Source organism: Salvia splendens, chromosome 14 (assembly GCF_004379255.2).
Source record: "Salvia splendens isolate huo1 chromosome 14, SspV2, whole genome shotgun sequence".
NCBI classification, from domain to species: domain Eukaryota; kingdom Viridiplantae; phylum Streptophyta; class Magnoliopsida; order Lamiales; family Lamiaceae; genus Salvia; species Salvia splendens.
In genome coordinates, this window is record NC_056045.1 from 19,301,681 (window position 1) to 19,373,769 (window position 72,089).

At 35.8% G+C, this 72,089-nt stretch overlaps 4 protein-coding genes and 1 non-coding gene across 6 annotated transcripts; 3 read left to right on the plus strand and 2 right to left on the minus strand.

Moving 5' to 3' along the window:
- Window positions 1–12,075: 12,075 nt before the first annotated feature.
- LOC121765554 (floral homeotic protein APETALA 2-like) lies at window positions 12,076–14,178 on the minus strand. Its single transcript, XM_042161753.1, has 8 exons — window positions 13,447–14,178; window positions 13,332–13,357; window positions 13,221–13,251; window positions 13,068–13,155; window positions 12,843–12,988; window positions 12,711–12,755; window positions 12,536–12,627; window positions 12,076–12,445 (listed from the first exon to the last, which is right to left on the minus strand). Exons 1-8 carry the CDS (start codon window positions 13,842–13,844, stop codon window positions 12,177–12,179), a joined length of 1,095 nt encoding a protein of 364 aa, XP_042017687.1. The 5' UTR covers window positions 13,845–14,178; the 3' UTR covers window positions 12,076–12,176.
- A 13,524-nt stretch (window positions 14,179–27,702) lies between these two features.
- On the plus strand, window positions 27,703–34,874 carry LOC121765935 (nicotinate phosphoribosyltransferase 2-like). Its single transcript, XM_042162232.1, has 15 exons — window positions 27,703–27,976; window positions 28,663–28,810; window positions 29,335–29,454; window positions 29,574–29,708; window positions 29,798–29,859; window positions 30,793–30,868; window positions 31,541–31,642; window positions 31,718–31,834; window positions 32,390–32,448; window positions 32,911–33,085; window positions 33,406–33,540; window positions 33,628–33,726; window positions 34,101–34,209; window positions 34,409–34,521; window positions 34,610–34,874. Exons 1-15 carry the CDS (start codon window positions 27,840–27,842, stop codon window positions 34,685–34,687), a joined length of 1,665 nt encoding a protein of 554 aa, XP_042018166.1. The 5' UTR covers window positions 27,703–27,839; the 3' UTR covers window positions 34,688–34,874.
- A 191-nt stretch (window positions 34,875–35,065) lies between these two features.
- On the minus strand, window positions 35,066–35,138 carry TRNAR-UCU. Its single transcript has one exon. It is a non-coding gene; the product is annotated as a tRNA-Arg (tRNA).
- Window positions 35,139–36,795: 1,657 nt separating this feature from the next.
- Window positions 36,796–40,167, plus strand: LOC121764651 (triacylglycerol lipase OBL1-like). 2 transcript variants are annotated; one of them, XM_042160673.1, is made up of 6 exons: window positions 36,796–37,128; window positions 37,295–37,488; window positions 37,941–37,974; window positions 38,053–38,355; window positions 38,635–38,930; window positions 39,000–40,167. In XM_042160673.1, the coding sequence occupies exons 1-4, from the start codon at window positions 36,816–36,818 to the stop codon at window positions 38,184–38,186; spliced, it is 675 nt and encodes a 224-aa protein (XP_042016607.1). In that variant the 5' UTR covers window positions 36,796–36,815; the 3' UTR covers window positions 38,187–38,355; window positions 38,635–38,930; window positions 39,000–40,167. The 2 variants fall into 2 exon arrangements, with proteins under 2 accessions (XP_042016607.1, XP_042016608.1); XM_042160674.1 differs by having other exon boundaries at window positions 38,720–38,930.
- LOC121764302 (triacylglycerol lipase OBL1-like) lies at window positions 38,205–48,866 on the plus strand. The gene is made up of 3 exons (XM_042160347.1): window positions 38,205–38,355; window positions 38,635–38,930; window positions 48,675–48,866. The coding sequence occupies exons 1-3, from the start codon at window positions 38,205–38,207 to the stop codon at window positions 48,864–48,866; spliced, it is 639 nt and encodes a 212-aa protein (XP_042016281.1).
- Window positions 48,867–72,089: the final 23,223 nt, after the last annotated feature.

A 72,089-nucleotide genomic window follows, 5' to 3' on the forward strand; every position in this document is an offset into this window, starting at 1 on the left:
ATTAGAAATACTGGAATAAAATTCATGAACCGTAGTAGGTAGTATTCTAACTATAGTACAAATTTACAATAAAAAAATGAACAACAATAAGTAGAATAGAAATTACAATGAAAATAATAAAACAAATCGAACTATAAGTTGAGTCGAGGAAAACCCTCTTTCCGGCCCGCAAGACAAATTACTTCCAGCTATTTGCTCTCGGATTGACATATTGTTCCCATAGATAAAAGAACTTCCTCCTAATATGTAGAAACACCTCAAACTGTTAGACACTGATGAACTTGATTAAGCTTCGGGAATCAAGCAATACAATGCTCCTAAAATGCACAATAAAATATAGAAAACTTTAGATAGGAGGAAGAATGCTATTGTTGATGTGTAATCCATCTACAAATCAATGTTTTTTATAGGTACAAAATAAGAATGCGAGAGGTTATGTAATTAAGTCGCCTTAAACCACAAGTCAAAGCAATGAAGGTTACAAGAAATGAAAAGCCAAATAAATGTCTCTCCATTATCATCCATTCATCCTCCACTACTCAAGCCATTATTCTCATAAGAGATCTCTCTTTTTATTTTATTTTTTCTTAATTTCTTTGCACAATTAGTTAGATGTAATTTAACGTACGGGACTTGATATGTGTGATTGAATTGAGACATAACATTAGTGATGGATCATAATATTAAATTATTTCAATCACACATTAAATCCAACAATATTTAAATTAAATTACTATTAAATTATTCAAAGCCATAGTTTCATAATAGTATTGCTAAATAGTAAATAGATTGTTTTTTTACCATGTATAATATATGTACGATATATGTTTTATGGGGTAGTAATATTTACTACAGTGAAAATGACTTGTTAAATAGATAAAATCTTTTCATTTCTATAATTATCACACAATAAATACAACCTTTTTATTTTTTAAATTTTATTAAAATTTTATAATGACATTCTTGTTATTTTCTCCAAAACTCAAGGAAGATGAAGGAAATTGTCTAATGGTTGTTGCATAGGAATAAATTCTCATCATGAAATCCCATCACCATATATAACTGTCCAATTATATATATGATCATGATTGTAATCAATTAACCAATTTAATAATTTTTGTTTATTGCATTTACATCCTTTTCATAAAATAGTTATACAAAAACTCTCAAAACTCCCTTTTTATATATGTATAGATTAGATGATCAAATTACTTAAATTAAATCAAAAGATTTAATTGCTTGTAATTAATTAATACTCCATCCGTCCGTGATTAAATGTCTTATATTTGACTAGCGCGGGTTTTAAGAAATTATTTGACTTTATGTAGTAAAGTGGGTAGAAAAGTTTGGAATGTGGGACCTACTTTTATATATTGGTTTTATAATAAAATGTGAGTGGAATGAGTTAGTGGAATGTAGGGTCCACTTACCAAATATAGTAAAAGTGAAATGAGACATTTATTGGCGGACAGACGGAAAAGGAAATATGGGACATTTAATAGCGCACGGAGGAGGAGGGAGTAAGAAAAATAGTTACATAATTAAATCCAATAATTTAATCATGTTGGATTATTTAAATAGAGAGATTTACATATTTTGAGATTAACTAAATCAAGAGATTTAATTATTCTAACATTTAACTAAATAGAGAGATTTAGTTACTTCACTGCATAAAAAGCTCAAAATAGTTAGTGACTTAAAAGTGTCACTAACTAGTTAGTGACATATTACTCTGTCACTAATGCAAGCAGTCACCTATAATTTCCATCATAGTAACTTTAGTAACGGAAAATCCATCACTAAAATTTGTTTACTGAAAAGTTTATTAATGACGGATCTGCCGAAACTTGATCTGTCACTAATCTGTTAAGTGAAGAAATTCTACTGATTAGTGACGGATAATTGACGAGTTTTTTTGTAGTGCTCGGAAATCTATTGATCATGAGATAAATTATTAAGTTAATTCAAATATTTAATCACGTAGTTGATGAGAAAATAGAGCCCAACAAACTTTCATACAGATTGCATCACTTAAAATAAGTCCGTCACTCTCATTCTCATTAAAGTCATATAATTAGAACTAGAGTTACCACCCGTGCATAGTGCTATGCACGGGACAAAAGATTTTCAAATAATGAAGATATCTTTACCGTTTAATAGATTAAAATAATGAATATAGAGAAAATAATATAAAACTATTCTTTTAAGAATATGTATTAATTAAAAATAGTATTAATAAGATATACAAATAAAGGAAAATGTATTCCTAAATACCAAAAAAATTATTTGAACGAATAAATTCACTTTCATCAAAATTAAATTCAATACATGATAATATTCATAAACATAATATTTTGAAAAGCATTAAAAAATATGTTAGTATGCCTTGAATCTGTATAGTTTGCCGCTAGCCGAATGGGGGTCTCGCTGTGATATGTTTATGTTTTAGACTTTAATTGTCTTATTGGGCCTAGCCCGTCGTCTATGTGCCTATTTATATAGAAGTAGGTCGCATAACTCTGTAATCTGAAAATAATCTGAATACAATCTGTTCTCCGTTTTCTACCGTGGACGTAGCCAACACAACGTTGGTGAACCACGTAAATTCTATGTCTCTTTATGTTTCTATTTGTCTCGATTACACAATTGCTCTATTCTGTCACAATAAAAGAAATATAACTCAAAGTCATAAAAAACATTATCCTATCCAGTAAAAATAAATCAAAATCAACTCAATTATAACGAATGAATGAAAATTGTAAACAATTTTAAAATATATGATTATATATACATTATGATAGTTGGCATGTTTCCCTCGGGAATGCATGAGTCATGTAAGCATTTTATAAAATGAATTTTGAATTATAAAGTAAAATTATAACGGTTATACTAATTAGTCCCTCCGTCCCTGAAAAGTACGGACTAAAAATAAAGAGTGCATATTCTTGTGGAATAGACTAAAAATGAAAGAGTGAATATTCTTATGGGATAGAGGAAATATAATCTTTTTAGTCCGCCACTGAAAAGTATGAACTTTCTAATTTTGGAAACCCCTTTCTCTCTAATAGCGGTACCCATTCTCCATTAACAATACTTTAAAAAGTTTTTCTTTCTATCTCTCTCTTACTTTTCCAGTTATGCATTAAAACAAGTGACAAACCAAATATTTATACTCTTTAGAGACGGAGGGAGTATTTAATACTACATCATGCATCGTTATGAATATTACAATAAAATAAAATAAAAACAACTTTATAATAATCGTATTAAAAAATACTAAATTCCAGTTACAACTTAATAATTAATTTCATACTACTTACTAACTATCCTATGTGCATGTAAAAATCTCAAAATGAAATTAACGTTATAATCTGAAATAAAAAGTTTTTTAGTGATACAAAGTGTTAATTAGCATTAATATTGGTGATAAATGTATTAATTTACAATGAGTAATGTTTTCATTTTCAAATGTATGATTATATTATCGCCTTTTTCCTTATTTAGTTTCCTACATCAGGTTCTAATATATATATCAAAATTTGAAAAGAAAAAATTTTGTGAAAAATAAATGGAAGTGGAAGGTTTCCAAGAAAAATTAACTGTTGGAACACAAAACTTTAAACATTAAAATTAATACTTGATTTTATTCAAATATTTCATAATTAATTAAAATCTAATGTTCTAGCACACATTAATGCCATTAATAATTTATACCTCTTTCAACTTCTTTTCCTTCTATAAAATAGTATTTATGAATTATACTATCTTAAATATTAAATATATATAAAAAAATTTATTTAAGAATAGAAATAATTTTAAATATTAAAATTAATGCTTGGTATATTTCATAATTAATTAAATTCTAAGCCCTATCTTCTAGCACAATTTTTTATGCCTCTTTTCAACTTCTTTCCCCTTTATAAATTTGTATTTATAAATTAAATCTATATGAAAATTTTAATTATGAATATAAATAATTTCAACATGAATATAAATAATTTCAACATATTTACTTAAATTATATACTTAAATAAAAAAAATTAGTTTAAAAAATGTATACAATTACATAGAACATATTAGAAGTCCTAATTAAGACATGATATAGGCTGATATATAAAACTCAACAAAATCTCTAACTAATTAAAAAATAATTCAATTATAAAATTTTGTATTCTTAAAACCCAAATTCTAAAATTCAATACGCTAAGCCCAAACAATGTTGCGTATACATACTATACAATGATCCAACTTTCTTCTACAGCTAATATCATAAACCTAAAGTAGCGCCTCTATATCTTTCTCACTCCCCTCGCCGCCGCCGCCTCGCCGCGAGCAACGCCAACGCCTTCCTCCATTCCCTCATTTCCTTCTCTCTACCGTCTAATATGTGGAACCCGCTGAACACCAGCTTCCCGCCGCCAACATGCACCTCTTCTTTTCCGCCGGCCCATGCCGGCGCCGCTAGGCTCACCGTCGTGCTGACTGCTGAACACCAGCTTCCGGCCACCTCACCCACAAGCTCCCTCATTTCCTGACTCTGGCGCATTCGGATCTTTGAATGAATCCGCCGCCGCCACCTTACTTCTCTCTCTTCTTCCTCTTCTTTTTCGTCTTCTCAACTTTCCTCCCATCCCTCTCGCTTCGGATCCCACGTTTTCTGTCGGCCAGCCGCAGCCTTGCTTCCACCGCCCCGTCTCCCTCAGCCTGCCGCCCTCTCGTCGGAGCTGTCGCTGGATTCCAAGCACTCTGCTATGCTGCAGTAAAAAAATCAAAAAATCAGTCCACAAAAATGGAGAATCAATCAATGGTGTGTCTATATAAATGTCTTAAACTTCGTGGAGAAGCCATTTTTTCCTGTATTTCATTGGACCAATTTTTATCCAATAATATTTGCCTTTTTGTTTACCCAATTGATAGTTTTCCGCCCAAAAGTGTGCCACGTGGCAACCCAAAAAACTCCCCATTTATATATTGATAGATATCATTCATTTAAAAAGGACTAGCCCAACCATAAGAATTAGTTCCGTTGAATAAAATAGGCACGGCCCAACACAAATAAAATATCTCGGACCACCTTGGCTAGGCCCATTTGACCTGGCCCGAAGGGGTTTATACCACCTCACTCTCACTCTCATTCTCATTAAAGTCATATAATTATCATATATTTACCTTTTTTTTATGATAACTCATTTTCTAATGGAAAAAATATTTGAGAAGCTATTATATCTTTTCCTATTTTAAATATGTATCTTATAACTATCACATTTACCTTTCTTTTATAAAAAATTATTCTTCAAAGAAAACAGTATTTGAGAATGTACTACACTTTATGTTTTAGAATGCATATTATATTATTGTTTTATTTTATAAAATAATTTACCTTTTTATATATTATCTTTTTTCAATGGAATGTATTATTTTTAAAAAGAATATATTTCACTTATTAGAAAGATAAATAGACTCTTTGAAGATGCTCTAACACACTCCCTCGCCCTTTGATCACCGGCGCCGCTATTTTCCACTCTATCATCTTCTCGTGTTTCAGTGCAGGTGAATTTTTAAACAATTTTTCCTTTTTTTTGAGATTTTAATAAAATAAAAATAATGACAGTAATTCTTTTTGTACTTTTTGGAAATTTTGAGTTTTATTTTTAATTCTGTTTTGGTAATCTTTTTTGTAATTTTCAAGCTCTTGTATAAAAAAACCCAACATCTTTTGACTCTTATTTGGCAATTTTTTTTGCATGTTAACATTATGTCTAAACAATTATATAGAAGATTTTTGAGAAAGAACATTTAGGAGTATGATAATCGGTTGAGAGAGAATGCATTGTCCACACGTTGTTATGTAATAGATAGAGTTTGTAGTGTGGACATCAATGGAGAAATTCTAGCCAATGTGATTAGTGATATTGTTGTAGAAAAGCTAGGACTACCTCCGAGATTGTTGGTAAAAAGGTGCTTGGTAGGTTCTTTTTCCTCTATTAAACAGAATTGGAATCACTAGCGGATCTAGATCGGAACAAAAGGGTACAACTGTATCTCTAAAAATTTGTAATAATACTATATAGGATTCGTCTAAATATAAGCGCAGCCGATGACCAGTGGTACAATTCCCAGGATATCTCTCCTGTAGTCCTGCTAGACCCAACAAGTTCGAGTCTCCTAAAGTACGTTTCATAATTTCATAATAATTTTATGTTATCCTCTCTCAATTATTCGTTTTTTTACCTTTTATTATTCCTAATGCATTAAACTATTTAATGCCATTAATTTTTTTTATGTAACATTTTTTTATTTTTCTTCTAATATATTTAATTTCCTTTATCTTTTCACTATTCTCAAGTTTATTTCCTTTTAACTTTTTGTATTTTTAACTTTTTTGTAGTGCATTTTGTTTTAATTAAATGTATATGTTGTCCTTTTTAATATATTTGGATTAGTTTAATCATTTTTCAAATATTTTGTAAAGTATTTTAATCATCTTGTAATAAATTTTGTATTTTTATCTTTGTACGTATTTCTAATGCATATCTTTTTCAATTTTTTAAAATTATTGAATTTTTTCTTAAATAAGCGAAAAGATGTTTTGTCATTAAAAATAACGCACTTTGCAAAAGGTTAAATAAGTTATCCCTAATTTATAAATATAAGAATTTTCATTTTTGACAGTGGAAGTTATCCAAATAAAAGATAATGAAGCTTTTTAAAAAAAAACGACGACATGTTAAAGAGAAGATAGGTAATCGATTCTGAAGCTCGAAGATGTAATTATTTATCGTACCCCAAATAAAAAAGTCTAGATTCGCCAATACTTGGAATTGACCATGAAGGAGATTTTAATAAATTGGTTGTTACCTTGTCTGCAGGCTGCTTTGTTTGTTTAAGAGAGGGTTTTGCCAAATGATAAACTCTTGATTCTAGTATATGCTCATCTCATGAACTTCGTTTAGCTGGCTTTTCATTTTAGTATACTCATTTTAGTAGTCTAAGTCACTTTTGAAAACTCGTTTTGTAAAAATGATAATATATAGCTAAAGTGGAGAAATGGTGAAGTAAGTTAGAGAATAATGTAGAGAAGAGTTTTATCTACATTATTCTCTAACTTACTTCACCATTTCTCCACTTTAACTACTACTTATTATCAATTTTACAAAATGAGTGCTCAAAAGTGACTGAGACTGCTAAAGCGGGACGTAGGAAGTATATGTTCATTTCCTTTGGGTACTTCAGTTCCAAAAATTTAGGAGGTTCATGGAAAGCCAATTGGAATGCTAAGACTAAATGGCTTGTTAAGTGATGCTCTTTCTTGAATAATGTATAATGTTGGGGTTTTGGTGGTCTCAAAATGACTTGAACCCGAGACCACAGAAGGGGAAGTCGCATTTTAAAGGGAGCGATTTATCTCCAACGGATATGTGGAGTCTGTTGAGCTAATTGATCTGATCCGACGGCTGACATTCGCGGAGAGATAAGGTTTAATCTGGACCGTGGATTGCTGGATCTTGTTTTCAGCTCAAAATCAGAAAGGGGGAGAGATGAGAGAGTTAGTTCACGAGAGAGAGATCAGCTGAGTCGATCCTTGAGAGATTCATGTCAGCTGCGAAGACTTAGTTCGAGATTGTTGAGTTCTTGTTCTGTATTTCTTCTAGTGTTCTTCCGATTCAAATTGTAACATATGTATTCACCAAACTCGAAATAAAGATTGTGTCTGCTCGTTCTTCCATGCATGTAGACCTTCGACGAACCACGTAAATCCTCGCTATTGTGTTCGTTTTATTCTTGATCGTCATCGCTTCTAAAATCAACATATAATTTCATTCGCTTGCCATAATTTTATTGATCTCTCTTAATTAAGGGCATGTGCAAGAATCAAGATTATGATCAACATTTCACTTGTTATTTTCCACTTATGCGTGTTTTTTATACTACTTCCGTCCCAATAAATATGAAACATTTGATTTTCGGCACGAGATTTGTTGTGACAGAATAGAGCAACTGTATAATCGAGACAAGAACAGAAACGTAAAGAGACACTTAATTTTACGTTGTTCGCCAATTGCTACATCCACGAGCAGGAACGGAGAACATATTTAACTCAGATTGTGGCTACAGATTTCAGCCTCATTTCAGATCAGCAGGATTATTATGTGCCTAATCCCATATAAATAGGCACACATGAGATTCTATCCTAATTTGGAAACATAATCCTATCCCAATTCGAAAACATAATCTATACAGATTCAAGGCATACTAACAAATCTCCACCTTGACTTAAATTCTCCCATGCAGATGCATCATTACAATGTCATTTAACTCAGATTGTGGCTACAGATTTCAGCCTCATTTCAGATCAGCAGGATTATTATGTGCCTAATCCCATATAAATAGGCACACATGAGATCCTATCCTAATTTGGAAACATAATCCTATCCCAATTCGAAAACATAATCTATACAGATTCAAGACATACTAACAAATCTCCACATTGACTTGAATTCTCCCATGCAGATGCATCATTACAATGTCAGATAAACAGACTTCTCACAAAACCCTAACAAATGCGGAATTCAAAACTCTGTTAGGAATTTAAAACCCTAGTCCGAAAACCAGGCTCTAATACCACTTGTCAGGATTGTCGACGTCGGCAACATTAGTTAATACCACTTGTCAGGATTGTCGACGTCGGCAACATTAGTTTGATATTGTCCGCTTTGGGTCTAGCCCGCACGGATTTATTTTTGGGTCACTCCCAAAAGGCCTCAAACTAATTGGGGTTGGACAGGAATTATATATACCTTCCAACTTCCCTCAGATTTCCGATGTGGGATAGGTTTGTACTCAACAAGATTTTATGCAGTGTTGTTTTGTGAGTTAATGAAGAGAGAGTAAAGTAAGAGAGAGGAAAAAATAAAGATAGTGTTGTTTCCATTTTAGAAAATGTTGCATTTATAATGGGACGATCAAAAAAAGAAAATGCTTCATTTTTAATGGGAGAGACAGAGTATTGTACTATCTTCTAATTTCAGAGTTGTTGATGTATCAACTCATGTTAACTTCATAACAATTGTGGAAGAGAATGATTCTTTAGTAGATATATGTGTGTAAGGGGAATAGAGAATATTGTAGATATAAATGAGTTTCTATTTTTAGTGTCATATTGTATAGGTGGGATAAATTAACTAAAAAGAAAAGTGAGCCAGTTTCGGTGGAAGAGAGGGAGAACTTGTTGTAATGTAGTTGTAGGAAGATGTTAAATCTTTGATTTATTTTATTTGTCACTTTGTTAAACGTCTATGTATCTTATATGATGGCAGTGATATTATTGCATTGGCAAAAAATATAGTCTAGGCACAAGCTTTGCCCACTTTATTTCACATAAGTTGAAGTCATGGTCATGTAGTTCTTGAGTGTATGCTTGCGTTAGGAATATGTTTGATACATTTACCTTGGTTCATTAAAACACTACTAAAAATTTGACCTGTTATTACATTAATTTTGTCACAATTAAAACTGTGAGCATAGATACTCAAACAATACACTGATTTTCATAACATTTATATCATACACTAACGTTACACTGGAGTTAGATGTCATTTGAACAATCATATATACTCACACTTCTGTTACGTATAAATTATGGAAATTCGTAGGTGAAAATTGTAAATTACATACAATCAGGGGGTAATGTAATTAGAACCATTCACATGTGGTATTTTTTTAAATTTTCATACGTACTAAGATGGTGTAATCTCAGATTATGTCTTATGACATTCTCGAATGACACTACAAGTGATTTTACATTACGTTTCCAAGTGAAATAGTAGACCCTCTATCCTTTCACTCAAACTATTATTACATCTTTCGTTATCACACTTGCACCCACTGTGATTATAGATGAAGTGTAATAAAATAATATATATGCTGATATTTTTAAGTGTGATGAAATGATGATTTTTTTGTAGTGAAAGTCTGATTTTTGTTGAATAGATCGTATATGAGTTTGAAATTTTTGATTATTTATAAATTTTAATGAGTTAACACTATCTAAATTTTGTAGGTTGATCCGTCCCATCGAAGATGTTCCATTTTTCATTTAGTTTGCCCCATTTAAAGATAGAAATTCTTTTATCTCGAATTTATTTTTCCTCTCTTACTTTATTCTCTCCATTAAACACCTAAAATAAAACTATATAAAATCTTGTGCCGTCTAAGGACGAGTCATCTTCTTTGGAAACAGAGGGATTATAATAAAAGAAAATACTCCGTATACAAATATAATATGAAAGCATTGGACCACCTGAGGTATCGTGTGGATCGAACAAAACCTTAAAACAAGCCATATCATATTATTGTAAACCTACCTAGTTTTCAACTTGCCTTCTCCTAGTACGTACAGTAAAAAAATAAAAAATGCGAAAGCACAAATTTAAATTGAATAAAATAAAATAAAGAGGGATGATTCTTGACCTTTTGCCATCTTAATTTTATAACCATATAATTAATCGAGGTTACTCTCGACTCTTCTACGCACGACGAGGTGCTGTTAGCAAATAATTGTGCGAATAAATTATTAGCAACATGACTAAATATTGAAGGTAATTGGTAGATAGTATAATCGATGATGACGTCACAGGTGACGAAATTTTCCCAATTATTTTAATGTTTTTTGTAACCAACCTACATATAAAATTTAGTGGGGATAAACAAGGTTGAATATCTGGATGCGATGTATATTATTTTAGTGATTAGTAGTAAAGCATCAAAGGTAAACCTCGTAGTGTAGAGAAATTTGTTTGTCGTGGATGTCTAGGATAAAGTAGGTCTCCTCCTTACCTTCGTACTAGGTGATCATTTTTTAAATAGTACTCCTACTAACATCTTTTAATCACTTATTACAGAGTACACATAATCTATAACTATATTTATGATATAGAAGAATATTATTTACAATGTTATTATTCCATCGGCCTCGACTTAAAGTGATGCATTTTACTTTGACGCAGGACTTAAGAAAATAACCTTTAAAGAATTAAATAGAGAAATCATAAAGTAGGAGAAAAAAGATAGGAGTGATAAAATTTAATAAAATAAAGTATGGCTGACAAAAGGATTTAATTTTTGCGAAAAAAATGTAGTATCACTTAGCTTGTGACGTTTTAGATAAAAATAAATAATAAATAAACATGGTTTACCTTGGAATGAAATTAATAATATATACAGTATATTGTACTATAACAGGATAAGATTTAAAACAATAAAATCTATTCTATACGGTGGTGTTCGGTTTCCTAGATAAAATAGTACTCCCTCCGTTCCATAGTAATAGAGTCATTTTGTCATTTTGGTACGTTCCATAGTAATCTAGGATTGAGTGTGAGATTATTTTACTTGGAGGGGGTTAGCTATGACTAATTATTCCATAATTATTCATCTAGGATTGAGTTATGAGATTAAATTACATGAATCAAACATACTAGATATTTAATCCGAGATAAGTACAATCTTGCAAACTGAACACCCGTACAAGTAGAAATACGACTGTAGTAACAGAGAGTAGTGGAATAATATTACAACAAGGCCAAATGAAGGTGTGTGAGTGTTGTGGGTGGGGGTGGTTGCAAGCTCGAGTAGAGTTAGGTTAAGTCCATCTCACCATTATAGCAATTGTCTGTATGAATTGCTTTTGCTCTTGAGAACTGATTCCAAGGACACCAACGATGTTGACAATTCAGCACTCATATTTCTCACCATTCCTCTCCCCACTTTTTTTTTCTTTCTAATTTCTCACATTCTTTTTATTTGCATCCCACAACATCATAGGATATTTTGTTTTAGGTAAGGAGTTACTATAAAGAAAAAGTAAAAGAGCCTTTCAATATCACCTTTTAATTTATGATAAAATGTCAAGTTGATGCCCAATTATAAAATACTATAGTCCAAGGACACTGATTGAAACGAAATCTTAATTACTAATTTCACAATTTCTATCATATTTTGAAAAGTCAAGACAACTACCTTTGCGCATCAAATATTTGATTCAAACATTTCGTTGTCACGTAATAATCAAGCCAATTGTCAAATCTAACTCTAGAAATTTTATTTAATTTGTTAAAATAAAGTTACCAGTGGGGAAATAGGGTACAAATGGTGATATTCTCTGAAATAGAAGAAAACTAAGATGGCCTGATGAGAGGGTGGATCCCATTTTTATGAATCCAATTTTGATGAGCTGATGGGAATCCTGATGATGCTGCGGCATTAGCAAACATTCGAGCTTCATTCATTTGCCATTGTTGTGCATTTCTCGATACACCAACCGCTCGTCCTCCTCCTTCGAGGTATCCATATGGCCTATTGAACATTTGGTATCGAGGGGCCTCGTTGCTGATCGCGTTGGCTTGTGGCGAAGCAGAATTCCCTAAGCTCAAGTCGAGATTGTGATCTGATGCATTATTGGAAGATTCTGAGTTGGTTGCAAGAAATTATTTGTCCAACGGTAATAGTTAGTGTATAGTAGTATTAGTATATATACCTGCTGATTTGAGTTCATCATCATAAATGGTGGGATCGAAATTGGTAACAGCTTCTTTGCCGTTGCATTTTATGGAGGCTTTATCATAAGCCCTAGTACAAGAAATAAAATAATTCATCTTTAAAACCGACATTAATTTTCGGACCACTATTTTAGAGGCCATGAACCTACGTACCTTGCAGCTTCGACTTCGGTATCGAAAAGACCCAAATAAACGTACCTGCATGACGTCACGGTAACAACAAACACGAATTTAAGAATATTTATTCAAAAATTGTTAAACGAAAAATTAAAGAATTGTTGTTACTTTTTGCCAAGAAATTGGCCCATCCTAGCTTCCCATCTACCACATTTGTGCAAAGTGACACCTCTATATTTTGAACTCCCTCTTGGGAAGCCAGTGCTTTGGCGGCGAAGTACGTGCACAAATTCCTCCTTTGTTAGATTGCTCATCTGTGAAATCACAATCTCACATTCATAATACTAAAATTAAAACAATTAGGTACTGATGTTAAAATTGATAAATTCCTACCTGTTTTAAGTCGGGTTCGTAGTCCTCTAAGGTGAAGTTGATGTCTGCTTCGACTCCTCGGAATTTAATGGCTGCTCTATCATATGCACTGCGATTTATACATTGATTTTTGTTTAGGCATTAATAAAACGTGCACAAAGCTAATTAGCTTACCGGGCCGCGGCATGGGCTGTGTCGAATCCACCTATGCATTGCAAGATTCAATTTTCACCCATCAAATTAATCACAAAATCAAGAATCAGTGTTTAAGAATGAAAAACAAACCTAAATAGACTTGCTTCCCGCAATCCCTGTAGAAAATTCAACTCAATTTATAGTACTATATATGTATGTATGTATGTGTGTGTACATGAAAAATGCCAATTTTAGTAATATGTACCATATGTGCGATTCCCAGCGGCCGGTTCTCCGGTAGAACGTGACGCCGCGGTATTGCGAGCTCCGCGACCTCGGCCCTCGCCGGCTCTTCTTCATTGGCTGCGCCGCCGATTTCCCCATCACCGCTCCGTTGCTTACTTGCGGCTCGGTCGACTGGCAAAATTTGACCCCGGCCCAGTGAGCCCGGGGGAAGCCGTGGGGCCCACCATCCCCCACCGGAAAGAACTGCCGCGTGACGAGGGGGGAGCACGGCCCCACGCCTTCCTCCTCCTCCTCCACCACCACCGCCGATGAGCTCGAATTCGAAGCCGATCCCACGCGCTTCCCCTTTTCCTCGGAGCAGCCTTCCGATTCTTCGCCGCCGCGCCTCTGATCCGGTGAATCGTTGAGATCCCACATTTCTGTTATTGATTTCGGCCACCGCAGAGGATCCAAACCCGAGGAATTCGCTAATTCTGATGACCACAGTCTAATCAAGAATCAAAAAGGCCTCTCTTTCTCTCTCTCTCTCTAAACTGTTGTAGAGTGAAGAAGTTCCAATGTGGAGACTATGTTGTCCCATGATACAACATAAAGAACCTAGGACCATAAACTTTAAAAAAAAAAGCGAAAAAAAGGGGAAAAGAGTTTGGTTGCAAAGAAATGTTGTTGCAATTCCGACTTCCAACCGTACAACTAGATCTCTCTCTTTCTCTCTCGTCTAGCTAGATGCCCAATACTGCAAGACGAGGCCAGTTTTTCAATGCTCTCTTTCTCTCTCTATACTCTATACCCAACAGGAGATGCCCACGGTTCGAAAACCGGCGGTTCCGGTTCGGAACCGCCGGTTCCGGTTTTGGCGGAAGCGGAACCGGAACCGGACCGTGAGGCTATTTCACGGTTCCGGTTCCGGTTCGAAAACCGGGCGGTTCCGGTTCCGGTTCGGAACCGCCGGTTTTCCGGCGGTTTTGGCGGTTCCGGTTTTTGAACCGGCGGTTTCGCCGGTTCAATTTTTTTTTTTTTTTTTTAAATTTGAAATTTGGCTTTATACAACAAATCGGAACAAGACAATGCATAATTCAAGCACAAATAAGACGAATAAGGAGAAAATGAAATAAATTTTATTGATTTTGAGTTGTAACGGACAACGATACATTACAATTTACAATACATAAGTATACAATACAACAACATACAACAATGTAATATAATTTACAAGTGTCGTCGGGCGTCGGCTCGTCGCCTCGTCGGACTCGGAAGGTAAATTTAAAAAAAAATGAAATGGGGGGGAAAAAGGAAAAATTGAAAAGGGCTTGAGATCAACTTAAACTTTCAAAGTTAAACTTTTCAAATTTAAGTTGAGTTGCCTACGTATCCACAATTTTATTGAGGAATCAAAGCCCACGTAGTTCTCTTACCTTGGGATCAACCCTTTTTTCTTGCAAAATGTTGCCCATTTTCTAAGCAAACACATATCAACACGCTATATACACATTGCTGCATTTCTAATAGGGACAATTTGATCTTCCAAAGCAATCAATGCATCTCGAACACACATAGTCAGAATATTATTCAAGCATCTAGCATGGAAAAAATTAGTACTAATAGATAGTTTGTTCTGATTTTTTCCATGCTAGATGCTTGAATAATGTTCTGACTATGTGTGTTCGAGATGCATTGATTGCTTTGGAAGATCAAATTGCCCCTATTAGAAATGCAGCAATGTGTATATAGCGTGCTGATATGTGTTTGCTTAGAAAATGGGCAACATTTTGCAAGAAAAAAAGGTTGATTCCAAGGTAAGATTTCATAGATCATTCAGGATGCGGCTAAGTTGTACTTGAAGATCATTAAAATATATTCCGCATTTGATATTTATCAAATGGGGAATATATTTTAATGATCTTCAAGTACAACATAGCCGCATCCTGAATGATCTATGAAATAGGGGGGAAAAAAAAATTGAAAATGGCTTGAGCTCAATATGAAGACATATTGGAATTGTATGTAGAAATGTAGAAATATGGAATAATATATATTTTTTTTGTTTTAGTAATTGAGAAAGAAAGACAACTTATAGAACTACGGGAACAAGTATAACTGTATAAGTGTATAACAATGCGTAATAAGAGTAGCAATTGCGTAATTAAATGGAAGCACAATAGCACAAATGAGAAATTGGAGACAAAGAGAGAGAATTGAGAGATTGAAGAGAGAAACTCTTATTAACACAAGAGTGGGGTGAATGTAAATGAGGATAGAGGGGGGTATTTATAGAAAAAAATGAGGGGGAAAATGGAAGAATTCGAATTTGAAATTTAAAAAAAAAAAAATTTGAATTTTCACAAAACCGGCGGTTTTGGCGGAAAACCGCCGGAACCGGCGGAACCGCCGGTTTCCGGGCCAAAACCGCCGGTTTCCGAAATAAAACCGCCGGTTCGGTCAACGAACCGTCTGCAAAAGCTGCTCCATTGTCGCCTCGTGCTCCGCGCCGCCTCGAAAGCCACTAAACCGGCGGTTAACCGCCGGTTTTTCCGGTTAACCGCCGGTTAACCGCCGAAAAACCGGCGGTTTCGACCGGTTTTGAAGATCACCACCGGCCCCCATCCCCCTGCCTCGATTTAAGCGCCGGAACCGGCGGTTCCACGGTTAACCGCCGGTTCCGAATCGTCCCGAACCGCCGGTTCGGTGACGGTTCCGGTTCGAAATATCTTGAACCTGAACCGGACCGCGAACCGAATTGCGCCGGTTCCGGTTCGGGAATATTGCGCCGGTTCCGGTTCCGGTTCCGGAACCGCCGGTTCCGGTTCGGCGGTTAACCGCCGGAACCGGAACCGGTGGGCATGTCTCCCAACTTGCCTTCTCTTTTCTAATTTTTTCTAATTTATTTTTGGTGGCTATGTAATTTAATCAAAGTCATAAATACTTGAGGGATGGTCTTCTAAAACTCTTTCTATTTATATATGTCTGCTGTGGGTGTTCCATTTAGCCTCTCTCTTTTCTCTAATCTCTATATTTGTGTATCTATAGATTTGTACGACTTTATTACTCCATTCGATTCCATAGTAATGGAGGCATTTTTTTTCGATACGGAGATAATGAAAAAGTAGAGAAATGGAGAGAGAGAAAAAAAAGAGACAGTAAAGTAGGTGTGGAAAAAATGTGTTGATTTTTACTAAAAAGGAAAATGACTCAATTACTATGGAACGTACCAAAATGACAAAAATTACTCTATTAATATAGAACGGAGGGAGGAGAGAGTACTCTTTAATTCTGACCCTCCAAATCTATCTCACTCCCTCTTTTTCTCTCTTTGTCTTTTGATTTCCTATTGGTCCTACTCCTCGTTAATATTGCAATATTAGATTTTTTTAATTCTACAAAAGAAAATTTTTTTTAAATAACCATCTCTTTCTTACGCCACTTTCCGACGTTAACCAAATCGAAAAGCAACATTTCCACTCTCTCTCTCTCTCTCACTATACATTGCCCTCTATAGGAAATAGACAGCACCAACATTAGATGGATGACTTATTACTCAATACCATTATTGGGCCACCCGCAACGCGTCACGCGAGTGGCCCGTAATCCGTCATGCCGGGACGAGATGGCAGCGTGCCGCGTTGCAGCGTCCCGTCTCATCCCCTCCCCGCCGAGCATTCCGTCCCGCCGAGATGGATGGCGAGACGTCTCGCCACGCGCCAGCGCGACGTGGCGCGCTCCGGTGCCATGCGTGACGCCCACTCGCCGGACTGCGAGTGGGTATTGTCACGCTTACGCAATAAATCATTTTTTATAAAATTTGAATTAAAAAAAAATTAAAAAAACAGAAACGGTAATATTACCGTTAATATTACCATTTATTATTTTTATTTTTGTACTCTATAAATACTCCTAATTCATATTCATTTCAAACATAAATACACATCTATTCTTCCCAAATCATCTCCATTTCCTCTCCAACTTTCATCTAACCTCTCATCACAAAATGTCAGGCGACGGAAACTCTAACGGTGGCGGCTCCGGCGGGTTCGACATCAACCCGTTCGGCGACTGGGGGGCATGTACAATGTCTTGGGTGGTGGTTCCGGTTCGTCGACGCCTGGCACCCAGGGTTTGTTGACGCCGAGGGGTACCAACCACCATATTTTGATGTGGATGCATACGCCTGTCCCTCCGCCCCTAGGTATTCGCAGGGATTATCCCAGATTCGGGAAGATTATTCCGTTGAACCCACTCCGGAAGGAGGCCCAGGCGGTGGAAGCTCCAGGGCGGAGGCAGAGGAGGAGGATCTAGGCCGGCATCCGTACAGCCCCAAAGAAACGCTGGCGGTGTACAACGCCTAGATCAGCGTCTCGTACGATCCCATCGTCGGGAATCAACAATCCCGGAAGTGCTTCTGGGAAAAGGTCACTGAGGCCTACCAAGAGATTAAGCCGAAGGGGTCCCGCCGCCGCACATATAAGATGCTCCGCGCTCACTTTGACCTAGTCGACAGAGAGGTCAAAAAATTTTGCGCCAACTACAAGAGTTGCGAATTGCCCGTAATCCGTCACGCCGGGACGAGACGGCGACGTGACGCGTTGCAGCGCCCCGTCTCGTCCCCAGCCCGCCAAGTGTTCCGTCCCACCGAGACGGATGGCGAGACGTCTCGCCACTCGCCAGCGCGATCCGGCGCCATGCGTGACGCCCACTCGCCCGCCCGCGAGTGGGCATCGTCACGCTGACGCAATAAATTATTTTTTTAATTCGAATTAAAAAAATTAAAAAAATGAAAAACGGTAATATTATCATTAATATTACAGTTTTTTATTATTTTCTTAATTTTTTTATATTTTTTTACTCTATAAATATTCCTTATTCATCCTTATTTCACACACAAATACACATCTATTCTTCCAAAATTATCTTCATTTCCTCTCCAATTTTCATCTAACCTCTCATCACAAAATGCCTGCAGACGGAAACTATGGCGGTGGTGGCTCCGGTGGGTTCGACATCAACGCGTTCGGCGACTGGGGGGCATGTACAATGTCCTGGGTGGTGGTTCCGGTTCGTCGACGCCGGGCACCCAGGGTTCGTCGACGCGGGGGGTACCAACCACCCTATTTTTGATGTGGATGTATACGCCCGTCCCTCCGCCCCGAGGTATTCACAGGGATTATCCAAGATTCGGGAGGATTATTCCGTTAAACCCACTCCGGAAGAAGGCCGAGGCGGTGGAAGCTGTAGGGCGGAGGCGTAGGAGGAGGATCTAGGCCGGCATCCGTACAACCCCAAAGAAACGCTGGCGGTGTACAACGCCTGGATCAGCGTCTCGTACTTACCCATCTACTCGTCTAGTGAGGGCGGTTCGAGCAGCGGTGCACATGAGTTTGCCTCACAGGAGGTTGAGGGCACGACAGACGATGCCGGGGGGTCCTCCCGTGGGCGCCGTCGGCCGCAAGGGAGAAATGCGGCGAAGAGATGGAGTAAAAAAGTACAGTGAGACCCATGAATAGTAATTTAAGGGACGGATAAGAGACAGCGTTGCAGATGGCCTTATTATCATTTCATTTTCATTTATTCAAATTCCACGTCACCCCATTTCTACCAAGTTAAATTACAACGAAACCACATAGTCAGATTCAAATCTAACCGGCTATAAGGGCATTAGCAATGGGGCGCCCTATAGGGCGCCCTATGCACCGCCACATCAACATTTTATCCTCCTACCCTTCCACCTGCAGTGGGGCGCCCTATAAGCCGCCCTTAATGCCGCCATATAGGTTTCACTATTGTTTTGTTAATTAATTTAAATGTTTTCAAATCTGTCAATGCAAAATAATTAAAAAAATACCACGATTAATTCAAAACGGCAAATCCTACATTGATTACAAAAAAGTTACGCGAGTTAGAAATGAAAAAAAAAGTTGACTACTCTAAAAAAGTCCCAACTTGCGGCGCAGCTCATCGATCATCCTCTGGAGGTATTCGGCTTTGGCCGGGTCCTGACACTGCATGAGGGCGTTGTGCGTGTCCAACAACGTCCACCGGTTGGCGGCCACTGCCAACTCCGCGTAGGCAAGTGACGTCGGGGTCAGGATCGGCGATGGGGGGGCGACCGCGGCTTGTGAGGAGGATGTCGCCTTCGCCTTCCCCTTGTTCTTCGCAGCCTTGACGCCAATGGGACACCGGGAGGACACCGGTGTGCCGGAACTCTCTTCCTCCTCATACATCGTTCGGTTGAGGTCCACCGGATATGCGCCGCTTTCGCTGCTCATGCAAGCACTGGCTTCGGTGGTCCTCGTACTCTTTGGCGCAGCCGATGGCAGAATCCCGCCTTGGAACTTCTGCTTGTCCTTCAAGAGCATCCAGATGTTGAAATGCTTGAAGTTGCCGTACAATGACTGGTATGACAAGAGCGCTCTATCGCGCACATCGCTCAAACTCTCGCCGCTTCCCTGCTCCCTCAAGCACTTCTCGTACTCCGCCAAGAACAGGTTGACTTGCTTCTTCACCTGATCCCAGTGCTTGCGGAGCTGCTCCCTATGGCGTTTGTACGCGCTCGGCTGCTTCGCCTCATTGTAGCGCTCGGCGATGCACTCCCAGTACGCAACCTGCTTTTGGTTGTTCGCAAATACCGGGTCCTCCGAAATATCCACCCAACACCTCGCCAAGACGAGGGTTTCATCCGGTTGTTAGTTCGTCCTCCCAGGGGCGTACTCTTCATTCGTTTCCGGAGGTGGCAACTTGTACGCCCGGTGCCGGTTCCGCTTCTTTCTGGCGGGGGCGGCGGCGGTGGGTTGGAGACGGCTCCATGTGGGACAGACCGTACGAATCCATACTGAATTCGGGATCGTACTGCGTGTTGGAGTCGAAGGGCCGATATTCGTCAGGGTTTGTACCCCGCCAACGTGCACCACCCCCAAACATCGGACTATTCGGACTTGGGTATTCACTGGAATCCATTTTATAGTGTAATTTGAGAGTGAAAATGTGAATGGTAATGTTAAAAATGTGGATGTGGGGTAGGGGGTATTTATATAAAAATATTTTTTGAATTAAAAAAATAAATAAATACGCGTTGCATCGTCCGCGTCGCCCACAGTGAGCGGACGATGCCCTATCGCCCGAGGACGATCTATAGGGCGCGGACGATGCATCAGGCATCGCCCGCACACCCACAGTGGCGGACGATGGCGCGCCCGAGGCATCGGGCGGCCTATCGTCTGCCCCATCGCGGATGCTCTGACCCTTTTAACCTTTCATATGAAAAGGAAGATTCACGAATTGGGCAAACATCACAATTATCAATTTCAACAAAAGGAAAAATAATTGATGTTTGTAGGGGTTATCAAACATCATACGCATGTCCACATTAGGTATTTCACGATGAATGATTACGAACCCAAACCACACCACACGAAAAACACAAAAATCGACTACTTCTTTTTCAGGGGTATTGTCGTTGTCGTTTTTATTGAAGATGAAAACCTATCACATACTATTATTATTGCGTTAACTACGATTAATTATTGAGGATAACACAAATAGAATATATTATAAGTCCGACAATATCTAAAAAGGAAAATAATGTAAATAGATAGAGGGATGAAGGGCAATTGCGGATTATTATGGGGTTTGGAATCAGAAAAGGAAAATGGTAGAATAGCAATAAATGGAAAAACTTTTGAGAAAAGTCCAATCCAAGAGTAGGGCCATTTCCCTCTTTTGTTCTTCCCAGCGACCAATGTCCGTACCTCGTATTTATTAATCCCCACACGCCTCCACCCCGCGCTTGCATGCCACGCTCCGTATTTTCATGTTAAATCATTGTTTTGCCCTTTCAAAGTTTCATTACTTAGAGCATCAGAGCATCTCCAGTGGGCGGACATCCCACTAGGACATCCCAAAAACACTTCCTGCCACGTCACTAGGACTTCCCATCCCACTGCCACGTCACTAGGACATCCCCTCCTATGTCCGCCCTTCCCACTAGGACATCCCGCAATAAAAAAAAATCATATATTCACAAATAAAACAATTTACATTTACGGAAATAAAATTTGACCGAGAATACGAACGGGAAAAATTAACAACTTCATCGGAAAAAACATACATGATTCGAAAAAAAAAATTACATACTAATAAAAAAAACTTCATACATTATCACGTCAACCCCTCCGAGTCCAAACCTCTTCGATGATATCCTGCTGAAGTCGAACATGGGCATCTGTTTGCCGCATGTCGGCAAATGCACGCAGACGCGCGACCTCTCCATGAGGTACCCCCATATTCACATTCGCGGTGGTCACGCCGTGACTTGGACCTGCACCCGTATCATCTTCATTGGTCCACTGAGTCAGTTCCGCAGCTTCATTTTCGACAATCATGTTGTGCATTATGATACATGCGTACATGATATCGCCGATGTTGGGAATATACCACTGCCGTGCAGGACCCTTCACAACCGCCCACCGACTCTGGAGCACACCAAATGCCCGCTCCACATCCTTGCGCGCTGCTTCCTGACGGCTCGCAAAGTAAGTCTTCTTTTGTCCGAGCGGATGCTTGATTGACTTCACAAAGACGGGCCAGTTTGGGTATATTCCATCCGCCAAATAGTACCCCATATTATGCTGGTTGCCGTTGGCGACGAAACTGATGGCGGGACCAACGCCATTGCACTGAGCGTTGAACAGGGCGACGACTGGAGAACGTTGATGTCGTTGTTGGACCCGGCGACTCCAAAATAAGCATGCCATATCCACAGCCGGTAGTCAGCTACAGCTTCAAGGATCATCGTGGGATGCTTGGCTTTGAAGCCGGTAGTGTACATCCCCTTCCAGGCGGCGGGGCAGTTCTTCCACTTCCAATGCATACAATCTATGCTGCCCAACATCCCAGGGAACCAGTGCACCGACCCATGCATATCTATCAGCATCTGGCAGTCTTCGGGGCTCGGACTCCGAAGATACCGCTCCCCGAATATCGCTCTCACGCCCGCGCAAAAATTCTACAGACACTCGACGGCTGTCGTCTCGCCAATGTGGAGGTACTCGTCGAACATGTCGGCCGCGCCTCCATACGCTAGTTGTCTGATTGCTACAGTGCACTTCTGCAAGGGCGTGAGTCCGGGTTTGCCAGCTGCATCCTCTCTGATCCTAAAATACAGGTATCTTCTCTCTAAAGCACCCACGATGTGCAGAAACAGCGGACGATGCATCCTAAAGCGTCGCCGGAATAAGGCTTCCCCAAAACGCGGTTGCGGAGCGAAGTAGTCCGCATACAACCGAATATGTGCAGCAATGTGGTCACGGGGTACTTGAGTTCGACGATGGATCGGCCGAGGTACCGCCGCCTGCTGCCGCCGCTGCAACCTCTGTTGTAGCAGCCTCTCTATCGCACCTTCAACAGCGACCTCCAACTCATTCTCGCTATCACTTTCACTAGACATTCTAGATATACTTGAAATTAGAGATGTAGAGAGAGAAACTTGTTAACACAAGTGGTGCGAATGAAATAAAATTCAACGAGCCGTATATATAGAGTTTTAAAAAAAAATTTAAAAAACGGGACGTCCGACCGGACGTCCGACTGGACGCCACAATGGCGGACGTCCGCCCGCCCGTCGCCGGGACGTCCGAGGACACCCGACGTCCTCACGGGACGTCCGTATCCGACCCTAAACGCCACAATGGCGGACGTCCCGGTCGCCCGTCGCGACGTCCGACCGGATGTCCGACCGGACGTCCGCCATTGGAGATGCTCTCACAACACAACATAGGCTTGGAAGGGGTGCCGCGCCGCACTGACCTTCGCGGGCGAGTGGCGTATTCCGTTGTCGGAGGTGGCGCTGAAGGTGCGGGGATGGGCACAACGAGGGTGAAGTCGCCTGTTGTGAGTTCCGCGATGTGACGGGGGACGGGGGTGGGGTGGTTTCAATTTTTTTTTATTAAAATAAAAAGCTATAAATAAATAATCCTTTCGTCTGTACATTTCTTTTGAACATGTGATTTAAGAAATTGATTTGTTAAATATTACTCCATCTGTTCCATAGTAGTGTAGTTATTTTAATATTTTGGTACGTTCCATAATAGTGAAGTCATTTCATTTTCTAATAAAATTCAACACATTTCTTCTCTCTTACTTTATTCTTTCTTACTTTATTATCTATGTCTCAATTAAGATGTTCGTCTTTCCTTTTTAGTTTTTCTCATCTAAGATTTCAACTTTCTATATTTGGAAATAAATCCCTCTCTCTTATCTCCACTCTCCTCATTATAATATTCAACTACATTTTTTTCTCTCTACTTTATGTATCTAACAACTAATTCTAAAATCTCATAACATCTTAAATGGGATGGAGGAAGTACCCTAAGGTAAAAAATAAAAAATAAAAAATAAAAAGTACTAGCATAAAATTTTTAAATATATTATTTACTCCATAAAATTAAAATTACAAATTTAGTTATCAAGTAATTTGTAGCTAAATTTAATTTTGAGTGATTTGATTATTTTTAATATTAAAAATTAATTTTTTAATAATCCCTAATTTTTAATTTGTAAATAATCCAAATCTATGGATTTTTTAATATTAAAAAATAACTGAATCATAATAAAATTAAATTTATAATTTTAATTTTTATAATTAATATATTTAAGAATTTTATATTATTTTTTATTTTATTTTTTTACTTTATAAAAGTTTTAGAGAAAGAGAGAGGAAGAGGATCTGGCATAGAGTGTTTGAAAAAGTGAAGTGAAAAATATCATTTGAGGTACTCAAATTATAAGAAAAATATCATGTCCAGTACCTAACTATGAAAGTCCAAAAATGCTCTCCATGCTTTAGGGGCATTTTTTTGTGCAAAATTGTGATGAATAATAGTTCAAAATTAAAGTACCATAAATGTGATTACACCTTAGTTCAGGGACTACCCATGATATTTTAAAGTTCATGGACCGTTTGCGTGCGAAACGCATAGTTTAGCGACCATTTGCGTAGATCACTCAAACAATATACGACTCAACTAAATTGAGACATAGGGAGTTCCATTCTTCCTTAATGAATTCATCTAATATTTTCAAGATGTGTCATGTGTCCAATAATGTTTGACTTCCAATTAATACAAAAGATAAAGTGGATTTACCACAACTAGATGCTAAAAATATACTCCATGGTGCAAGGATTAGAAGGTGAAAAAGTGTATAAGAGGGGAGATTATGCTTGGGATCTAAAGACCTCCTCCAAAAAAGATGAAGGCGGTTTTTGACAATTTTCACCAAGATAAAATTCTAATTGGCTCCACTTCTCTATGGATACACAAACCATAGGTGCGTACCTCTAATTGGTTCAATCTAAAGAGTCAAACAACTTATCAAATTAGGAATTGGATAAAAATCTCACTCAAAGAGATGCTATCAGATGAATCATTTACATTCAATAACATTCATCAACTAATGAAGAAGATAACTAGGGGATCCATTTATAATAGTCCCAAAATAAGGAACTAAAAATAACATAAAATGGATAACAAAGTGGAAATCTTGTCATTCTACCCGTCCGGCCGGCATCAGGTCAAGAGCCATTTGTCCGGCCTTCGGCGCTGAAACTCTGTAGCCTTCTCCATGTGGCCCGTCCAAGCGTGATTTGGACGAGACATGCATACCCGTGTTGATCTCCCTAGATACATGCAGCGTGTGATATTGACCAATCCGAGCAGACGGGCGTGCGTGTTTCCCGTCCAGCCAACTCCTCTATTTGGCTCAATAACAGATTCTTCGACCAGCTTGGGGCATCCTTGAGCCACAAGTCCTCAGCCCGGGCAACATCCTTCAACGAGTGCGAGACAAAGACCATGATATGTCTGGGAGATTGGCGTTTGATGCTTCACCCGACCGGATATGGATTCAATCAAATAGGGTATAAATGCTAGAGTGAACTACAAAAATAATCCCTGGACTATGGGTTTATCTCGCCCATAGTCCCTGGACTTTAAAAATATTGTCAGACATCCCTGGACTAAGGGTTTATCTCGAAATTGGTCCTTTTGCCGTTTTTTGATACGAAAACACCCTTTTAAGGGTTTGGGCAATTTGGTCTTTTTACACTTTTAATATTTTAAATCTGATATTATTTCAATGATTTACTAAATCTGATATTATTTCAAAATTATCATTCTTCTTCCCTTTTGTCATCCTTCACTTTGTATCTTTATTTCAATATTAGATTTCTTTTTATAAAATCAAATTTTAAATTTAGATTAAATATCAATAAATTTTTATTTATTATTAAAATTATAAAATAACAAAAATTAATAGTTTTAATCAATATTTAATAGTGTCTAATATTTAATCAATAAGGTATGCCGACGCCAACTTAGTTTTAATCAATGTTAAATAGTTTTAATCATAAATAGATCATATAACACGATTATTCTTAAATAAATATGCATCTAATGTAAGACTAATTTAATTTTCCTTTATTTATTTGAAAACAATCGAAATTAACTAGAAAATTTAAACAAAATACTCCTATATAAATTTTTAGTAGTATCAAATTTTTAGTCAACTTCATAATATATAATCACAAACAATTATAACAACCGAACTAAGGCTAAGTAGAATAGCTCTTATTTTTCCATCATGATTAATATTATTTTTCCGTACTTCTTCGATTCAACTAAATATTGTATTAAATAACAAAAATTAATAGTTTTAATCAATATTTATAGTGTCCATGAATTAATAATTTTAATTAATAAAAATTTATTGATATTTAAAAATCTAAATTTAAAATTTAATTTTATAAAATTAAATCTAATATTGAAATAAAGAAACAAAGAGAAGGATGACAAACGAGAAGAAGAATGATAATTTTGAAATAATATCAGATTTAATACATTACTGAAATAATATCAGATTTAAAATGTTAAAAGTGTAAAAAGACCAAATTGCCCAAACCCTCAAAATGATATTTTCGTATAAAAAAATGGCAAAAGGACCAATTTTGAGATAAACCCTTAGTCCAGGGATGTCTGGCGATATTTTTAAAGTCCAAGAACTATGAGCGAGATAAACTCATAGTCTAGAGACCATTTTATAGTTCACTCTAAACGTTATGATCCCAAGTCCAAATGGATTTTCATATAAATGAATTGCGACTTTCTGGAAATAAAATACTAATCACCCAATAAGTTGGTTGTCATACTCAAATCTTCCAAGAGCGGACCTAAGAACAAAGTGGACAGAACCACGAAGCCTATCTTGGAAATACAATCCGAGCAACTCATTGACACCGTCCAAGAGTCTCCGACCTTGAAAACTTATGTAGTAATAGCATATGAAGAAATTCGAGTAATATTGATTATTAGAAAACACACTAAAAATTTAAAGGATATAAAATTGTTGACACTCCAAAACAATAAAATGGATCAAAAGGTCATAGACGGAGAAAATACACTTTAATTATAATACATTTATGCTATTCATTACTTATTTTAATTTACTCATAAAAATTCAAAGTTTGAAATGTTTTTCTTTATTTTCAAACATAAAATAAAATAAGTATTACTCCATCTGTCCGCGAATATGAGTCTCATTTCTTTCCGGCACGGCTTTTAAGAAATGTTAAGAAAAGTGGGTGAGAGAAAGTTAGTGAAATATGAGTCTCACTTGTGTATATTAATTTTAAATGATATGTGAGTGAAATGAGTTAGTGGAATGTGAGGACCACTTTACCATTTATAGTAATTATGAATCGAGACTTCTATTCACGGACGAACTAATATAGAAAAACGAGACTCCTATTTGCAGACAGAGGGAGTACTTTCGTCTCAGAAGACTAACGTCGCACTTAATTTTGTCTTTGAAACATAATTTTTGTTTGTCAAAAAAACGAAATATGTGTCTTATCATTATCCACTTTGTAGAATAAGTAAACTATCATTAATATACCTATAGCTTTTTCACTGTCTTTATTAGTATTACTTTAATCACAATTCCCTTATCATTATTACAATAACTACTTTTACTCATTCTATTTTAACACATTAAATATTGTTTTCCAAAATTTCGTATTAACAGCTAGAAATCATTTTTTATCTCTAACTCAAACTACTCATGAACCGGGCTTGAGTATCAGAAAAAGCCCAACCGTATTTCGAAAGAATGGGCTTGGCCCAAATAGTAAACCATGACCGACACCTGTCCCTGACCTGTAGATTACATTTTTCCTCATAAATTATCCATCCTTATATATATATATATATATACCTTTTATAAATCTCCAATTCCACAAACGAAAAACATTCTTCTATTTCTCTGGACCGAAACAAATTGGCGCGGCGTTGTTTACGATCACACCAATTGTCTCCTTCTGTGCAGAGTGGATTGAAGTTTGGGGAGCTCGGTTTGGATTGGAAATCAAAAATGGCGGCCAACGGGCAGACCAAAGAAGGCATCGACGGCCCCACCAATCCAATGGTGACACCTCTCTTGACGGATCTCTATCAGTTCACCATGGCTTATGCTTACTGGAAGGCCGGCAAACACAACGACCGTGCCGTGTAATCTCTTCCTTTTCACTTTTTATTCAATTATTGTTTCCTCAATTTAGTTTTGTTTTTATATGTTAATTGCTGCATGTTTGGTTTTGGAAGTTTTCAGTTGAATTTATGCCCCAATTTAGTCTTCCAGATTTCGGAATTCGGCATGCATGATTGGTGTATTGAGTAGAGTAATCGAAATTTTGAATTTGATGTGGATGTGTTTGATTTGGAGACACAGAGGGGGCAAAGATGAGAACTTTTTTCTGTGATTACTTTCGATTGTTTGAGAATTAGTAATAACTAGCTAGCCACTGATCTCACTTGCTTTATTTTGTGCCTGTTTCACTGTGATAAATGTGAGTTGCCTTATTAACTGTTGATTAATGAAGTCTACTAAGTTCATTGTTGTCATATTTGAATCAAACTGTATAAAAAAACTTCTCTTTCCGTTTAGCTACTTAACTTTTGTCTGCTAAGGGGGCTGGGGGGTAGTCACATTCACATATGCTGTTTTATGGTTCTTTTTGGTCGCTTACTCCCTCAATCCACTACCAATAGTCTAAATTACCTTATATCTATCCATTCAAATTCTATAACGTAAGTTTTGGCCTATACAGAATTGGTTATAAGTATTGTTTATATTCAGTAGAAAATGTTGAAGATAAATGAAATGCTTTATCACTTACGAGATTATTTTCTTCCAGGTTTGATTTATATTTCCGTAGAAATCCTTTTGGTGGCGAATATACTGTATTTGCTGGTCTGGAAGAGTGCATAAAGTTAATTGCTAACTTTAGATTTTCAGAGGATGAAATTGCTTTTATAAAGGAAACCTTACCTACATCGTGTGAGGTATATTAGTTTCCTTGATATGTACTGAAAAGATCCGTGTAAAAATGTTATTCCAGTTTTAATGGTTCTTTCAAAGTAAATATTCAGACTGATATGATCTATCTTTGGACATGACTTGAGTATATACTTTTAATGTTTCCATATGAAATATTTATATTTAGTAGCTCAAAATGTTAACTTTTGTTTTCCTGATAGTTTCTGAAGCATGGATGCCTTGATAGTTCTTGTTATTGTAGAACTAAAATCCGTGGCATAATATTCGATGTACAACGAAGTCATATATAGCAATATTTTCAGGAGTTTGTAGATTTTGTATTCACCACATGGCCATATTTCATTTATTTTGCTTATGTTTCTTCCCATTAGCAATCTGCTTTCTTACATTCGAGCTTGAACAATATTGGCACTAAGGATTACATATGCCGGGCGTAATTTTACATGGAAAATAACCTATTAGTAACATTGTTCCGATAAAATACTTATCTGTACTTGAGAATACCTTCACTCATCAATATTGAATTTAGGATGGCTTCTATGATTATCTACGGGGCTTAGATTGTTCAGATGTGGAGATACATGCCATTTCTGAAGGATTTGTTGTATCTCCGAAGATACCATTGTTGAGGGTTGAAGGGCCGGTAGCTGTAAGTAACTCTTTGAGATACCTTTTTATGCAAGCATCATTTGTTGTAATACGGTTTAATCAGCTCATGATTTGTCTTTTTCTTTCTTCATACTCATTAATTAACTGCTGTTTTTTAAGGTGGCTCAACTGCTTGAAACCCCACTTGTTAATCTCATAAATTATGCTTCATTAGTTGCGACCAATGCTGCAAGGCATCGATTTGTTGCGGGAAAATCCAAGCTTCTTCTTGAGTTTGGACTGCGACGGGCACATGTAACATGAACTTCCCTTTCTTATTTCATTCTGATGTACTAATCTCTGTTGTGCTATATCGAGGTGATGTATGTCTTGTATTCTTTAAGGGTCCTGATGGAGGTATTGGGGCATCAAAATACTGTTATATGGGTGGATTTGATGCTACAAGGTAATTTGCAATAAATTATCAACCTTGTACTTTTTCAAATGGTTTTACTGTGGCACCACCATCGAGGTGAGTGATTGAATTCTACTTATGTACGGAAACAAATAGTCGGGCAGGATGGCCTCTGGTTAATGAAAACTTTTATGCCATGATGCTGCTAAAAAAAGCTGCATTTGATAATAATTGATTCGTGGGTAGCTAATTCTGGATGTGATTGCTTTGTTAACTAAACCAATTGATATGAATGTGTTGTTTATTTGTCTCATTGTCTGTGATGTTATATTTATTAGGCATAGCTGCTACGCTTAAGTTCCATATCTAGTTGCTAAAGACAACTTTTAAAACTATTTCATTTGCTTATAATTTTATTGCAGTTTGAGAATTAACAGATGCATGAATATAAAAATGGAAGTATAATTTTTATGTGTTTGAAGTAATGTTTATTTTATTTGTTCTTCGCAAAATTAAATTCAAAATATTAATAACATAGACGGTAGACCACAAGTCACTATGAAGATTGGTAAGAGTTAAAAAACCAGTACAATGCTACATAGTGAGTAATTATAAAGTATTCGTTGTATTACATCCGTATTTTGTTCACATCTTAAGTGACCTTCGTCTTAAAACAAAACCAATACCCAAGTCTATTTAGTTTGCATGATGAAATTGCTAGCTTTGGATGCAGTTCAGCAACGTTTTATTAAATTCTTGCAATACTGCTGTCAAAATTGTGCTTTCCATTTCTAACAAGTAATACACGTCCCAAGATTTTACCGTACATAATGGGTAAACAAGAGAAGACTTGAAGAAATAAAATCTAACTATTTCATCCCCTTAGATATGATGATCTCACACACGTCGCTTATGCTTTACATTATTTGAACTACCTTATAATGATTTTGTTGTAACTTTCATGTTTGATCTTGGTAATAACAGCAATGTTGCTGCTGGGAAATTGTTTGGAATACCACTTCGTGGGACACATTCTCATGCCTTTGTCAGTTCATTCATGGTAAGTGTAAAATGCAATATACATGAATTTGATTCATATTCCCTCTGAGATCACAGCTACTTTTCCCCTACATTTCCGTCAGTTATTATATGTAGACTGCTGTAAGAGATATGGTGATCCTTTAAATTGGTTCAGAGGATTGAGATTCCTTTATGATAATCTTTTTATGTAAATATGCCTTTGGATTATAGATTAGTTCATTCTCTTAGACAATACAAAAGAAACTATTTACTTATCTGAGAAGCTCTGCATTCAGAGTTACACATTTGGGTTCGTCCTTCTTCCCCCAACAACAAACAAAAAATGAAAAGGGAAAATGGAAAAACTGAATTGTAGAGAAACTGCAACAGCACGAGTCTTTTAACTGATCTATTTGTTCAAGAATTAGTTACGTTTCCAAGTTGAGCAAATGCATCTTGCTTTATTTAGTGTTGCTCTTACAAGAGTCTACTTCTGCTATAAAGTATAAACTGAATATTGGATACATGCAACACAAGTTTGTTTGATGTATCAAAACATTTCTGGCCAGGTAAAATGGTTCTAAAGTTGGTATTTAAATTGTATCATAAAGGTTGTCCTAGTCACTTCTGTGTGAATAACAGCTTCTAGCTATTTGATGCTGCATTTCTCCGTTACTTCATGAATATCTTACCCAGTCAAGTTATTGTGCAGAGCCCTGATGAGATTACAGAGAAATCACTTCACAGTTCTGATGGCTCCCATGTTTGTGAGGATTTTGTTGGTTCGGCACAGGCTTGGTTAAACAAACTAAAGGTGTGTTGAATATTGATGTCATTGAGATTTACTGTTAGTGTTACTAGTGGCTGATCATAAGATACACCTATTCAGCGGTCGAATCTATTAGGTGGAATTTTTGGTGAAACAAACCAAAGTGAGTTAGCTGCTTTTGCCTCGTATGCTCTGGCCTTCCCAAACAACTTTTTGGCCCTTGTTGACACATATGATGTAAGTGACATTAAATTTATTCATTTACATTTGTAATTGTATAATTTATCATAGCTATGGAGGGAGTCCATCTTCGTGGAACCACACAAATGGTGCTCCGTGATTTATTTTGTTTGGTAAAAAGGCCATTATATTTGTTTAACCTGATAATCCATAAATAAATTAGCTTCAAGATTGTTCTTTGTAATTACTACATGGGCTATGACAGTGAACATGATCCATAGAGGAATAAAGAAAGATCTCATAAACACTCTCAGCATCTTAAAGTAATCTGATCTCAATTTTTTGGGTGCATCTTGGTTATCTTGTTGTTTAGCTCCTGCACATAATGAGTAGTAGAACAGAATGTAAACAAATCTTGATTATGGTTGACTTGGTATATTCTCATTGTTTCCATATTTCCATACTTCTGAATACTTGTATCAGGACATGTAGCTTACACCCAGAGTTTCGTTTCATGTCAATTTCACTAATTTTACTGTAACAATGCAATTTCATCTCTTGACATCTTCTGCCTTTTGATGTTGATTATCATCATAAAATCAATTTGAACAGGTGATGCGAAGCGGTATTCCTAATTTTTGTGCAATTGCTCTAGCTCTGCATGATTTAGGGTGAGTTGAAATGCTTATTCCTTTAGTTGATATTATTCTCAATCATATGGATTCCAGTAAATGGGTGTAATAATGCTCACGTTACTTATAGAGAAACTATTTCTGCATTTAATAGTTCGTATATATCTACTTTTGGTAAATTAGATCATCCTATGGCTATTAGCAAGTGTCATATGAGCAACTGATCCATGCAGCAATCCATGTGTGTTCAATTGAGTAAATAAGATCTTATGTTTTGAACCTAAAGACTTAATTCTTTTGTTTCATTTATTTAAGTTCAGTTTATTGTCAATAAATACATCCACCAAACATCTAGGCTCAAACAAGTTTTACAACCAAGGCTGAGAATTTTGATTCACCTCTAGGCTCAAACCAAGTTTTACATCTAGGCTCAAACCAAGTTTTACAGCTTGAAGTTTTTATTCTTCTTCTTTCATTACCTATTTTCTGAATGTTTTGCAGGTACAAGGCAGTAGGTATCAGGCTGGACTCTGGTGATCTTGCCTACTTGTCATGTGAGGCTCGAAATTTTTTTAAAACCATTGAGAAGGAGTTTGGAGTGCCAGATTTTGGAAAGACGAACATTACGGCCAGTAATGACCTCAATGAAGAAACTTTGGATGCTCTGAACAAACAGGTATAGCTATAATGCATTCGTAGGTATGCACATCCACCTTAAAAATCTTGAATATCAGCATAGCACTAAGCATAGTGTATTAAGGCTTGTTCTTGACTTACTCATTCAATGCTTTTATTTTCTGGAAACTAAATAATATTGCCTGATTCTTATTAAAGAACTGAACTGTAGAATGAGAATGAATGATGCAAAGATGGATGGAAATTAGGCGTTGTTCTGGGAACTATTATTTGCTATTGGTTGTAGGACATATAATGCTATGCAGGTTACTAAATGCCTAGTATAGAATCTTTATTGTTTAACCATCTTTCTTTGTCCAGGGTCATGAAGTTGATGCATTTGGTATTGGAACTCATTTGGTAACGTGCTATGCTCAACCAGCCCTTGGTGTTGTGTTCAAATTGGTTGAAATAAATAACCAGCCTCGCATTAAACTTTCTGAAGATGTTTCAAAGGTTTGTAATCACTTTACATGTTTGTTATAGTCTTCATGATATCACTTTACATGTTTGGTATGGAAATTCATTAATCTCTGGTTTCAGGTCTCAATTCCGTGCAAAAAAAGAAGTTACAGACTATACGGGAAGGAAGGCTACCCTCTTGTTGACCTTATGACAGGGGAAAATGAAACACCCCCCAAGGTAAAGTTATTATGAGTTTATACAGCTCTTCTGAACTTTTAGTCTAACTCAACTAAGATATGATGAGGGTACCTTTTTAGTGCTGTTTGAATATATAATTTGCACATCTTGAATTTTGGAACGTGTACATGTTATAGAAGCATGGTTAATATAAATCTGAGAATTGTTTACAGTGATTTATCATTTTGTTTTATTGGTCGAATTTATGCACATATGTTAAACTGTGTTTCATATGAGAGTAACATGGAATCTAGAAGTTTCCTTTATCTTTTCATCTTATTCAACTTATGCTCCATAAAGTAGATGTTTATGGCTCATTGTACTGCCTAAATGGTTGTAAACTCCCAGACCTTGCTGCCTATTTTGGTTTGCAGGCAGGCGAACGCATTTTGTGTCGCCACCCATTCAATGAATCCAAGAGGGCATACGTGATACCACAGCAAGTGGAGGAGCTTATGAAGTGTTATTGGCCTGGTAGATCAGGTATGAACTGGCTTTTTCAGTGCCTTCGTAATGACTAAAACCTGTGTACAAGTTGATTCTAAAGAGGAACTATTAACATGTTCTCGGTTTTGTATAGAATCTTCATTGTTTAGTCCATGATAGGACACCGACAGCATCACATCACGAGGTTTAGAAATAACTCTTCGTATTGACATTCTTATGGAATTGGTTTTTTAAGGAAAAGTGAGAGAAGAGCTACCGCCCCTTAAGGTGATCAGAGAACGGTGCATTAAACATTTGGAGCAGATGCGGCCCGACCACATGAGAAGGTTAAACCCAACACCTTACAAGGTAGGTACAGTGAGTAGAATCAGTCTAGTTAGGGGAGTTGCATATATCTTTGGTGATGTTGATTGTGTGACATATATCTTCGTGGCAGGTCAGCGTAAGTGCGAAATTATACGACTTCATTCATTTCTTGTGGCTCAATGAAGCACCTGTGGGAGAGTTGCAGTGAGGTTCATATACAAACAAGGTTGGGAAATGATGGCAACTACAATTTGTTAGCAGCAGCAGCATCGATTCATGTAAATCGGTCATATTATCATACTTACATTGTTTTATACAGAACAGAACAGAGCATAGCCTGTAGAATACTATATTATATGGATTATTTTCTTAATAAATAGCTTTTCATTTCTCCACTCTTCTGTATACAATTAAACGGTGATTCAGCTCACCCAATTTTGGTTTGTACAATAAAAGGTATATATATGTGTGAACTGAAAACAAAAAAGATAATAATCAAGATTTTTAAAATCCAATTATTTTTTATAAAATGAATAATCGAAAACATTATTAAAAAAAAAGAGTAATCCATAAATTAAAATTGTAGCACGCCCAGTGGGACTCGAACCCACAATCGCTTGATTAGAAGTCAAGCGCCTTATCCATTAGGCCATAGGCGCCGGTTGCCTTATATGGTGAATGATATATTCAAATAAGTAAGAAAATGTTTTGAGTGATTTAAAAAGCTACATAATAGCATAGCATTTAATGATTATTGGTATAATATGGAGTACAATTTAAATAGAGTTTCAGTAAATATAATTATAATTCAATACGTTCCTAGAATCTTACACTGAACATGCTTGTAAGTTCTAGTATGTAAAGCCCAACTCACTTTGTTGTGAATCATTGTATAAATTATTGTTACATAATGAACTACATTAAACATTAATCATTAGCACGTTAATGTATTCAGAATACTGACAACTCACTTCTGATATGTTATTAATTAATGTAACATCCCAATTTAATTTTAGAGGCATAAAATAAAAAGTAAAGAAACCTATAGACATGTCCATTGTGGGCAGAATTATATAAAAATGATCCCTATTGGCAACATACTTTTGACGAGAACTTATTGAAATATGTGTTGACATAAGTTTAACCATCATAATCGAGACACATGTAATTGCATTTCTTAGCACCACAACAATTTGTCTTATAAAGCACTTTCTTATATATGATGACATCAAAAGTAAATTTTTGACCCGTTTTATAAATCAATAAAAAAAGAAGAAGAGATTAATTATATTGGAGATTGGAGAAAATATGCACAAGAAGTTTAATTCAATAGAGAAAAAAATGCCCTGCTCACAATTATTTAGGAGTTGTAATGGTAAGGAGAAAATATGCATAAGAAGTTTAATTAAATAGAGAAAAAACATGCCATGATCACCATTATTTAGGAGTTTGTAATGGTAAGGAGGGCATTATGATACTCCCTCCGTTCTGCATTAGTAGAGACGTTTCTTTTCAGCATGAGATTTGAGAAAATTTGTGTCAAGTGAGTTAAGTAAAAGAATAATAAAGTAGGAAATGAAAATGGTAGAGAGATAAAGAAAGAATAAAGTAAGAGAGAGTAAAGTAAGTGAAAAGAAATGTGTTGACTTTTACTAAAAATGAAAATGACTCCACTACTATGGAACAAAGGGAGTACAAAATAATAAGATTAAGAGCTTACTTTACTTCTATAATATTTAGGGGCCACTTAATCTCTTGGGTTACAATAAATTAAATGCCTATTCCTTGAGATAAATATTATGGAAGGGTAGATGTTAAGAATTAGAAATAGTAAGGACTCAAACCAACACGGTTGGTGTGTTGGTTCAACACCTCGTCCTTTAAGTATGCGATTAAGGGTTCGAGCCCTGCTGCTCATGCATGTGAATGGAGCAAGCTATTTGACCAATCTCCTACTGCTTAGTGCGCTAACAGTCGGAACAAGGGATTAAGGGCTCAACTGTACATTACATTCATCATTAAATCCATGATGTAAACCTTGATTGCACCAATGATTGTAGCCATATTCTTGATTTTTTTAACTTGTGGTAAGAAAGACATGAATCACATTTTTCCCATGTGGTGTGTGTTAATGAAGTGGCCCTGTGAGCAGTTGGGGGGAAGTTTTTTCCTCCATAAACTTTAAGTTCATTACTAACTAGCTTAAAACGTGTTTAACAATGCAACAATAATTCATCTATACATGTCTCTACATTTCTCCTCTTCTTTATAACATCATCAATTCATTTAATTAGTACTATCTTGTTGTGAGAGTAGTTAAGAATTTAAGAGTAAAGATGTCTAGCTCAAGTTGCAACAAGTCTTTCTGCACCCACTACATGCTTCTTAACCCTAAAGCCGCGGAGTTGGGCGATGTTGTTAAGATACTCTTCTCCAGCGACATCGGGAAGAGGAAATTCATCGACTGCTCCAACGGCACCCAGGAGCCGTTGGACCGGCGATGGATCATTTGTTTTTCAATTTTATTCCAGAAATTCTTGCATGCAAACGCTAAGCCTTTGGCAGACTTTGGCAACGGTGTCGAACATTGGCTCAATTTGCTGTCTCGAAACGAAGGCTTTCTCGGTCTCATCAATAATACTTTCAAAGGTATATATACACTTCAAATGTGTGCCTCAAAGCAAACAAACACACACACACCTAAGAGAAACTTAGAATTATGAAAAATAATACTGCTTATGCGACTTATATAGTAGTTTCAGTTCTGTTTTTATATTGTACATATTTTTGTTTCATTTGCCGACAACGCACACAGGGAAGGTGATTCAACCAGATAAGACATCGGCAAGTTTTACATCGTTTATCGGAAACCTGGACAAACGGTTTGAGTTAGATCCGGCGATTGGCTTTGGAGACAAGAGATACCATGCCGCACTTTCTGTGATGGCTTCCAAGGCAGCTTATGAGAACAACAATTTCATCCGTGCTCTTGTCGACGACCGCTGGAAGGTCACTATACATATACATATAACTATTCTGATTTTCAACGATTCATAAAATGTGGAGTATCAATAACTTATAAATTGTCAAAAGAATTCAACTTATGGATTTAATTGCTATATTTTTCTATATCAAAATTTAGTTTTAAAAAATAATAAAATAAAATAGTCGTGTTGGACCTAACGAAATATTTAGATTTGCAGCCAATCTTATTTTTTTTCATAAATAGTAAACAACAATCAATATCCAAAATAACCTTGCTAGCATATATCCTTGAAATTTATCTTCTTTCAAAAAACTTTCTTGCTAATTAATCAGTATTTCTCTTAGTAACAAGTACTACTATAAGTTATAACACTTCTATTTTTAACTTAATTAAAGGCTCAAAGTTTATGGCAATCAATATTCATAGAGGTCCAATAGACCAATACATAATCATATTTTTGTTTCATTTAATGCAGATGAATTTGGTGAACTCGTATGATTTCTGGAATGGTGAGTTGAGAATGCATTGTGTTCATGATTTTATCCTAAAAAACAAAAGACATACACTTTGCTAAAAAAATACTACAGATTATCAGGAAAAAGCCACAACACAAGCTTTCATAATGGATGACAAGAGAGACACAATTGTTGTAGCCTTTAAAGGAACAGGACCGTTTAACGCGGACGAATGGTCATCCGATGTTGATCTCTCTTGGTACTAGATTCCAGGGATTGGGAAGATGCACGGAGGATTCATGAAGGCTCTCGGATTGCTGAAAAGCCAAGGCTGGCCGCAGGAACAAGACCCCAAACTCCCTGAAACCGCCTATTACGCCATCCGGAAACACCTCAAGAAACTTATGCAACAAAATGAAAAGACCAAATTCATAGGTACAAAAAGACCTTTAATTATCTACACATTTAATTAGCAACATATATATACAGGATTTGGATCTCTTGATGTGCATTCAGCGACAACAGGGGATGCTGTTACATACACACTAATATTATAATCATAAACTATAAATTAAAATATTTTTGTATTTTTATATAAAATAATGTTGTGTGTGTAACATCATCCCCTGTTGTGGCTGAATGCACAGCAGGGGATCCAAACCCATATATACATGTGTGGTGTCAGTTGTGGGTAAAATCATGAGTTTGTTGCAGTGACCGGGCACAACTTGGGTGGTGCACTTGCGTTATTATTCCCCGCAATATTAGGTCTGCATGGAGATTCATTCTTGCTTAACAGGTTGGAGGGTGTCTACACATTCGGACAACCAAGAGTTGGAGATGAAGAATTCGGGAAATACATGACTAAATTGATCAACAAGTATACTTTCCGATATGTTAGATTCGTGTACAGTTACGATGTGGTGCCCAGATTGCCGTGCGATAACGACACATTCATGTTCAAGCATTTTGGTGCATGCATCTACTTCAACAGCCTCTATAAAGGAAAAGTAAGTCACCCAATTAATTAACTACTACTAATACTTACAAAAGTACTTATTCAAAATAAGTTTATGCAGGTTGTAGATGAAGAGCCAGACAAAAATTACGTTTCCATGATATGGTGGTAACCAAAATTAATTAATGCATGTTGGGAGTTGATTAGAAGTTTCTTGATAAAGTATGTGAAAGGGCGGGAATATGAGGAAGGAGGTTTGCTTCGATTGTTTAGGGTGATCGGAGTAATGGTTGCTGGAGTGCCGGCGCATTGCCCTCAAGATTATGTCAATTCTATGAGGTTGGGACTATCGGAGATGCTTCTCTCCTTACACACCCACAAAATGATCAGCATACACTGATCTTTTCGAACATATATATTTCAGTCGGGGTGCGTTATAATGCTAACTTTTTTTTTAAATTGTCAACTTCTAACTCATCAACACAGTGTATACAACATGTCAACATGATCACATTAAAATGTTAACACGAATGTGTGTTGCCATTTTAATACACTATGTTGACATTTTAAATATCAATGTCAACACAGTGTATTAAAATATCAACTAAAAATTTTATGTTGACATTTCAATGTCATCATATTGACATTTTTAATACATTGCATTGATGAGTTAGCAAAGTTAGCTATATAAGAAAGTTAGCAACAAATCAGACCTCTATTTCAATTTCAATGTTGTTCTACAACATGCGAAATTATATTCCATTTATGGGTGATTTTTTGTTTTTAGTGGATTATGGATATGTGTGTGTTCATAAGCCTTAGACAGTGTATTTAAATTTTTAAGGGATATGTGTCTTCATAAGCTTTCAACTTATCAATTTTTCGCAATGAGAAAATAAAAAAGTAACAACAAAACGACGTCACTCTATTATGACCTGTTTAAAGTTGCATTACTAGTGATTAGCCTCACGATGTTATATCTAATGTCCTAATGTGTGATCCATGGTCTAGATACTTTGAGATAAGGTTTACACTAGTTTAATTAGTGATCGTCTTACTAAAACTGAACTTGGATAGACATAGAATGCATTTAATATATTTTCAAAGTAGTCAATAAAATCAAGGACTTTGGATTTCTCATTTTATTTTAAGATGAAGCCATGGTACGATATTCTAGAGCCTTGTTGGATGTTTCCTTAAGTTATATTGATAGTTATTTACTTTCATTTTTAATTAAGTATGTAGATGGAAAGTTATTAATCAGTATTAATTGACTTTAATTGATTTCCTTTTACTAATTAGAGTTCCATTTTAATATAGAGTAGTGATTTAGAGACATAATGTCTCTATGACATAATGCCCCTATGTCACTTTGCCATAACTATATTTTATATTGTGACTAATCTACCCTAATATCATATTAAATGGATATATATCTAGTTAAGGAAAATTATATCAAATTAAATACATTTATCTAAATGCATGCTCATTTATTAGAGATAAACGTGAATCATGCATTAAAGTTGCAAACGGGATTTAAAAAAAATCATATGTATATATACTTATGTCATGTTAATTTAATACTTATTTAAAACATATTAATTCAGATTATAAATTTATCATTATAGTAGTATTAATTAACACACTATATAACTAAAATGTTATATTTACTTATAAAATAATTTGATAACTTAATATAGTACTACTATTCTTTTATATCTTGTTCTTTTTTTAAAAATATTCTAAATATACAACAATGAAATCATTTATTTTAATATATGAAAAAATAAAAATTAAAACATTTTTCTTCTTCAAATTTGAATTTTATAATAAAATAATATAGTTATTATGATGAAGAATTTTTGCGTTATCTTGTTTTTGTGTTATTTTCTATAGCTTTTGTTACAGGGGAGGCTTTCTTAAGTTGCAAACTCTGATAACTTATCAATGCAGTTAATTAAAAATGTCAATACAGTGACATTAAAATGACAACAAATAATTTTGTTGACATTTCAATATACTGTATTGATATTTTAATGTTATTGTGTTGATATTTTCAAGAAAAGTTATTGTTTTTGAATAAAATTTATTATTTTAAAAGGATCAATAATAGGTTTCTATTTAGCATATGATGACTCAAATCCTTTGGTCTATTGGAATAGATAGAGAGCTTGTTATTTACTATACTTCATCATAGAATAAAGAGTATTGTTATTGGGAATAAAATTTACATTTACTATGAAAAATTAGTGTTTAATATATAAATTTACTAATATAGTTTGTTGCAAATAAAAGTTATTTATTGCAGAAAAAAGTTATTTATTTTTGCTATTTGACAAGAGATTATAATTGTTAAAAATATAATCATTTTAATTAATAAAATATTATTAATATAATCAATAAAAGCATTATTGTAACAAATACTACCTCTGTCCCACAAGAATATACACTATTTTCTTTTTAGTCCGTCCCACAACAATATGCACTTTCTAATTTTGGAATGTCATTTCTCTCTAATGAGGTGGAACTCATTCTCCACTAACAATACTTTAATTACTTTTTCTCTCTACATCGCTCTTACTTTATCAATTTTACATTAAAACTCGTGTCGACCCCAAAGTGCATATTCTTTGGGGACGGATGGAGTAATAGTTATAGTTCTAGTTAAATGAAATTATTGTTCCAATAAATAAATTTTATTATTCTTATGAATAACATTTATTATCCTTGTAAATAAAAGTTAATGTTTTGGGAATAAAAGTTATTGTTATTGCAAATAAAAGTTACTATTTTTGGAAATAAAGTTACTATTCTCATAAATAAATAATTTTGTTCTAATGAATAAAAAGTTAGTAGTATTAATTTTGTGAAGAGACAAAGCAAAGGGAATTAATCAAATGCGTATTTTAATCTGTATGTGATAAAATGATATAAATAATTTTTTTATTGTTATAGAAAATTAGAAATGAGCAAATTGGAAAAGAGATAAGTTGTTGATGTAAAACTATACTTGGCGAAAAAGAAAATGAGAATTTATTGATGGAGAATTATAATGTGAGAAAAAAGAGTGAATTTATTGATAGACTTATAATTAGAGAAGAGGAGTGAAAACTTAATAAAAAAATGAATTAAAAATCTTTAAAATTTAATTAATTGCTAGGCACAAATCTCATTAAGACATCCACTGTCACGCCCGCCTACCCCAGGGGTGTTACAAACGAGGCGATCGTGACCAAGGGACAAACATTAAAGAATAGCATTTAAGGATAACAACTAATAAGAAAGGCTCAATTAGCTTAAAAGAATAATATATATCAGAGTGTATGATACACAGAGTGCAAACTCGACTTTAGCTCCAAACAAATGGGAAAAGCTCGAATAAAATCAGAGTGTCTTTTCAACAATCAGCAACTCGAGATAAAATTATCTCAACAATACTTGGCGAAAGAAACCATATTCAGCGGAAGCATTTCGAGAGTAGAATAATGTCATGTATGAAGACACAACATATTCTGAAACTTTCATAGACAATCTTCTTCACTTTCATGCTCAACATCTCCCGCCGTCATCACTGCTCAACCTGCACATTTTTAAAACAAATGCAGGGCTGAGTACTTGGTGTACTCAGTGGACACGTGCCGAAAATATATTTATAAAAACAGATTTTGTCAAGCCACTCTTTGAGTGAACTCGGAGTTTTAGGAAAAGTCCGAGAACACTAAACGTTTTTCTTTTCCTTTTTCAAAAGCGATCTTTCGATCTATTTTCCTGGAACATATGTCGTATCTGACAAACCCGATTTCACTATCTCTTGTTCATTCATCAGTCCATTCATCATTCATCTTTCCTTTCATCATTCATCATATCTTAACATTCAAGTGCCGGGGAAGTGGTTACCTCCCACGGTCTCCCATCAATCCATTCCATTCATCGTTGCAGTCAGATAGGCATAGTTCCAAAACAAAATATGGCTTGACATAATCTTTTCAACTTTATTTTCCTCAAAACGTTTTTGAAACATAAATCATTTTTTTGTTCCGTCAAGATCGAGCATCATCTCATATCACATCAACAAGTCGAGCAAATCACAAATCACTCGATAAATCAACACATATAACAACATAACATGCGCAACAACACTTTCACTTTGATCACATATAACATGATGCTCAAACCGATATATGAAAACTAAAGCTCTTGGAAACACTTTAGTTTGAAAGCCCACGTAAAAACTTCTCGTAAAAACTGTACGGTAACTAGAAAGCCCACCTCATTCGTTTAAAGCCTTCACGTCGTGCTCCTCTCTTTCTCCTCTTCTCTTTCTCGGCTACGCTCACGCCGCCACCACGCTACCGCCACCGCTGCTGTATGCGCGGCGGCTCGCCGTCGCGGTCCGCCCCAGCCACCGTCGCCGAGGATCTCCCCCAGCCGCCGACGTCGTTCCCGACAGGTAGGTGTCGGAAATTCGTTCCTCCATCCCCTCTCTTCTCTCTCTCGGATTTCTCTCGATTGTGAAGTAAAGAATGAAGTGAAGGGAGGTTATATATATAGAAAAAATTTTCACAAAAGACAAAATTTCACGTCTTTTCGTTTTGATGCGACGAGTAATTAATGCGGCCGTCGTTGGAAAACGTGCCTGATGTGACGTGGTTCTTATCCACTTTTCATCTTGATGTGACGCGGTTCTTATCCAACTTTTCATCTTGATTTGTTGTCGAAAGTGTATTTGATACGTGGTCTATTCTTTCGTGTAGGTATCATTTTGGGCTCGTAACAATTGGGTTTCAAATTGCTAGGAAAGAATAATTGTTTGGCCCCAAAAGTGAAATACTTCTCTCGATAAAAGAAACAAGGTCGAATAATTTTCAAGTGCACAAACGACGGTCCTTTCAAGAACACAATAAAAAGGTAGAAAAAGTCGGGGTGTTACACCCACCTTCCTTAATTGAAGTCATACATACGTTTTATACCATTAAGGGTAAAATAGTATACATGTAAAGCATTAATTTAATAATAATATAATACAAAATTACTACTTTAACCTCATTATGTCTTAGACATTATGTCTCCAAAGCATTTTTCTTTAATATAATATGTGGATAGAAAGTTGTTGATTACAATTCATAAGCTTTCATTTGATTTTAGTCTTACCAATTCAAACTTTCTTTAATATAATATGTGGATAGAAAGTTGTTGATTACAATTCATAAGCTTTCATTTGATTTTATTCTTACCAATTCAAACTTTCTTTTAGTTTTATGTGAACATCCATCTGATCACCTATCTAGTTTTTAAGTCTGTTGCAACATTCTTGGTTGATTTGTCGTTGTTCATCAATAAATTGATTTGTCGTTGTTCATCAATAAATCGACGAGGATCATAACATTTTATCTCCAACAATTATTTATTTGCTTTTATTTCTGATCTATGAATCCAAAACTTTGTTTATTACTTACCTTAATATTAACCTTGTAAATCAAGGAACATAAATTGCTCAAGACTCAGTTCTTGCAAATATTAAAAGATACCGACAAACCAATCAAGAAATAAATCAACAAAAATTGTACTCCAACAAGGAAGAAGTTGAAGGTGTAATGCGATAGATTACACTTGGGACATTGGACCTTCTCTTATATTGTGAAGAAAATTCAAAGGCTATTTTCACCAAAATAACATTCTAAATGGCATTACTAAACTAGCAACATACTTAAGATTTATTAAACATGACTTAACATTGAACTTAGCCCTGCAAAAGAACAACGCAACCATAAGTGGATTTGATAGATTCTTCAAGGTTGAATAAAAAGAGACTCAAAAAAATGAGTTTAGGGTGTTTACAATAATAAAAAAATCTGATGGAAAATAAACCTTACATGAAAGAGAGCAAAATAAAACAAGTCTTGTGCAAAAATCAAGGATCCCGATAAAATGCCCGGCCGGGCAAAACCAAGCCCTTCAATCTCCTGGACCAGGCGAACTCACTGGACTGCGTGTGACGCCCCGAAATTTCGTTCCTTTCTTTCTAGATAAACCGGATATATTAGCTTAATTAAATTCCAACCAGAAGCTGTGTAATCGTAGAATCCTCGTTGTATTTTCGACTTTGGGGTAATCTAAATATTTTCTTTGGAAAGAAAATAGAGAGCAAGGAAAAATATTATTATTTCAAGGATAAAAGTAGAGGAGATACTTTTATTAGAACAATGTGGTTACACTTTGAGGAATAAAAATACAATAATAATGGAGATACAAATAGTACATGCGTACATGTGTGAAAGGGACAACACACACTACACTCCAAGACCCCTTATCTTTTACAAACAAGAAAGAATGGAGCTTTACAATGGCTCACAACAAAAGGTGGAAAAGACCTCTACTTGTAGTAAATTACAAAAGAAGCGAGTAGACAAATCCTCCACCCTTCTTTTCCTCTTTTCCCTCGATTTGTCACAACTACAAGACTCCAAAAATTTAACAACCTTGGACACCAAGAAGCCCCTGCACATGACATGGAAATGGGGTTAGAAAGAGGACACATAAGTAAAAGGGGAATGGGAAGCAAGCCCAAATAAGAGAGCTAAGGTAATAGGCGAAATAGAGCAGCCAAAGGGCTACAATTTAGAGCTGCAAGATCAACCACATTCTGTCCCATTTCAACTTTCATCATCTGAGAATTAAAACCAAACTGCCACGAGTAGGAAGGCTCAACCACAAGCCCAAAATAGAAGAGTAGAGTTCCATTTTATCGAGGCTCAAGGAACCAGCCAAGAGAGGGAATCTATTTCCCCAGAATTTCACCAAAAAGGCAACAACAATTGGATTAACACATAGTAGAGATAAGCTGGCAGCCCCAAAATAGGAGGCGTTGCCCCCAAGTTTTCAAACACAAGAGGCCAAGGTTGATGCCTATATAAGCTGGAGAAAATCGGGTTTATAGGCTACTTTTCCTTTAAAATAACGTAAATGTACCTATTTTGTTATCTCTTCCATAAATGGGAAAACGCACCTGTGTTGGCGTGTCTATAAGTAAAGACGCCAGCATAGTTGGCGTTTTATAATGTCCTCGTATTTTACTCGTATTTTCTCCAAATACAGTTAAGTTAAAACACGCCAACTGGGTTGGCGTGTATAATTAAAAAACGCCTTAAGGGTTGGCGTGTTTAGGAAATTAGAAACGCCTAAAGGAATTGCGTCTTTAGGTAAAGACGCCATCACGGTTGGCGTGTTATAATAGAAAAACGCCAACACGAGTGGCGTGTTTATACAGACTGATATAACAACCTTTCCTCCACCAAATCGCGAAAAACTTTGAGTACACACACTTCGCGATTTTATCCAAAGCAGTGCCTCTCGTCGCGAATTCGCCCTCCTCTCAGTGATTTCGCCCTCCATTCATCAATCGGTGCTAGTTTTCCCCAAATTCGTATATTTTTTTCGGTTAGTATGCCTATCTTTTACATTATTAGAGTAATTGTTGGATAGTTAGCTAGGGTTTGTAATGGGTTGTGAATTGAGTTGAAATATTGTGCATATTGGATTGTTTGTATGACGTTATTGTTGATTAAAAACCTAAACCCTAATGTTGTTCTAGCTTAAAAATTGGGAGTGTGCTTATTTTTTATAATATTAGAGTAATTGAACACCGTTGTTATTTATGTTTATTTGGGTTGTAAATTGATGTTGCATTGTTTGGGTTTAAGTGAATTTGTGTATTGTTGAGATAGTTGAGATATTGGTGTTTAGCTAGAGTATAAATTTGATTATAAACCTAAACCCTAGGGTTATTATAGCTTAAAAGGTGGGCAAATTGATTTGATTTATGTGGGTTTTGGTTTATTTGGATTTTATTTAGCTTATAAACCTAAACCCTAGTGACAAATTATTGATGTATATTGTTTAGTTTGAATTGTTAATTTTGTGTAGGTGATTTGTGTTATGATTTTGAATGTGCAATGTTGTGTAGGTGAAGTTGTGTATTGTGAATTATTTGATATTGGTGTTTCATTTTGTGATATTGGATTAAATTATTTCTAATTATTGATATTGTTTAGGTTTGTTTATTGTTTAATTTGGATTATGAATGTTGTGTAGGTAATTTATGGCATCATCTTCAACTTCTCGTCGTCGGCTCTTATGCGGTCCTGCGGATCCTTCTGTATTGTATTTTCAGAGACAACACGTCTCTAATAACATATGGGCAGGAGTTCCATCCGAAGACGTACGTTGTCGACGATATGAAGGAATCATTTGGGATGTTCCCATACATCCCCATGTTTTGGCAGTAGTGGACCAGATGGGTTCGGCGGTATATTGAGGTGTGGTCAACCAAAGGACATTGACCATCATCTTATCACCACATTGATTGAACATTGGAGGCCAGAGACTCACATGTTTCACTTTGCAGTCGGTGAAGCGACTGTGACATTGGAAGACGTGGAGGTCTTATGGGGCCTCAAAGTTGACGGAGAGGTTGTGAAGGGTTACATCCCCTCGAAGGATGTGGGATATTGGAAGAACGTGTGTTTGGATTTTCTAGGATTTGTGTCAGACGCATCTGAGTTGAAAGAAATGGTTTGGAAGCAGACAAGCTTATCAAATCAATTGAGGATTGAGCTGAATGATGAGCACGATCACTACATATATGCTCAGCGGGCTCGTATCTATTTTCTGCTATTACTTGGTGGTCTGATGATCCCGAACGCCTCCGGAAATAAAATTTCGTTCTTCTACCTGCAATTTTTCATGGATGTAGAACGGTGTTCTACCTATAGCTGGGGTGGTGCGACGCTTGCTTGCATCATAATTTGTGTGAAGCTGCCATTGCTAAGATGACCGATGTCGGGGGAGCTTTAACTTTGTTACAGTTGTGGGCTTGGGAGATAATCCCAAATATTAGACCGAGAATGCTAAATCCCGTGCTTATAAACTACGCACCATGTGCAAACGCGTAAGTTGTTCTCTAATTCAGTTTTTAAGCTTAATGTTCATCAATTTCCGTGTTATTCGCTCATAATTTAAATTTTTTAGATGGAATGGTCCGGCGTCATATGTAAAAGCACCCGAGCATTTATTGAAAATTTCCGAGATCAGTTCTCCATGATGCACGCCAACCAGGTAATTCATATACCTATAAATTGTTTTTTGTTTGTTGTTTTTTATTGCAATTATTTTGAATAAATTTGTTTCACATGTAGTTTATTTGGAGGCCTTCTCTCTAGCGGAACTTGCCGGAATGTTGTGTTGCCGGTCGTCCTATATGGACATCGATAACAACTCTTATTTGCTGGAATCTGGTTGAGCCACACCTGCCACAACGAGTGTTGCGACAATTTGGGATTGTCCAACCGTATGTCCCGCTCGTCCACCGGTTCCACGGTTCTGATTTTACGAAACAGGATTGCCGTGGAAAATCTGGCCGGAATTGGGCTGAGTGGCACGCCCATCATATACAGAAGTGGGACAATAGGCACGACTTGGTGTGGACTGATGTGGAGTACACTATGGAGCCTGTTGCAACCGATGAATATATGAATTGGTTTCGCCAAATAACTGTGGTGTATTTAACCAAACCTGGCGTGCATCCTGAAGAGGGCTTCCACGAAACGGCATCTTCTCATAACTTCGAGGTAAATTGCAAAAACTATTAATTATTTAAATTCATATTATGATATGTAATTAACTTTGAAAATTGTAGGTGGAGACGCTTCACAACATACGCCACTTTCTAAGTGGCTAAGATATGACAGAACATCCGGCTTTGGAAACCATTTCGATGATGGTTGATGATGGATTGCAGATATCCAGGGAGGCTGAGCTGATGGACTACCGTCCTTCCCAGCGCTCTGCAATGGACATGGACGTACCCATGAGGCAAAAGGGAAAACGACGAACCAATAAGAAAACTGCTTGCAGAGAGTCGTCATCTCAGTTCGTATATGACTCCGATGACGATTTTGTGGATCCACCTCCACCTAGATCTGTAGTTTGAGGCCGTCATTCTGTCAGCAACACCGGTGGTACAGGAGAAGATATTGGCCTTAGTGATGTCCACTCTTCTCCACTGCGGTCGTCTCTGAGAGATGATTTTTTTGGGGTGGATCTAGAGAACACTGTTGTTCAAGATACTCCTCCCTCTAGGATCCATTGATCTACATCCAGAATTGGGAAGGGGATACGGGGCCTGTTTATGCGGAAACGGCGAGACGAACTCTTTATATTGGTAATTTGATACATCCTCTTTTTATATTTATTTATATTTTTGATGTGGGAATGATTGCAACAGTCTAAATAAGCGGGGTAATTAGTATGATACGATAATTGGATGAAAAAACAGAAGCATACAATTTCATGCAACCAGTCTGACAAAAAAACGCCAGTTACATTGGCGTGTTACAGTTGGGTATATTTTGGCCAATTTTTTCGGATGCTGTGAGCAACGTTCTGTATTGACACGCCAACATGGTTGGCGTTTTTAAGAAAGACGCCAGTTACATTGGCGTGTTACAGTTGGTATATTTTGGCCAATTTTTTTCGGATTCTGAGAGCGAGGTTTTGTATTGACTCGCCAACATGGTTGGCGTTTTTAACAATCACGCCAACAAGGTTGGCATTTTTAAGAAAGACGCCATTTTTACTGTAATAGGCGTGTTTGGATAAATAGGGGTGTTTTTAAAAACGCCAACGTAATAGGCGTATTTGGGTAAAAACGCCATACCGGTTTGCGTTTTATACTTGGACGTTTCCGTTCGAGATTTTAGCCATGGAAAACACACATTCTGTATTGACTCGCCAGTCCCATTGGCGTGTTTAAAAAACGCCAATATTGTTGGCGTGTTTTGGTAAAACACGCCGTATAGGTTGGCGTGTTTACAGAAAAACGCCAACACGTCTGCCGTTTTTAACCAGAAACATTCTCCAAATTTTCAATTTTTCCATGCAATTGGTAACATATTGAATACTACGTTAATCCAAAGAAGTAATATATTGAATATTACTCAAATCCACACAATAATCAATACATAAGTCCACAGAAGTAACATATTGAATACTGCAGAAGTCCAAATAAGTAATCAATACATAAGTCCAATTAGTTATCGATACATAAGTCCAAGCAATCAAGAAGTCGGGCAGCTGCGTCTGTCGTGACCAGGTTGACGGCAATGTTTACAACGGCGTCGGGCTCATGGCTGGTCAGCTTCACGGACATCCATCTGATTAGGAATCCTAGTTGTACGGTATCGACCGCGACTTCGAGGCATTAACTGAGTTCGGTAACACTGCAACGTCCATTCAGGCACGTCCCAATAATCTTGGTGTCTTAGTGGATTGAACACCGTAGAATATTGGTGTACCCAAACACTTGTGTGGTATACGGGGTCAACAAGCGACAACATGTTGTCGTTTCTAAACCGCGCAACTTCCGCTGCATGTGAACATGGAAGTCTCCACATCTGCCACTTTTGGCATTTGCAATTTGACTCCAAGTACTTTACCTTCCCTTATTACCACCCTTTCCACCAATTGGACGTTTTGTTCGAACCACATAAAGCCCTGCAATTGTGTTTAGTGCTCTCACATTATGTAATTGACCTTTTACATCATTCTTGCACACCTTTTCATGCGCCCACGGGGTAAGTGGTGTGACACACTGTGTTGATGCAATTGACCGCTCATTGAACCATTCTATTGTCCTCCAAAATATCATATCAATACAAGCTTTAATTAGGAGTTGTCTTGCGCCTCTCAACACATTGTTGTAAGATTGCACCATATTAGTGGTCACCTCACCCCATCTTTTGTGTTTGTCATACGCCAAATTCCATTTTTCTAACTCCACGGCATAAAGGTACTGCAAAGCCTCATTGTTGACGTCTTGAAGTAAACGACGTCTGCTCTTAAACTTGCGCTTTTTGGTAGCAATACCCATTTTCCAAACAAGTCTTTTGACCATGATACCTTTGTGATTCTGCAGCACATTCTTTCTAACATGCACCAAGCAAAATCTATGATGACCGACATTGGATTCTTCTTTCTATATGGGAGAATTCATTGCATTTATGATTCCCACATGGCTATCAGATATTACACATATTTCATGTTTGGCTACGTGGAGTCTAATACGTTCCATAAACCAATTCCAACTTTCTATAGTTTCCTCATCAACAATGGCATATGCAATAGGCAAACATTTCTTATTAGCATCAAATCCAACGGCAATAAGAATTTTACCTCGACATCGTCCACGTAGATGAGTTCCATCAACCGTTAAAACTGATTTGCAAAGTTGAAAAGCCTCCACAGCTGGACCAAAAGTCCAAAATACGTACTTGAAAACCTTGTTCATACCGTTGCTTAATCTGTCATCATGCAACCATTCAACAATTGTGTCAGGATTTTGTCTTTGCAATTCATTCAAATAAGCGGGTAAAACTTTGAATGACCACTCCCATCCACCATATACAAGCTCAATAGATGTCCTCCGAGCATACCATGCTTTCTTGTAACTAACTTTCACATGAAATCTGTTTTCAATATCCGCCACAATTACTTTTACCTTGTAGCAAGGATCGTTTTCTATCTGATATCGAACACTCAACGCTATCATACTCGACGAAAGATTAGCGTGCCCATTATAATTACGATCCCCATGCAAGTATGAGCAGTGCTAAACACTCTAATTTTCCAATGTTCATCATGCTTTCTCAATGTTGCTCGGCACTCCCACAAACATTTCGGTAATGAGGTATCCTTCGGATTTCCTTGTGGCCACTTACAAACTGCATGACATCTCTTTCCTTTACTCTCAGCAACTGTATATTGTCGGATTTTTTCCAAATACCAAAAAGTCACAGCTGACTTCAATTCCAACTTCGTTCTAAATTTAGTATGCAAACCAACATTGCTAGGATCTTTATCATTCCAATAATGCACATTGGGAACAGCAGACTCAAAGTTCTTTGGATCAAAACTATCATATGGACCTGGTAAGGTGCGAAAATAGTCCATTCCACGTTGTGGGAACTGTGGAACTACTCTTCCTCGTATTACTCTTCCTCCGACTGTTGTTTCTCCAACCACTGTTTCTTCAACTGCTGTTTCTCCAACCGGAATGGATGGTCTTGAAGCAACAAATTGGTCATCATCTCACCATCTGAGTCTGTACTATCCGGGTCGATATCTTCAGAATCATAAGGTGATTGTGGATCAAGAAAGTCGGCTTTATCAGGACCAATTATGGCCTCAACCACATCACAATTGTCACTGTCCCCTAAATGCACACCTCCAACATCAAAATCTTGTGTTGCATCGAAACATGGTTCTTGGCCTCTCGTAGACGTACCAACATCAAAATCATATGTTGCAGCGAAATATGGTTCTTGGCCTCTCGTAGACGTACCAACATCATAACTTATGAGATGATGACTATTTTGTTGAGTAATTGCCGAATACTCAACATACAATTCAATTTGACCTCCTGTAGCCATACTCTCACTAAACATTAGTGGCATGCATACTTCTTCTAGTAGAATACCTATAAACGTGACTGAAGATCCATAAAATATATGACGTTTCCATACTATTTGAACTTTGTTTTCAAATATGCTTATCCTCATCATTTCACAAATTGTTTCCACAAGCTTATCGTCGGAAATACTTTCATCCAGCATAATGAATCCTTTCGCAAAAGGAGGATCATATGAAATAACTGGTCCGGGAATTATCTTTCCACCCCAATATAAATTGACACACCACGTCATACTATCTGCAATAATGTAAAACACAAATATTGGTAAAAAATATTTCTATTACGTACACTACAATATATACTATCATAACAATCTATCAAATATTGGTAAAAAATTAGATATACTACAACATATAATACCATAACAATTGGTCAAAATATTTCTATTAATTACACTACAATATATAATACCATAACAATCCATCAAATAATTATATAAATTACACTACAATATATACTATCATAACAATCCATCAAATATTGTTAGACTAATGTTTGGAAAAATGAGTCAAAAATTAGCCATACTAACCGAATAGAAAGACTAATGTTTGGAAGAATGAGCCAAAATCGAAATCTCCACGCTCAAATCCACCACCGGGTCGACACGAGCAAAGGTTTCCTTAAGGAGTTTTCTCCTTGGGGAGGGTTTTTCGCATTTGGGGGAGGGAAAGTGATTAGGGTTCGCGCTTATGGGAGAATTCCCACTGATATCTGGTTCAAGTCAAACACGCCGATGGGGTAGGCGTGTTTGTGGTTGAGACGCCAACTTCATATGTGTCTTTAGTTGTGAACACACCAACATCTGTGGCGTTTTTAGGCATAAAATACGCAGTCGGCAGTGGCGTTTTATTGGTAACACGTCAACCCCGTCTGCATTTTTTAACGTACCTACACTTACATGAAATACGACGATACATACGGTTCTTAATTGTAAAACGCCAATGAGGGTGGCGTTTTCACTTAAAAACAAGCCAATGTGGGTGGCGTTTTTCCCATATATGGAAGAGATAAGAAAATGGGTAAATTTACGTTATTTTAAAGGCAAACTGCCCTATAAACCCGATTTTCTCATATAAGCTGTCTCCCCACCCCTTTTTCCTCCACCACTTCGACACCATAAGTTTCACACAACTTAAGAGCTACAACAAGGAGTGGAAGAGAGAGCAAGGAGGGCAGCCACAAACCGAGAGGATTCACCAAGCTAAGGTAATCCCCACAACACCACACCATCGCATCATATAGACCAAGTAGATAGATAAGAACATAGAAGCTCATTAGGAACCTCACAACAATGGCCTAAGTAAGTAGCACATAGGATGAGTATCAACAACGGCGGTAACAATCAACCAAGTATAATTTCATCATAATTTACAAAATACAAAAGATGTTGCTCAATCCAGCGAGCTATGCATACTAAGACTTCATCTTGAAAACTCAAAACATAGCTACTGTCAAGATGAGAAGCTTAACACTAATAACCAAGGAAAAATGAGAAATTAGACTTAGCTTAAACGAGAGGCTACCGGCAACGAATGGAGCCACTGTGCGGACTCCGTGAAGCAGTGACGGCACCGGTCGAAGAGAGAGCGGTTTGCGAAGCAAGAGAGAGAGAGATGGAAGCGCTGGGTGTGGAAGAACTGGCGAGAGTTGCCAGTGAGTGTCGTGGCTGCCTCACGAAGGAGGCAGCGGAGAACGGCGACAGGCGGCGGTGGATCTGTTCGTCGGGCAGCCGGAGACGAGGACAGAGGCGCTGCTTCTCGATTCCCCTATCTAGGATTTACAGATATGACATTTGAGAGAGAGAGTTCCTATGGATGTGAGGAAATTCGACAGTGGGAGCGAGGACGCCGGCAAACCTGGCCGGCGGCGAAGAAGAAGAGTGAAGGGGGAGAACCGCCGCTGCTTCTTGATTCCAGATTAGGGATCTGCAAATCTATCAATATCTAAAGTGAGAGTTTTTTTGTCTGCCACCTGGCAGCATTTTGGTGGGAAAATGAGGTTTCTTCTTCGTTTTTTTTTGTTTTTTTGCCTTTGTTTATGAATATTGTTTCTGTCATTCATGGTTCCAATATTGCTTTGCTGTTTTTATTATTCGATTTTTGGTAGCTTTTGTTTGATTGTTTTGTGCAGTTCACTATTTTTTGAACTATTAAACCTCAATTCTATACACAAATACAACACAGTTTTCATATGTAATTGAGATACATATATTCTGCAAATTCAGTGCTTCAATTACCTGAACAAATATGAAAGATATATTAGTACCAAATATAGAGTACAAAATCTAATACATATAGAAATTAAGAATTCAATATTTTAGTGCTAATTTAAGAATTTCAAAGCTGCTTAGAGTACAAAATCTCAGTGCTAATACATATATAGAAATTGAGGAAAGCTGCTTAGAAGTACAAAATCTCAGTGCTAATACATATATAGAAATTAAGAATTCAATATCATTTAATGTTATGGTATAACTTGCTTTTGTATAATAATATGTAAAATGTATTTAATATCTCAGTGCTAATTTTAGAATTTCAAGTTGCATATTCAAAATGTATCATTTAATGTTATTTTTAATAGATCCGCCGTGCATTATAATCATATGATTGAAGAAACTAGACATTGATTTCATATTCAATGAGTGTCCTGATTTCAATATCCATGTTTGCAAATCTAATATATAAGAATAGTACCTGTGTTTGGTTGTTCATGAACTATTCCATTGAGATTAATATTCAGATATCCTGCAAATGTAGCATTTGTACATTATTATCTTAATCTGCAAATAATATAGTTCTTAAAGTGCAAATAATATAGTTCTCAAAGCAGATGTTGATTATTGTGATAGTCTATATAATATACTTCTTAAAGATCTTCAAACTAAATGTCTTACCAAATAATTGGAAATTCTTCTTCATCTTTTCCTATTTTCCACAAAAGGTAGGTGTGTTATTTGGATATATTCTGTAAACAAAGAAAAGTATAAATTAAAATATTAAACCGACAATTATATATTTGTTCAAGCTAATAAATGGCAGTAGATACCTATTTTGTGTTCTTCCTTCTTCCTTTTCTCTCTCCTTCACCTACACCAAGACACATATGTGCAGTATGCAGAGGCTTATAGGCGTGCAACCTGTATTTGTAGTTTACTATTTTATTGGTTGCAGCATTCTTTCTCTCTCTTCCCCTTGAAAATTTGAGGAAGACTTCTGTCATTAGGATTTCTTAGTTTGTTTTGGTATTCCTGCAAAATATGGTTAATATTATTAGGGCAACAACAACTAATTGTCATAAATGCGGCTGACGTGTGACCCAATTAATGGGGCCTATAATTAATAGAGCATGCACAAAAATCTATTCTGAGTGTGTATATATTAAGTTGTTCTATTAACTAACTTATTTTAGTGCTGACTTTCCTAGGATATGCATATATTCTATGGAATTATTTCTGGTGCCAAATATGGTGATTAATACATGTATCTCAGTGCTAATTTAAGAATGTCAAGCATCATAATCAAAATGTATTATTTAATGTTTTGTGTAATAGATCTGCAGGTGGATATAATTATATGAATTCCTTTACCTAGACCTTGAATTCATATTCTTTGAGATACCTGTTTTGATAATTCCAAGTTTGCAAATCTATTAAATAAGAATTATACCTGTTTTTGGTTGTTCATTTTTTTCCATTAAGAGAAAGATGCAGATATCCTGCAAATGTAATTATTTGTACCTTAGTATCTTAATCTGAAAATAATATAGTTCTTAAAGGTCTATATAATATAGTTCTTAAAGTCTTTAAATTAAAGGTCTTACCAAATAATTGGAAATTCTTCTCCATCTTCTTCTCTCTTCCACAAAAGGTAGGTGTGTTATTTGGTTAAGGTTTACTGTAATCAAAATAATGTTTTAAATGTACATGTTAAACTGACAATAATTTTTGTATTCAATCTAATAAATGGAAGTAGATACCTATTTTGTGTTCTTTCTTCTTCCTCGGCTCTTTTCCACATTATAGAGTGTAGAATATAAACGGATCAAGCATGTCTCTTCTCTCTTTCTTCTTTGTGTAATGATTGCCTCTGTTACTCTCTCTCCTTCACCTACACAAAGAGGCATTTCTGCAGATATGCCCTTGCTTATAGGCGTGCATCCTTTATCTGTAGTTACATCTTTTATTGGTTGCAGCATTCTTTCTCTCTCTTCCTTCTTGAAAATTAGAGGCGGCTCTTTTGTCATTAGGTTTTATTTGTTTGTTTTGGTATTCCTGCAAAATAGGGTTAATATTAATAGGGCAACAAGAACTAATGTATCATTAATGCAGCTGACATGTGACCCAATTAATGGGCCTATAATTAATAGAGCATGCACAAGAATCTATAATCAGTGTGTATATATTAAATTGTTCTATTAACTAGGGTTAGACTAGGGTTTCTGCATCTATTTTTTATTCGAAGTTAATACTAAATACCTGGTTTCCCTTTATTTTAATTTATTTGTGTTATTTGAAAGGTCTCATCTATGATTATGTATGTTTTCTAATGTTTATTTTATTTTTATTCGGCTGTGTTTGCATATATACATCACCAAACATCTATAAATACTCAAGTGTGCTTCTCTTTTACTCACCCTGCAACATCTTCCTCACCAGCTTAGAATTCCATTCTTTTCTTGGTATATGATACTTCCATTGTCTATTTCTCATACTCATCAACTGTTTTGCCTAATCATATATGCAGTGTCTTTAGTTATTTATTTGTTCTTATATTGCAGCTCTACTTTCCTCTACTTTACTACTTCAAATTTCATATACCATAATGATGTTTCAGTAGTTTAGTTTAGTATATCTGACCTTTGATGATATGCCAGCTTCTGTTCTTTTCATTATTTGTTGGTCTCTCTGCCTTTGATCTTTTTCTGTATGATGTAGTTTCTTTTTTACTTGGTCATCAACTTTTTCCCTTGCATTGAATCATCTTTGCCATGTCACCAATTGCCCTATTTTCCATTTGATCATCTTTGTCATACTGTGCATATGTGGAGTTTATAGTGAGGAAGTTGTTGTTTTAAGTGCAGTACACTAAGTGTTTTTAATCGAAGTGTTATGGCTACTGTAATATACATTCTTACCATTTTGGTTTAAGATATTCTTGGTCTCCCTTTTGTGCCACTGATATCTCCCATTTTGTTGCATTATATCTGCACATATGTGGAATTTGTAGTTATGGGCTGATGTAATATACATTCTTCACAAAAGAACTTCATCATCTGTTGCAATGGAATAGAGGGTTTACAATGAATAGAGGGTTTCATAACCTTTGTGTGGCATGAAATATTACTAATTGATTTACAATGAATAGAGGGTTTCATAACCTTTCTTTGTATCTTTCATTTGGGGACTTCACTCCTGCACTATTGATAGTTCAAATAGATACTTGCAGATCAGTAAGTTAGAGAGTTAAATAATATTTGTATGTGAGTTGCTTATATCATTACATATTTATAGAATTGAACTAAATTATTGGCTTTTTACAGAAGTAATTCTGAAATAATGGCTTCATTCATTACCTGTGTGAACAATCTCAGCAAGACAATTACAAACTCCATAATCAAAGTGAGGTGTGTTCGGGCTTTTCAAGGTTTACCTGAAGATAAGAATGATAAAAGCTTAGAATGTGTGTTTGATGACTCCAAGGTAGATAATCTTTGGAGAATATGCAAGATAGCACAATCTATGTTCTGAACTATAGTTAAGAACAAATGTTATTCTTTCTAACATATAGTTTGGTATTGATTTTCAGGGTACCAGAATTCAAGCTACATTTCCCAACAGTTTAGTCCAGAATTTTGGAAATATAATCAGGGAATGAGAGATATTTTGTATTAAAAATTTCTTTGTCAGACCTAATACTCTCAAAAACAAAGCAACAAACCACCAGTTTAGATTGCTAATGAATGTCAAGACGGAGATGGTTGAGGTTAATGATCTTAGGTTTTTGAGAGAAATGTTTGACTTCAAGCCCTTTGCTGAAATATCACAATATGAAAATGTTGATGATTCATCTTTCTTTGGTATGATTTTTTTGTTATTGTCATTTACTTTAGTGTGATTATTCAGTCTACCACCTATTGTACTGTATGTATTGAAGCTATTTTTTGTTAATCTTACTGATTTACTTTTAGATGTCATTGGTGTGATAACCGGACCTGGTAGAGTTATCTCTCAATCTAAGCATAGATTGATTGAGATTGAAATATCTGATGAAAAGTAAGTTTATTTGTGTTTGGGCAGTCACATTTTATTATCTTCTTTTCTTAAACTAATTGTATTTCTTTATAACAGCCATAACAAACTATTTTGTACCATATGGGAATCAAACGTTGACTTATACCTGGATCAACTGAAAAAGAGTGAATGAACAATTCCAATTGTGATTATTCAGTTTTGCAAGAGCAATCTATTTAGAGGTTATTTATATTTGATGTTTTGTTGTTGTTTTAATTATTTTTTAGTCATTATATGTGTTAAACTGGCAAGTGTTTATGTTTGTAGGTGAAATTCGCATTTCTACACATTTTCAAGCTTCTAAGGTTGTGATCAATGCTGATGTTAAAGAAGTTAAAGATTTTAGGATGAGGTACTTATTTTTATTTATTGGATTTTGAAGTCAACTGTTAGTTTTAACATTTACCTCTGCATGGGTGTTACCTATTACTCAGTTCTATTTATTTTTTCCTCAGTTTATCAAATTTTTCATTCTGTGTTATGTAGAATAAGAGATTATAGCAATTTTGTGCAACAAGTTTCTGTCATTCAAGGAGGGCAAAGGCTTGGTGGTGAATTTGATGATCTACAAGTGAAGTCCCTTGAGGATTTGTCTTGCCTAGAGGTATTGAATAAGTATTAATCTGGTGGTGAATATGATGACCTACAAGTGAAGTACTTTGTGTAATATTTCAATAGTTTATTTCGTTTTGTGATTCACAGGAAGGTTCATGTTGGGTATTCGGTAAAATCGAGTCAGTTGAGTGTCATTATGGTGAATGGTATTTTTTGGCGTGTAAGACATGTGTTAAGAAGGTCAGAGAAGTGGATAATAAGTTTAACCGTTCTGGATGTACAAAAACTCATTCTTATGTAGTTAAAAGGTTTGATACTAGGTTTCTGAATCTCAGTTTATTCTTTTTAATATATAAATTCAACTCATATATAGTTAATAATACTCAGGTTCAAGTTTGTGGTGAATGTTGTTGATCATACCAGCAATGCATCTTTATTATTGTGGGATAGGGAAGGCATCCAATTGTTAGGGAGAAATGTGACTGATTTTTTAGGAAATGGTGGTCAGGTTTGTATATTTAAACACTGAAACTTAGTCTTTGTTCTCTATCATTGGTGAGTTTTAATTTCATTTCTATAACAGCAGGATGCTCATAAGAATTCCATTCCTGCACTTATTGAAGAGATTCTTGTGGGTCAGAATCTACTTTTTAAACTTCAGTTAAAAAATCATATTGAGTATTACAGAAGTTACCCTTTTACTGTCAACAAAGTTTGTAATCTCCCTGAAATTGTTGACAAGTATACTCCTAAAGACCTGGGTGAACAGATCTTTAAATTTGATACGAGGTTATCTGATCTACTTTTTGGAGCTGATCTTGCTGAGGTATTTATATTATCTTATTATTCAGTAGCTATATTTTTTTGTTTTCAGAAAGTTCATATTGTTTTTTAGCTGATTCTTTTAACTTATAGGTTTCTCGGAAGTCCTATGTTACAACTGATCTGTCCACTCTTGCTAATGAGAATATCAGTGAATTGTTGTTGAAGGAGCTGAATTTAATTCTGGAGTTGATGCTGCTGAGGTATTTCTGTTTATATTTTAGCTCATTTGATTATTTAGTAATTATTTTCCTGTTTTATAATTAACTGTCATCATTATTATAAGGTTCTCAGAAAGTGTTTGTTACACCTGATTTGTCCTTGGTTTCTAATGAGAAAACTCATGGATGGGGTGTTGAAGGCTCTGTAAAGCGATGATTGGATTTAGAATTTGATGGATGTGATCATGTTGATGAACTTCAGATGAAGAAGAAAGAGAAAATTGGTGGTGAATATTAGAGGGGCAAACAAAGTTGGTGTTTACTATTTGCAGTGTTTTGTTTTATTTACATCTTAAAAGAATTCTCATCCTTTGTATTTTTGTGTTGGTTTTATATTTTGTCACTGAACTTGACAATTTATTGATGTTGTTCTGGCATGTGAATGTTTTCCATGTGTCAAGTTAGTAAGATGAGATCTTCATCAAGAATTTTTGAGGCTGAGCTGTCCCTTCATTTTGTAATGAAGTTTTTGAGTTATTGTTCATTTTTCCCCTTATTATGTATTTTAATATTTGACAATGTTTAAGTTTGAAATATATGATGAAGGTCAGTAGAGGAATATTAATATATTAATAAAAATAAAAGCAATTATAGAACTGGTGGAGTCAAAGAATCAAATCTCCCCAATCTTACCCAATGAGTTATGAGGTCAAATCAGATTTGAAGTATTAATTAATATTCAACCTGATGAATTAATATTGAAGTATTTTAATGAATTAATATTTAAATTTGAAGTATTCTAATGAGTTAATATTTAAATTTGTAATTAATATTTAAATTTTAAGTATTTTAATGAGTTAATATTCAACATGACGGAGTCAAAGAATCAAATATCCCAAATCTTACCCAATGAGTTATCAGGTCAAATCAGATTCTCAAATCCTGTATAAATTAAAAAGAAATAAATAGCTCAACTATAATCTATCCTGGTGGAGTCAAATAATCAAATAGTATCAAGAATCATAATCAAATAATCAAATAGATTATTCTTTACATAAGTCTTATAGATCATTTGACTCCATCAGAATGGAGTTAGTGGGATAGGTTTATAACCTGTTTAATAGGTTTAATACATGTATAACTTATCTCGGTCAGTGGGATATCCTAAACCCTAATTTCTTAGAAATAGTGTTAATACCTGTTTATATGAAGATAATCTTGCCTTTGCATCTTGCCAGTAATCAAGGACCACTCCAATGGTCTCATTGAGCCTACCAATTATCTTCATCAAATGCTGTGATTAATTATAGGAGCTGAGTTTGAATCTGCAAAAAGCTTTCACTATCAGATTTCTGTAAAAAGAACATGACCTTTTAACTTGAATTTTTTGTGAGATAATCATACCCAATGAAAATCCTATATAATCCCTACAATGCATGGATTTTAGCTAATTGCAGACATTACAGTGGGCAGTATGGTTGTAGAACTTATAGATTATTCTGAGGACTGTAGAATCAGAGTGTTAATTAAGAGAAAATCGGAGCATTTGTCATTAAAAGTTGTCTAATAAAGTGTTAGTTATGACCTAAGCTTCTTCTACATCTTTTATCTTAAAGTCCTAATATGTAGCATGTTCAGTAAATTAACAAGAATTTTTTTGCCATTATGCTAAGTTCGATATTAAGTTTAATTTGAGAATCATGTTAATTAAAAATCTTTTGGGTTTCAGCCTTTTATTTTCTAAAATTACAATTTAAATTAGAGTATGTTTTGTGGGATAATCTGAAAGGTCTTCTTGGTATTTGTGAAGTTTTAAAGCTTTAAATATGCAATTCTGCAGAGATTAACATGTCCTCACTGTGCTCAGAAGTTTTTTTCTTATTAAGACACAGATAGGTTGTTATTATCTTCTTAATCAATGAAGAAGCTAAAAAGATCTGCTATACATAAGAGTTCTGCTCATGAACAGTTAACATCTACAACAGCAGGTAACTTATGTAACTTTTATTGTTTTTAAATCTTCACTGAAGCTCTATGATGTTTTTCTTAAAGATGGATGCCTGTTAAATAGAATACATATAAATAGAATACATATATATTATGATCTGCAAATCATAATCTGATAGATTAGCTAAGAAGTCAATATATTATGATTCATTATGCATCCAGATTATCTGATTTGCAAGGAAGTCAATATACATTTGTCAATAGTCACAAAAATGTAGATCTGTTTGAATAGGTTTACCAACAAGGAAGTCAATATATTATGATTCATTATGAATCCTGATTATCCTGATTAGCAAGGAAGTTAATATACAGATGTCTATAGTCACAAAAATGTAGATCTGCTTGAATAGATCTACCAACAACATTTATCACAATTGTAATTGAGAAAAATATTCCATAAATGAACATTGTGTGAGAAAACTTATCTCATCCGGTAGCTTAGAATGGGATTTTGCCTAATAATGGAAATATTTTTTCACCGATTTTCGATGTATCCACTGGTTGAATTCACTCCTTCTCCTATTCTGGAAAAAAAGACTGAAAAAAGTCAGAATACACCTAATCTCGGACCTCACATTGTATTTGTCTAAATTTTGTTTGAAAATACCTATTTTCGAAACCAAACTTGATCTGATTTAGTAGCATATCAATGGCCTTTTGCTTGGGTTTATCGATTTTACGCCACTCTCCGTCGTCTAGGATGAACCTCCGACGGAGTCTTCGGTAAGCTATCGAAGAAGAAAAATAATTCGGGGGTTTTGCACGCAGATAAGTCTAGGTTTTGAGTCTGTTTTTGTAGGATTGTAGTTGCAAATCTGGAGAGGAATCGTAGTTCTTGGCTGTAGAGGTGTGATGTTGTCCTCCGCACCGGCGATTGAAGACGGATCGCCAGAATTTTGGTGGAGGAGATGAGTCGGTATTTAGGGTTTGGTTGTCGGCGCCGATGTGTTGTATAAATTATGGTTTTGTTTCTTAAGTGGGTTAATTAAAATAAACTATAGGGTAATTAAATCAAATAATTCCCCACTTTTTTGGTAAGTTTGGACTTATGTTTTTGGCCTGCATTATTTAGATGTATGGACCAATGTAATAAATCAGATTGGGCTTATATATTCTATTTTGTGGGTATGTGTTGGGCCATTTAATTGTGTATTAGTATTTATAATTATTATCCATGAATTATATTTAATAATTATGTATGAACGAATATTATTTAAATAATTTGGTATATTTTCTTTTTATTTAATATTTTGTATTAATTATAAAGTTTGTTGTATTTATTTTCATCCATAACATCATATAATTCGGAGTATTAATTTTGTTTTAATGTGTTGTGCCATTTAATTGTGTATAAGTCATACCTAATAAGTATGAATTTTTTTTAATGTGTTGGGCCATTATATATCTAATAAGTATGAATTTTGTTTATATATTTTTTGTTTTATTTATTTAGTCAATAGTTTATGTATTTAAAAAGACTTTTTATTTGAAAAAGTTGATGTATTCAAAAAAGACATAGGGCATGATGCCAATTTTAGCAATTGTAATATATTTTACAAAATATAATTTATAATAATTTTGTTTGTTTGGAATCACATGATTATATTTGAAATTTGAAATTTATTTTTACAGTTTTACCGGCCATTCATTATTAATGTTTTTCTTAATATGTTGGGCTATTAGATTTGGGCTCTTATCCTATATGTAAAATGTGAAGAATGAAGTAATCTATTTGTGCTCTTATTTATTTCTTGGTCAAATCATTTTTAAATTTAATTAGCAATCTATTGTATTTCTTTTAATTTTGAAAGTAATACTCTACTTATATGTTGTGTACTATTTTCTACTAAATTTTCTTTATATTTTGTAGTTGATGTTTGTGGATCGTTTGAAAGTCCTATCGTTATAAGTGATGATGTGCTTGATGAACGCATTCGGTCTGTTGTCAATAAGAGCTCTTTTGATGCATCCAATATTAATGAAGCTGGAGGTATTTTTTATCGTAGCTTGGTTACTTTTTTTATTTCTTATTTGCTTGGCTGTATATTTAAAATTGTATCAGTTTGTTATTTATGCTTTACTAACATTTTGTTTTTATAGAATTTTGGGATATTGGTGATCCTTCGTATATGTGTTCACATTGTGGGGCATTATTTTGGTATGAGGAACGTCTTGGCAAACCAAATAAGGCCACTAATCCAAGATATTCGGGTTGTTGTATGAATGGAAATGGTGATTCTACTGTTAAAATTGTTTATAAAGAAGTTTTTCAAAACTTATGAACTATTGGATTGCAGATGTTTGCGTAAGTTCCTATTTATGAATATTGCGTTTTTTTAATGAACTTATTTTACAATTCTCTTACGTATTATGTATGTATATATGTATCATTTTCTCATCTTTATTTTGTATTATATTTTATTTATTCCCCTCATATCTGCATTTCAAATTTATAACAATTATTTGTTCATTGGAAATAGACACTTATGTATTTGTCTTGATATTTACAATGTGTTTTTTTACAAACAACAAATTCTCTGTCTGCAAGCATAATTATACAATATTTATCATCTACTTTTTTTTAAGTTCATTTATCTAAGAATTTATTAAAAGTTTTTTGGCCCGTGCATAGCACGGGTGGTAAAACTAGTTGGAAATAAAAGTGGAGTGTGGGAAAGAGGGTTGACCGAGAAGGGAGTATAGGTGGAGAAATTGTGGAGGCCCACTTTAATTATTTGGTTGGGCCACATTATTTGTTTAACCTTGGGGCCAAATTGAGTAAATACTGTAATGGGCCGATGCAAATTGATAAAAGAAATGAGATGAGATTTTAATTGTTGAACCATGGTAGTAAAATAATAAACAAGTGGGCTGCATCTAGGGATGTCAATGTAACCCGAACCCGCGGACCGGCCCGAATAACCCGATAAAAATACAGGGTTAGGGTTGTAATTTCGCAGCCCGAATTTAAAATCGGGCCATTCGAGCTGACCCGTTCGGGTTGTCGGGTTAGGCGGGCTGACCCGTTCGGGTTACGGGTCGGCCCGTCGGGTTGAAGGCTTCTGCACAGCGAACAGTTTTTGTAACGGTCATAACTTTCTCTACAAAGCTCCGATTGAGGCATGCAATATATCCACGTGAAGCTCTTTCGAAGACGAAGAGAATGATATGTATTATAGGTTTATCAGACTTCAAAATCGAGAGAAACATTGACTCAAACAAGGCTGCTGCACATCCACATATTTTGTGTACATTTTCTAATCAATTTTCTATCATTTCTCAACAAACATATAAACATACCAAAATATAGAAATATAATCAAAATCATCCAAGACAACCTACTAAAACCATGCAAAATCCAAATACGCCAACCGACTATATAAGATCACGAAAAAAATCACCATGTGGTTCATGGATTCATAAATACTCGTATATAAAAGCTTTCTTTTAGTATATTTCCAATATAATAGTGCAAAGTGTTTTGACGCCGCTTCGTCATTGAATTATGCGTACTTTGATGATTCTTAAAACAAAGATAAATTATTATTTGACTTATTTACAGCTGGAATAAATTAAATTTGACCAATCATAATTCAAGAAAACTTAGAGTTACTCCAATTAGCTAGCATCTTGATAATTCACTCTTTAACAATTCAAAATATTTTTGTCACATCTACGATGCACCTCTCACGTTATGAAAATTTTATTTAATTTTCTACGAATTGATTTATGTTTGAATTTTGAAACAAAGTGTTGATTTATGTTTTAAATACATAAACATAAACATACTATTGATAGATATTCTGTAAATAATTATGTAATGAATAAGTTATTTAAATTTAAATAACTTAATCTTTTTAAAAATATTAAAGAAAATTAAAAATATGTATTTCATTGTTGAATGATTAATTAAAAATATGTATATAATTATAGAAAATTTAAAACACGTATTATTTTTGAAAATATTAAAAGAATTAAAAATACGCATTGGCCCGAATAACCCGGTGGGTTAGCCCGAAACCCGAAGGGTTAGGGTTAGGGTCGAACTTTTATAACCCGAAAAAATCATAACCCGAATAGCCCGTACCCGAATGGCCCGACAACCCGAACGGGTTGGCCCGAACCCGAACGGGTTGGCCCGATTGACATCCCTAGCTGCATCCTTTATTTAGTTAGGCCAAGATCGTTTATGCTTTGATTGGATTTAATTGGTGGAATAAGTTTGGGCCTACTAATTTACTTTGGGCTAGAATTAATTATGGAGACGAGCTTGGATGATACAGACCAAACAGGAGAACTCATCCCAAAAGACTAGCCTGTTAGGAGAGAGAGCCAATTTAGTCTATATACCCCACATCAGTTGTTCTCACAACCGATGTGGGAATTGAGTCCGTAACATTCGACCCTCCTTTAAGGGCCAACGTCCTCGTTGGTCACGGCTGGTTCTTTGCCAGGCCACCACTCCGAGTTCTCGTTGGTCACGGCCACGTTGGTCACGGCGGATTCTTTGCCCGGCCACCACTCCGTGGGTCACCACTCCGAGCAGTCCCAAACGCACTCGTTGGTCACGGCGAGTTCGTTGCCCGGCCATCACTCCGAGCCGTTTGGGCTCTCAATGAAAGCACCAATTGATACAGACCAAACAGGAGAACTCATCCCAAAAGACTAGCCTATTAGGAGAGAGAGCCCATTTAGTCTATATACCCCACATCAGTTGTTCTCACAACCGATGTGGGAATTGAGTCCGTAACGTTGGAACTCGAAAGTTGATTGATTTAATCCCCGGATAAGTTACTAAGTTTCCAAAGATGAAAAAAATGTTAAAGTAAGACGCGAAGGGCCGACCAGTGTCGCCCCGCGACGCCATGGGCGGCCTTAAGCAAAATCAGAAGAAAAAGGATTTAAGAAGGGATTTTTCAAGAATCCATATTTTATTAAATAAGTGCCCAAATAATTATTTTTGAGAAAATAGAATTTCTCCAAAGTTAGTAAAGTGAATAAATAAACTCTGCAGAGTAGTGAAGCCCGAGATAGGATTAAGAAAAATCCTATACGACGAGACTAAGATATATGTGCTATCCAATAGGATGCATGCATTCTTTTCTCAAGAAAAATAGTTCAAGTACTAATTAGCGTGCTACGCTATTTATTTTCAAATGTTAAATTTATTCAAGGGCAAGTGAGGCCAGACGAGAGTTGTTTTGGAGATAAGCATATCAGGTGGGCTTTCTATTAATATCCAGCACATTAGTGTGGATATAAATCAAATACTTGGCGAAATTATGAAGTATCATCTTTTTCTCAAAATGAAGCTGTGATTATTTTCAAGTTGTTGTCATGCCATAAAATGTTTGTTTTGAGGCCTATCTGTTGGGGTATATGCCGAGGGGTTTGGCGACGCCAAAGCTATGTAACGAATTCGGTTCCCAATAGAACTGCAAATCCTATTCGGAATTTTGTGCATAAGGGTCGTGAGCCATCCAAGAGGGTTGGCCAGCTATGGTGTCCGTGAAGGTGGCCACCTTCTCGGTACACAACTTACAGATATGGTATGAGTATTGAAGAACTTAGACTGATCAGTCGGACTTTTAAGATCACAAAAGAATTTAGTAAGCTCGGGCCTTTTTAAGAAAACCCCTGTGTGTTACTGTTGATGGAAGACAACTATATAATGTATGTTTTGCTTTTCGGCACGTGTCCACTGAGTACTCCTGTACCCAGCCCTGCATGTATTTCTAAATGTGCAGGTTGAACGTCAAGAGGAAGGAGTATTGATCGGAGTCGATGTTATTAATTAATCAAGTGGATCTTTCGACGATTTGTGTTTTCATACACGAAGTCGTTTAGTAAGGACTTATTCTGTTGTACTTTTGTTAAGTGAGAATTTCAAAGTCTCACCATCGAACTCTGATTTAGTTGATGAGATGATTATTCTATTTGTGAGACCATGTAATTGAATACTTGGCTTCTATTTCATTGTATCAATCGATTGGGCCTTTTCGGCAAGTTCCTTGAGGTCTACCCCTTTTCTTTCTTCGTTTCTTTAATCCCTCTTATTAGTCGCGGATTACCCGCTTTCGCTATCATTAGCAAAATGCGGTCATGACACTGCGATGATATGAAAATGCCAAGTCGGGCAAACACTTAGGACTCTCTCCTATTTTTCGCTCAACCGGACAAATCAGAGGATTCCAAAATGCCCGGTCGGGCATTCTCCGCCAGTACCCCTTTTCATGCTCCCAAGTGACTTTGAGCACAATTTTTGGCTTCTGGGTTTCCAACACCCGAACTTCTCTACAATGCATAAGAACCATATGAGCGTGTTTAATGCATCTTGCATCTTTCGGGTCATAGCTCTCGTCCACGGCTAGTGTAGTTCCTTGATTGGGTCTGGCACATGATATATATCGGCAAGATTCGCATCACATCTAGTTAGTATAATTTGATTAATCTTGCAAGTCTTAAATTAGATCACTAGTGTTTGTGGATACGATGTTCGTTCTTACCCTTAGCTATTCAATAGTTGCAAGCATTTCGATTTCCACTTGCAGTTACTTAGAGTGTTAATAAAAATTGTATCATTATCATGTTTATAATTATTTAAACCATATGCGGTTATACATTCTTTTGCATTTTGGATAAAAATCAAGAAATAATTACGTTTGACTCAATTATACTCCTTCCGTTCAACTAGAAATGAAACATTTGTTCTTCGACATGAGATTTTTTGCAGTATTGTTTTATTAGTTAATAAGGAGTGAATAAAGTAAGAAAGATAATGTTATTTTCGTCTTAAGAAACGTTTCATTTCTAATGCGACGATCCAAAAAGGAAAATTTTTCATTTTTAATAAAATAGAGGGAGTATTAATTTAAATAAAATACTTAATAATTCGAATAAAATCCTTCAGATTTGTCTGGGTTGACACTGGTCTAACCTTTGGACGTCTTGTTCTTGCGTGGGCTCGGAGGTAAGACAAGATCGATAAGCTAAGCAACACAAACATTTGGTGAATTGATGTGTCTGAAGTTTTTTTTTTCATACATAGGAGTTCGAGATACATTCGGCAAGCGAACTAGCCCGCCACAGCCCCTCGTGGCTCGAATACTTTAGCTTCCCTCCGACGGGTTCGGGCGTGAACTAGCCAATGTTGGCTCGTAGACTGCACTCCCTCCGACGAGTTCAGCCCCGGTAGACAACCCGCCACCCTCAGACGTGTCCAGGCTTGAAAGCTTGCCAAGCCCCAAGGAAACAACCTTGAACAGGCCCACAGGGAAATTAATCCCAAAGTCGCGCCATCCAGGAGTCGAACTCAAGACCTCCAGGATGGTGCCATATCCTTGCCACCCTTCTCAACCACTTGAGCTAGGGGGCTTGGATGTATCTGAAGTTATAATAGGTGAACTGATGTATCCCGAGAGAATCAATCAAACTCCTGTAAAAAAAACAACCTCTGCAGACAGCGACAAGTGTCTAAAATTTAGCAATCCTCTTACATACACTCATCAATTCTGGTGTGTCAGAACTGACACAGATAAGCATTCTCCCTTTTCAGTCCAAACAAACTCAACCCAGAATTTCCCACACCCCCCAATTAAAACACAACTGCTCTCTCTGTCGCAGTAGGTGAAAAAAATAAAAAAGCCATGACTTCAATCCTCTTCCACTGCCCAATCACATTCTCAAATGCCCATTTCTCGCCTCCGCCCAGCGGCGGAGACAGGTGGGGTCGAGTGAGGTCGGCCGACCCCACCGACGTACCCGGAGAACCGCCCGGAATACTCCTGCCACCGGCCCCCGACCCCACTGCATCCGAAATTCTGCCCTATGATTCATCCTCAAGACGGCAAGAAGCGCAACTTTGCCGACAAAACGTCATTGTTATTCTTAACTATACTAATATGTATTGGATTAATTTGATTGTAATCGGTGGATGATGGGCGAAGGAAAAAGATGCGATGATAGGGAAGATGATGTTCCTTTTTGCAATAGGGCTTTTAGTTTATTACTCTAGTAAAAAGGAAGCAGTGCTAATTTCACAAATGTTTTACATTATCATAATTTTAATTAAAGAAATTTTTAGTTGAAGGAAAAATTAAGAATTTTAAGATATAGAGAGCCGCTTTGCACAAGATTTTCGTATACAATATCATAAATTATTTATCATCTTTTAATCATGTTTCATATTTTTTCTTTCTTTTTTTTATTTAATAGTAACAATAAAATTTTACCCTAATTTTAGTAGATATTATAATTATCTTTACTTTTGATTATTGATTTTAATTACCCTCCATTTTAGATTAAGAATGATTTTTTCTCGAAAAGATCTCCAAGTTTTTGTTAGCTCTTGTAGGCTTAAGTTGAACAAGAATCACAACGATTAGAAGATTGTTGGATAGTATATAACAATTCAAACAAGCTTGAAATTGTTGAAAGAGTGTTTTCCGCTAGGCATGCACAAACTGAACTGGCCCGGCGGTTAACCGCCGGTTCATGAACCGGAACCGGGAACGGAACCGGTGGTTTGAACCGTCCGGCGGGTTGCCGGTTCCAACGGGCCGGTTCAGGGTCGAAGGATGCGTGAACCGTGAACCGGCGGTTCAAAACCGGCAGTTTACCAGTTTGAACCAGCGGTTCAACGGTTCAAACCGCCGGTTCAGGGTTGAAACGCCGGTTCAGGGTTGAACCGCCGGTTCAGGGTTGAACCGCCGGTTCAACCGATTTTTTTTAAAAAAAATTTATTTATAAAAATTGATTTTTATATTTAAAATCAATTTTTACAAACAAATGAATACAAGAAATTCGTAATATCCCATATATATTTGATGGGCTTGCAAATTTATGAAACCATTCTTGGTTGTTTCTCTTTTATAGAGACATCCTTGAATGTTTTATGTTCCACTTTCGATGTGGGACAAAATCATTCTTGGTTGTTTCAGAGAAATCCTTGAATGTTTTATGTTCCACTTTCGATGTGGGACAAAATCATTCTTGGTTGTTTCTCTTTTATAGAGACATCCTAGAATATTTTATTTTCCACTTTCGATGTGGGACAAAATCATTCTTGGTTGTTTCTCTTTTATAGAGACATCCTTAAATGTTTAATGTTCCACTTTCGATGTGGGACAAAATATGTTGAAGTACTTTCTTTTATAACTACATGTTTAGAGCATTCATTCATCTTTTTCCAATGTGGGATACAAAACTTTCTTTTGTGTTCTACTTTTCTTCATGTTTTGTATGATATATATAAACAAAATTATTATTCAAATATATTCTTGATTGATAAAAATAAAGAATTATTGAGAAATATGATTTGTATATAGAAAATATATATTTGTATAATAATTATTGTTAGGTTTATACAATTTGTATAAGAATTATTCTTTCAATGTGTATAATATTATTTATTAGTTAACATATACATAAATTTATAAACCTAAGCAAATCATTATGTTAACTAATAAATAATATTATACACATTGAAAGAATAATTCTTATACAAATTGTATAAACCTAACAATAATTATTATACAAATAAATATTTTCTATATACAAATCATATTTCTCAATAATTCTTTATTTTTATCAATCAAGAATATACTTGAATAATAATTTTGTTTATATATATTATACAAAACATGAAGAAAAGTAGAAGATAAAAGAAAGTTTTGTATCCCACATTGGAAAAAGATGAATGAATGCTCTAAACATGTAGTTATAAAAGAAAATACTTCAACATATTTTGTCCCACATTGAAAGTAAAACATAAAACATTCAAGTATGTCTCTATAAAAGAGAAACAACCAAGAATGATTTTGTCCCACATCGAAAGTGAAACATAAAACATTC

What these genes read in the sequence shown, in the direction of transcription:
- LOC121765554 (XM_042161753.1), bottom strand. Translation starts at nt 13,844, where the DNA reads ATGTGGGATCTCAACGATTCACCGGATCAGAGGCGCGGCGGCGAAGAA. An exon ending in ACGAACCCGACTTAAAACAG is followed by an intron (nt 12,989 to 13,067) that starts GTAGGAATTTAT and finishes GTGATTTCACAG; the next exon opens with ATGAGCAATCTAACAAAGGA. An exon ending in TGATGAACTCAAATCAGCAG is followed by an intron (nt 12,446 to 12,535) that starts GTATATATACTA and finishes ATAATGCATCAG; the next exon opens with ATCACAATCTCGACTTGAGC.
- LOC121765935 (XM_042162232.1), top strand. Translation starts at nt 27,840, where the DNA reads ATGGCGGCCAACGGGCAGACCAAAGAAGGCATCGACGGCCCCACCAAT. An exon ending in GGTGGATTTGATGCTACAAG is followed by an intron (nt 29,860 to 30,792) that starts GTAATTTGCAAT and finishes TGGTAATAACAG; the next exon opens with CAATGTTGCTGCTGGGAAAT. An exon ending in TTATTGGCCTGGTAGATCAG is followed by an intron (nt 34,210 to 34,408) that starts GTATGAACTGGC and finishes TGGTTTTTTAAG; the next exon opens with GAAAAGTGAGAGAAGAGCTA.
- LOC121764651 (XM_042160673.1), top strand. Translation starts at nt 36,816, where the DNA reads ATGTCTAGCTCAAGTTGCAACAAGTCTTTCTGCACCCACTACATGCTT. An exon ending in CATCAATAATACTTTCAAAG is followed by an intron (nt 37,129 to 37,294) that starts GTATATATACAC and finishes CAACGCACACAG; the next exon opens with GGAAGGTGATTCAACCAGAT. An exon ending in CTCGTATGATTTCTGGAATG is followed by an intron (nt 37,975 to 38,052) that starts GTGAGTTGAGAA and finishes AAAATACTACAG; the next exon opens with ATTATCAGGAAAAAGCCACA.
- LOC121764302 (XM_042160347.1), top strand. Translation starts at nt 38,205, where the DNA reads ATGCACGGAGGATTCATGAAGGCTCTCGGATTGCTGAAAAGCCAAGGC. An exon ending in TGAAAAGACCAAATTCATAG is followed by an intron (nt 38,356 to 38,634) that starts GTACAAAAAGAC and finishes AGTTTGTTGCAG; the next exon opens with TGACCGGGCACAACTTGGGT. An exon ending in ACAGCCTCTATAAAGGAAAA is followed by an intron (nt 38,931 to 48,674) that starts GTAAGTCACCCA and finishes GATGGATTGCAG; the next exon opens with ATATCCAGGGAGGCTGAGCT.